This window comes from Coregonus lavaretus (assembly GCF_964263955.1).
Source record: "Coregonus lavaretus genome assembly, contig: HAP1_SCAFFOLD_1012, whole genome shotgun sequence".
NCBI lineage: Eukaryota > Metazoa > Chordata > Actinopteri > Salmoniformes > Salmonidae > Coregonus > Coregonus lavaretus.
In genome coordinates this window covers 20,239-92,327 of record NW_028161180.1, presented here as the reverse complement: position 1 = coordinate 92,327, position 72,089 = coordinate 20,239, and the positions used below count along the sequence as shown (strand labels likewise).

The following is a 72,089-nucleotide window of genomic DNA, read 5'->3' as shown; positions in this document are numbered from 1 at the left end:
AGGGTTGGAGTTGAAAGCTTCTGCTAACTTTAGTGAAAAGGTTAACAGATTTGTTTGCCAGATTGTGGATGAATTCTAATGGGGCACACAGAACACTATAGCTACAGTAGGTCAAGCTCTGGTCCATGGTGTTACATGCAGCTTGAGCCTTCTTCAAGGAGCACGTAACGCCCTGGACCAGAGCCGCAGAAGGCCTATTCAGTAAAGATGGTTCTTACCTGAAGGAACTGGTTGTACATGCTTGGCACCTCCATCCAGCTTGAAGTCCAGGAACAATGTTGGAGTCCTGGTGAAGATTTTTGACTGGACAAAAAAAAGGACAAGACATTTATAGTATTTCTGAGTTTCATTGACCCCAACATTCCAGGCAGCACCCCACTCACTGAGTTATCTCATGGGCATGGAGTGTTACAAACAGAACACTATTTATTGCTGTATGTTATTTGTATAAATTCTTCGTCTATATACCCTGTCTGCAAATTCTGCGAGACAGGCACCTAGCAGCCTGATCCGTTGGTGTTACCTTTCACACTTCCTATTTTAACACCTAGCAGCCTGATCCGTTGGTGTTACCTTTCACACTTCCTCTTTTAACACCTAGCAGCCTGATCCTTTGGTGTTACCTTTCACACTTCCTCTTTTAACACCTAGCAGCCTGATCCGTTGGTGTTACCTTTCACACTTCCTATTTTAACACCTAGCAGCCTGATCCGTTGGTGTTACCTTTCACACTTCCTCTTTTAACACCTAGCAGCCTGATCCTTTGGTGTTACCTTTCACACTTCCTCTTTTAACACCTAGCAGCCTGATCTGTTGGTGTTACCTTTCACACCTCCTCTTTTAACACCTAGCAGCCTAATCCGTTGGTGTTACCTTTCACACTTCCTCTTTTAACACCTAGCAGCCTGATCCGTTGGTGTTACCTTTCACACTTCCTATTTTAACACCTAGCAGCCTGATCCGTTGGTGTTACCTTTCACACTTCCTCTTTTAACACCTAGCAGCCTGATCCTTTGGTGTTACCTTTCACACTTCCTCTTTTAACACCTAGCAGCCTGATCCGTTGGTGTTACCTTTCACACTTCCTATTTTAACACCTAGCAGCCTGATCCGTTGGTGTTACCTTTCACACTTCCTCTTTTAACACCTAGCAGCCTGATCCTTTGGTGTTACCTTTCACACTTCCTCTTTTAACACCTAGCAGCCTGATCTGTTGGTGTTACCTTTCACACCTCCTCTTTTAACACCTAGCAGCCTGATCCGTTGGTGTTACCTTTCACACACCCTCTTTTAACACCCAGCAGCCTGATCCGTTGGTGTTAGCTTTCACACTTCCTATTTTAACACCTAGCAGCCTGGTCCGTTGGTGTTACCTTTCACACTTCCTATTTTAACACCTAGCAGCCTGGTCCATTGGTGTTACCTTTCACACTACCTCTTTTAACACCTAGCAGCCTGGTCCGTTGGTGTTACCTTTCACACTTCCTCTTTTAACACCTAGCAGCCTGATCCGTTGGTGTTACCTTTCACACTTCCTATTTTAACACCTAGCAGCCTGATCCGTTGGTGTTACCTTTCACACTTCCTATTTTAACACCTAGCAGCCTGATCCGTTGGTGTTACCTTTCACACTTCCTATTTTAACACCTAGCAGCCTGATCCGTTGGTGTTACCTTTCACACTTCCTATTTTAACACCTAGCAGCCTGATCCGTTGGTGTTACCTTTCACACTTCCTATTTTAACACCTAGCAGCCTGATCCGTTGGTGTTACCTTTCACACTTCCTATTTTAACACCTAGCAGCCTGATCCGTTGGTGTTACCTTTCACACTTCCTATTTTAACACCTAGCAGCCTGATCCGTTGGTGTTACCTTTCACACTTCCTCTTTTAACACCTAGCAGCCTGATCCGTTGGTGTTACCTTTCACACTTCCTCTTTTAACACCTAGCAGCCTGATCCGTTGGTGTTACCTTTCACACTTCCTCTTTTAACAACTAGCAGCCTGATCCGTTGGTGTTACCTTTCACACTTCCTATTTTAACACCTAGCAGCCTGATCCGTTGGTGTTACCTTTCACACTTCCTATTTTAACACCTAGCAGCCTGATCTGTTGAAATGCAGGAAACTTGCTTTAAAACAGCAGCACTTTGTCTCTGCGGCCAAGAAGAGGGCCTCTAAAACCGCACCATTGGCCAAGCCCACTACCACTCCCCGGGTTATGGTTATGGTTAGTATGGTGCTCCTCACCTGTACCCCCAGGGTTATGGTTATGGTTAGTATGGTGCTCCTCACCTGTACCCCCAGGGTTATGGTTAGTATGGTGCTCCTCACCTGTACCCCCCAGGTTATGGTTAGTATGGTGCTCCTCACCTGTACCCCCCCCGGGTTATGGTTAGTATGGTGCTCCTCACCTGTACCCCCAGGGTTATGGTTAGTATGGTGCTCCTCACCTGTACCCCCAGGGTTATGGTTAGTATGGTGCTCCTCACCTGTACCCCCAGGGTTATGGTTGGTATGGTGCTCCTCACCTGTATCCCCAGGGTTATGGTTAGTACGGTGCTCCTCACCTGTACCCCCCAGGTTATGGTTAGTATGGTGCTCCTCACCTGTACCCCCCCGGGTTATGGTTAGTATGGTGCTCCTCACCTGTACCCCCAGGGTTATGGTTAGTATGGTGCTCCAAACCTGTACCCCCAGGGTTATGGTTATGGTTAGTACGGTGCTCCTCACCTGTACCCCCAGGGCCTGTCCAGAGATGACGGCCACAGTGACCCCCTCCCTGCTGGGCTTGGGGACCTGGCTGTCCTTCAGCTCCTGGTACTGGGGCTCCACCATCTTGTCCTCCCTCCTCAGGTTGACCCACAGCTGCAGGCCCTGGACGGGCTCCTCAGACACAGGCATCTCAGCATGGACCACCCCCCGGCCTGCCGTCATCCACTGATGATGAGACATGGACACAGACACACAGAGACACACAGAGACGCACACATAAACACACACACACACACACACACACAGAGATACAGAGAGGCATATACACACACATGTACATACACACACACACACACACACACACACAAAACACACAGTTACTAACCACATAAAAGAGGATTGTACTGTATAATATATATGAAATCAATGATGTCTGATATGATTTCCATAATAAACCACCCATGTGGACTTGATACTGGAGCTAACTGGTTTCCAGGTAGTGATTCATGCTTTATAACAGGAGGAAATGAACTGGACATTTACATCTTTCCTTCCCCACTCCTGTGATATGCACCTACTGGATGTCCATTAGTCTTCTCAAAGCTCCACTAACATCAAAACAAGAGGTTGTGTTCTAAATGGGTGCTACTACTTTTGGTCTCGGGGCTAAGTAGTGCACTAACTAGGGTCTAGTGCCCTCAAACTCAACGCTGGGACCTCCAAGCCAGTTCCACTGCATGTTTTCATTGTTCCCCTCTGATCAGGGACTGATTTAGACCTGGGACACCAGGTGTGTGCAATGAATTACAAGGTAAAACAGAAGACCAGCAGGCTCCGGACCTCGTAGGGTCAGAGTTGAGTACCCCTGGTCTAGAGTATAAGGGCTCAGGGAATAGGGGTTTTAGTCAAAAGTAGTGCACTACATAGGGAATAGGGGACCATTTCTGATGCAACTTTACAGTGCCATGAGAGTGATGCAGCGTTGCTGTGGGAAGCTAATTGAGCAATAACACTTAAAGCTTCGTCAGCAGCTTTCCTCTCCTGTTCCACTGTGAGGAAACCCATCCGCCCCAGGTTAGTAACTACCACTCCACTCCACACACACACACACACACACACACACACACACACAAACACACACACACACACACACACACACACACACAAACACACGGATGACTACAAGATACTTGGTATTTTGGTATTTTATTAGGATCCCCATTAGCTTTTGCGAAAGAAGCAGCTACTCTTCCTGGGGTACACACAGAACATGAAACATGACATAATTTAGTCTCCTCAACTTGTTCAACAACCACACCATTCATTACCAGATTCAGCTGAGGTCTATAACTTAAGGAATGATTTGTACCAAATACAATGCTATTAGTTTTAGAGATGTTCAGGGCCAGTTTATTACTGGGTTTCAGTGACTTCATTAGCTGTGGTTGCTGATGCGTATATGGTTGACTCATCAGCATACCTGGACACACATGCTTTGTTTAATGCCAGTGGCATTAGTGTCTATTTAATGCCTATTAAACCCACTCCCTGGTTGTTGCTGACTTACTAACCAGGGACAACCAGGGAAAACTGCTTTACGACTGCTGCATGGGGAAACACAGGAAATGCCCTGAAGGCACGATCCTTCATTAGTTCTGGTGGGAGTGTGGGGAAGTGTAGGAACCTACATACAGTACTGTGTGTGTCACAATATGTTTCTCTACCTGTAAATCCCCTGGTTTCAGTAGTCCAGAGTGGCCACAGAAATCCTCATGGGCCGAAACGCCTTTCAAAAGGTACGTCACCTAAACAAAGGCAAAATAGATCAGAATATGTTCACAAACCCATATGCAAATCCAACTGCTTACACACGTTTTCAAAACGATGTCTCCTTTTTTCAAAACTCTACACACAATTCCCAAAACTGCACACACAAAATGCAAAAATGCCTCACATCTCCTTCAAAATGTAACACTGCATTCAAAATGCCATAGACACATGTCAGAATGAAGCATTTGCATCAAATGGCAAACACTTATTTCATAATAGTACATTTTTGGATATACCATGTAAACACTGTTGTTCTAAATCTAAAGCTCTTTGGTCTTTCATAGGCTTATATCTACATTTCAATACAATGTTCTACAGCGAAAGTAATCTGCTGAGAGGGGTAACAAGTACACTGTAAATACCAATGCAATGTAGAAACAGAAAATATTTATTAGGCCAAACATTACTGTTGTATACAGTAGCATACAACAAAACCATAAACATATGTAAACCAAAAGTATATTATTTAGAATACAGTAAAGAACAGGGGGGGGGGGGGGGGGGGGGGCAAACCAGTTTTGGACCAGAACAGCCCGGGGAAAAATAACATTGTCCCATATAACCACAAATCTAGCAGGCTCCTGATCTGGATCAGGGAGAAGCATTGAGTAAATTGCATCCAGAAAAGTGAGCATATGGCCGGTGTTGTACGGACCCAGTGTGGCATTGTGATGGAGGACCCCGTTTTGAGTGATGGCAGCACACATAGTTATATTACCCCCACGCTGTCCAGGGACATTGGTAATTGCCCTCTGTCCTATTACATTTCTTCCGCGTCGCCTGGTTTTGGTGAGGTTGAAGCCAACCTCATCCACATAAATAAATTAATGGCGAATTACATGGGCATCCATCTCCAATACTCTCTGTAACAGACAAAAGGATATACAGATGAGTAAATATGGTATGTCTGAAGTACTGGAAATATGGTGTCATTATTCAAGATAGGCTCTCTTATCTTTCGAATCCTAATTGCATTGTTGGCCAAAACCATACTTATAATTGCAGTCTCTTGTACATCTGTAAACAAGCGTCCTCGTCCTCCATGATGTCTTTGCCTTTCCACTCTGTACAGAATTCAAACACAGTATGTGTTCAGCATAGGAACTGTAAACTGCACCATCGAGAGCATCCTGACTGGTTGCATCACCGCCTGGTATGGCAACTGCTTGGCCTCTGACCGCAAGGCACTACAGAGGGTAGTGCGTACGGCCCAGTACATCACTGGGGCCAAGCTTCCTGCCATCCAGGACCTCTACACCAGGCGGTGTCAGATGAAGGCCCTCAAAATTGTCAAAGACTCCAGCCACCCTAGTCATAGACTGTTCTCTCTGCTACCGCACGGCAAGCGGTACCGGAGTGCCAAGTCTAGGTCCAAAAGACTTCTCAACAGCTTCTACCCCCAAGCCATAAGACTCCTGAACAGCTAATCATGGCTACCCGGACTATTTGCACTGCCCCCCCACCCCATCCTTTTTACGCTGCTGCTACTCTGTTAATTATTTATGCATAGTCACTTTAACTCTACCCACATGTACATATTACCTCAACTACCTCAACTAGCCGGTGCCCCCGCACATTGACTCTGCAACGGTACCCCCCTGTATATATAGCCTCCCTACTGTTACTTTATTTTACTTCTGCTCTTTTTTTTCTCAACACTTTTTTTGTTGTTGTTTTATTTGTACTTTTTTTGTTAAAAATAAATGCACTGTTGGTTAAGGGCTGTAAGTAAGCATTTCACTGTAATGTCTGCACCTGTTGTATTCGGCGCATGTGACCAATACAATTTGATTTGATTTGATTTTAAACAATGTACAAAAAAATTTAGTACAGCATGATAACCAACCTCATTCATTCAATGCAGTGCAGTAACTGGATGGCTTAGAGTTACAAATGTTTATGCAATACTATGCAGTCATAAGTATTTTACAGTACATTACTGTAATGCTAAAATAGTAATTAGATAGTTGCATACCTGTTCTCATTTCTGAAGGTTCGAATTATGGACGCCACTGTAAATCGACTCAAGTTGGGCTGGACTCTCAGTCCAGCCTCTCTCATGGTCAAACCGTGGTTGATCACATGATCAACAAGTGTTGCTCTAATCTCATCAGAGATGGCTCTCCTTCCTTCTCTTCTTTGCCCTCGTCCTCTTCTTCCTCTTCCTTCTACTCCTCCTCCTCCTCTTCCAACTCTTCGTCTTTGAATTTGTCCTCGTTGTTGTCTCCTGCCTCTCCCTCCTACTCCTCTTGCTCTCTGTCCATTGTTGGCATCCATTGTTCAAAACAGGTAATCTGACCTTTGACCTATTTATAGGCCTATACTACAGTAAAGCAGTGATTGGCACATGTGAGGAGTGTGTGTGTGACCTGGTGAATAAGTGTAGCATTTTGATTGGATGTGTTTGGAAAAGGAAAGTCACTTCCTGTTAGATTTTTGTGTTTTAGGTAGAGAATTGTGTGTAGTGTTTTGAAAAAAGTGTTTTATGCAATTGACAACTGAGTCAAAGACTGAGAAATAGCTAATGATTTTGGAGATTTGGTTTGTAGTTTTTCACTTTGAGTGAGAGGTTTCTGTCACGCCCTGGCTCTGGGGACTCTTAAATGTTGAGCCAGGGTGTGGAGTTTCTATGTCATATTTTATATGTTGTGTTTTCTAGATCGTGTTGATCTATGTTGGCCAGGGTGGTTCCCAATCAGAGGCAGCTGTATCTCGTTGTCTCTGATTGGGGACCATACTTAGGCAGCCTGTTTGGCACTAGTCGTGTGGGATCTTGTTCCGTTAAGGTTTGTTTTGTGTAACCTAGGACTTCACGTTTCGTTTGTTTGTTGTTTTGTCGTGAGTTAAGTACTTAATAAAATGTACGCTTATCACGCTGCGCCTTGGTCCGTATCTTCCGTAAACGATCGTGACAGTTTCAAAAATCGTGTGACATGAAAATATTTTGTGTGTAAGCAGTTGGAAAAAACTGTAATATAAGAGTTGAGAGGCAAAACACAACATTAACTGTGAATACCAACCAATGGAAAACAACTTTCTCTAAGTCTTTGCCAATTGAGGTTGAGGTTAGGAAAGAGATGAATGATTCTCAGTTGTAAACATTAATGGTTTCAGAAGGGAATCTCCTCGGAAATCACTCCATAAAGCTTGGAAGACTGGAAAACATGGTATGGTAAAGAAGTTATTTCATATTTTTCCTCATGTAAGTCGAACAGATGAAATATGTACTGTGTGTGTGTGTGTGTGTGTGTGTGTGTGTGTGTGTAATGCAGTGTTCGTCAAGCAGGACAGACAAGAGTCTACAAGGCACTAGCTGGCCACTACAGGACAAGAGCACGTGTTCACTCTGTGTCCATTCCACTCCCACATCAAACCGGACAGGAAGCAGAAAGCTATAGAGGTTAGAGGTAAACATCTGTCTCTCAGCGAGGCTTCCCAACCTCCAGCCGAGGGGGAGAGAGCCTCTCTCTGTGATCTGGCAGCGCACGTGGCTATGAGCTCTGAGATGTGACCGTGAGCCAACACACCTGCTGCACGGCATGCTGGGCCATAGGCGCTTCAGCCACGCCCCCGTCAGGTCTGGTCCAGTCCGCGGCCAGTTGGACACTAAACTACACATCTACAGTATCAGCTGGGCCTATGGCCTCATCTGGTCTGGGCCATGGTGGACACTAGGCTAGGTTACACATGCATCTACAGTATCAAACACAGGCCAAGACTTTTCTATTAAAACCACTTGTTTTGGCTCTATAAATTCCCACTGTGGGCCAGTGGCTTTATGGTTGAGGAAACCATGATTCACCAACACCACTTAAAAAGCAGAAGCATAATTTCCTTCCTCCCCTCTTTGTCTAAATATGTGTAATTGGTTTTCATTAAAACCCAATATCCAAAAGCATGTTAATGCTATGTATAACAAACCTATTGAGAAGCTTTTTCTGGACGAGGCATACAGTACAGTAGGTCTGTTAGTGCCATCTACTGGCGTTAGCAGGAAGTGCATTAATGGCGTATGTGCCTCACCGTCCCTCATGGTGTATGTGCCTCACCATCTCTCAGCATTAATGGTGTATGTGTCTCACCCTCCCTCAGCATTAATGGTGTATGTGTCTCACCCTCCCTCAGCATTAATGGTGTATGTGCCTCACCCTCCCTCATCATTAATGGTGTATGTGCCTCACACTCCCTCAACGGCCTCATATGAACCTGTTATTCCACATGACGGTCCAATCTGCCAGGGGATTAGTCAGAACACAACACTGTATCACTCTAGACAGAGAAAGAGACAATAGATGCTGCATCACGCTAGCTAAACAGACAGAGAGAGAGAGAGCGAGAGAGTGTGAGAGAGAGAGAGAACAGTTAGCCTACTCACGGTCTCAAATCCTCTGTGAGGGTGATCAGGGAAGCCAGCAGGCTTTGCGACTTTGAACTCATCCAACATCAAGAAAGGATCCAGGTTCTTCAGCTGAAATAAATGGATGGACAAGATATCAACCTACCATGTCATAATAAGTGGTTTAGTTCGGTATTGTAATAGGACGATATTATTAAACATGCTAAACTAAGCAGATGTAACTTACCTCCTTTCTTCCTATACTCCTGCGGACACGGGCTCCCATACCTTCTGCCTGCTCCACACTCAAAACTGTCTTCACAACTCTTCTTATCCTCATTGTAGAGGATAGGGTTATTACCCAGTAGTACCTTATTTATTATTGTACACCTTGAACAGAAATACTGAAGAATAAGGGAAAAATAACTGCATTGAATTTAGCCTAAACCTTCAAATACCCACCATTATTGTTCAATGTCAATACCCAAACACCACGTCAATACCAAACACCATAACGAGTGTTATTAGATGTTACAATATTGCTTATTTTGCTAATACCTTTATTGGGATAGTATGGAGTAAAAAGACAACATAACAGAACAATAACAGCATCGGTCTCTAGATAGGATACATGAAGTTTAGCGGACTAAACTCCACTCCATGGTGAAGGAAAACTTTAGTCCGATACATGAAACTTTAATGTCACTAACCTGGCAGAAGTTGGATGTGGAGTCAACGAGACTAATTTACTCCGAATAACAACTACAATCAGACAAGCATGTAATGTAGGCTATCAAATCCTCCAAGTGTGTAGGCAACAACAGAATTACAAGGCTATCATCTTCCAAGCGCAGTCATTTGTTTTCGTGGTTGCCAGCCCCGCCCCTGTCGCGCAGGTACGGACATGAAGGGCGTGGCTTAACCGCGTGGGATTCGTTTGAAGAAAGAAAAGAGGGGGGAGGCAGCTGAATCCATGATCTATGCGTAAATATCCCTTTAATCATAACCACATCAGCCCGTGCATCTGTTGAATATAATCTTCGGTCTGTGTTCTCTCCACGGTGGTTTGTGTCCCTGTCCGTTCGTCTCCACTCTGGCTGTGCTGGGATACAATGTCCTTCGCGATGCGCGCGCTTGCCGCCTGTCCTCCTGCCAGATTCAGCGCGTGCGGACCAACCTGTTCGTGATAACAAAGACGAGAATACAGCTGAGTCACACTGACTGTACAGTAGTCAAACCAACTGACTGAGTCACACTGACTGTACAGTAGTCAAACCAACTGACTGAGTCACACTGACTGTACAGTAGTCAAACCAACTGACTGAGTCACACTGACTGTACAGTAGTCAAACCAACTGACTGAGTCACACTGACTGTACAGTAGTCAAACCAACTGACTGAGTCACACTGACTGTACAGTAGTCAAACCAACTGACTGAGTCACACTGACTGTACAGTAGTCAAACCAACTGACTGAGTCACACTGACTGTACAGTAGTCAAACCAACTGACTGAGTCACACTGACTGTACAGTAGTCAAACCAACTGACTGAGTCACACTGACTGTACAGTAGTCAAACCAACTGACTGAGTCACACTGACTGTACAGTAGTCAAACCAACTGACTGAGTCACACTGACTTGACAGTAGTCAAGAGTGGGCTACACATAACCAACTGACTCGATCGACTGTGGACATTGATAATAGGCACACCAAGTACCCTAGAAAAGAGATTCTCACGTAGGCCTACGCCCTTTACAGACATGTTTAGTAGGTATTTGCAGTCTATATTTCAGGGCCTATAAAGAAAATAAAAGTTTATAAACATATCAAAAGGCTATCCCTCCTCTCCTGCGTTTTTGCCAACACTCCATTGGGTTATCCCACCACTCCAAACCCAGAAGAGCGACTTTTATTTGAATCCTTATGGGCTTTTTTCTTTAGATGTGTCTGTCAATTCTTTGACAAATTCCCTGCCATGTGAATGAAATATTCTCCCTCTGACGTTCCATTCTATAATTTTCTACAAAATGTTTTCATTGTGTGATTGGCAAAAAATACCTGAAGTGCTGCGTACTGTCCCATCAGGTACAGAGGACAGCCTGGAGCCCACTGCAAGCTCTCAGATATACAAGGCCAGCCATCCAGGACCTACAGGTGAGACAGGTTGTAATTAGACTTGGATCGAGTGCAGGTAACTGTAGGATAGTAGTATAATATAGTATAGTCGTAGCCCATAATACAGTAGTATAGTAGAATCCTATAGTATAGTAGTATAGTAGTATACTAGTATTGTAGTGTAGTATAGTATATTAGTATAGTGTAGTAGTATAGTAATTTTGTGGACACTGATTATATTAAAGATACATAAAATATCCTTGCAGAGGTTGAGATATGATATGATAGCAGCACACCTGAATAGGGAATTCCTTGATGACCGAAGAGAGCATAGGGTCTTGATTGACGTCCAGTTTACATCCTGTAGCCAGCCATATCCTGTCCCCAGTCCAGGACTCACAGCCATTCTGTCCACACAGCGACAGTCTCCACACCTGGCTTTCATAGCACCACTTAGCTTCAGTCACCTGTAAAACACAACAGGTCATGAATTCATAACCACCGTTCACCTGAAAACCTTGGCTCTATGTTTTTTTTTAAATGTTCAAACTGAAAGGGGGGGGGGGGGGGGGGGGGCAATAGCAGTAGAGAGGGTGGACAGAGGTTGTGTGTGCCTGGGGGTCGCAGTAGTATTAATATTATTTATATCTATTTACCTAGCAGTATTATTCGGACTAGTAGTATTACAATATTATAATTATTTTTGTACCTGGCAGTATGCTCGGACAGCCAGCTGTCCAGTCTGGATGTAGGGCTGCAGAGCTGCGTAGGCCTCTGGTGTAACTGCCCCTCCCTTCCTGGCCTGTCTGATCATGGCCAGTCTCCTATGCAGGCTGCTCTCGTTGTAGAACTGACGCAGGTAGGCCAGGCCGTCCATCTTGATACCATGCTCCACATGGGAGTAACGCCCCACCAGGCTTTCCACGTCCCCCACATCAAACTGCTTCAGCTGGGGGAGAGGACCGAGGCAGAGGGGCTTGGTGTTGGAGATCATGGTCAACTACTCTGACTATAACAGACTCTTAACATCAAACTATTTCAGCTATTTCCACCACCACCATCATCACCACCACCACCATCATTACCATCATCATCATTACCACCACCACCACCATCATTATCACCACCATCACCATCATTACCATCACCACCACCACCACCACCATCATCATCACCACCATCTTCATCACCACCACCATCATCACCACCACTACCATCATCATCACCACCACCACCACCATCATCATCATCATAATCACCATCATAATCATCATCATCATCTTTATCTTTCTGTATCCCTGGTGATGCACCACTTCCTGAGGGGTCCACCACTTGTTTGACGCTGGAGAGCATGGTTGTCTAATCTGTCTATAATGTCAAACTGCGTCAGCTGGGAATGGGAACACACACAGGTAGAGAGGGCTAGTGCTGGAGGGGGATCCTCTGCCCATCTGACAGTTCAACAGATGAGGACGGAGAGATGGTGAGGTGGCGTCATCCCTAGGGTGCTACACATTGGTGGTGGAAGAGGTGAGTTACCCCGTTACTATGTAAAGCGCTTTGAGCACTGGAAAAGTACTATTAAAAAAATCCTATCAATTATTATCATCTTTATCTTTCTGTACCCCTGGTGAGGCTGAAGAAGAGAGACATGTACAGTTGAAGTCGGAAGTTTACATACACCTTAGCCAAATACATTTAAACTCAGTTTTTCACAATTCCTGACATTTAATCCTAGTAAAAATTCCCTGTTTTAGGTCAGTTAGGATCACAACTTTATTTTAAGAATGTGAAATGTCAGAATAATAGTAGAGATAATTATTTATTTCAGCTTTTATTTCTTTCATCATATTCCCAGTGGGTCAGAAGTTTACACACACTCAATTAGTATTTGGTAGCATTGCCTTGAAATTGTTTAACTTGGGTAAAACGTTTTGGGTAGCCTTCCACAAGCTTCCCACAATAAGTTGGGTGAATGTTGGCCTTTACCTCCTGACAGAGCTGGTGTAACTGAGTCAGGTTTGTAGGCCTCCTTGCTCGCACACGCTTTTTCAGTTCTGCCCACAAATGTTCTATAGGATTGAGGTCAGGGCTTTGTGATGGCCACTCCAATACCTTGACTATGTTGTCCTTAAGCCATTTTGCCACAACTTTGGAAGTATGCTTGGGGTCATTGTCCATTTGGAAGACCCATTTGCGACCAAGCTTTAACTTCCTGACTGATGTCTTGAGATGTTGCTTCAATATATCCACATCATTTTCCTTCCTCATGATGCCATCTATTTTGTGAAGTGCACCAGTCCCTCCTGCAGCAAAGCACTCCCACAGCATGATGCTGCCACCCCGTGATTCACGTTTGGGATGGTGTTCTTCGGCTTGCAAGCACCCCCTTTTTCCTCCAAACATAACGATGGTCATTATAGCCAAACAGTTCTATTTTTGTTTCATCAGACCAGAGGACATTTCTCCAAAGAGTACGATCTTTGTCCCTATGTGCAGTTGCAAACCGTAGTCTGGGTTTTTTATGGCGGTTTTGGAGCAGTGGCTTCTTCCTTGCTGAGCGGCCTTTCAGGTTATGTCGATATAGGACTCGTTTTACTGTGAATATAGATACTTTTGTACCTGTTTCCTCCAGCATCTTCACAAGGTCCTTTGCTGTTGTTCTGGGATTGATTTGCACTTTTCGCACCAAAGTACGTTCATCTCTAGGAGACAGAACGCGTCTCCTTCCTGAGCGGTATGACGGCTGCGTGGTCCCATGGTGTTTATACTTGCGTACTATTGTTTGTACAGATGGACGTGGTACCTTCAGGCGTTCGGAAATTGCTCCCAAGGATGAACCAAACTAGTGGAGGTCTACAATTTCTTTTCTGAGGTCTTGGCTGATTTCTTTTGATTTTCCCATGATGTCAAGCATAGAGGCACTGAGTTTGAAGGTAGGCGTTTAAATACATCCACAGGTGTCAAATGATGTCAATTAGCCTATCAGAAGCTTCTAAAGTCATGACATAATTTCCTGGAATTTTCCAAACTGTTTAAAGGCACAGTCAACTTAGTGTATGTAAACTTCTGACCCACTGGAATTGTGATACAGTGAATTATAAGTGAAATAATCTGTCTGTAAACAATTGTTGGAAAAATTACTTGTGTCATGCACAAAGTAGATGTCCTAACCGACTTGCCAAAACTATAGTTTGTTAACAAGAAATTTGTGGAGTGGTTGAAAAACTAGTTTTAATGACTCCAACCTAAGTGTATGTACACTTCCGACTTCAACTGTATGTGGGGTTGTGCTGGATACCTGTGCACCGCATCCTGTTCAAGCTAGATACACCACTTCCTGAGTTTCTTTAGGTCAACCACTAGCTATAAAAGTCTAGTGGAAAAAGGAGTGGCTTAAATGAATAGAAATGACTGTTATAAAAAGAGGAAAGAAAGTATAGGTAGTGTTGTTGTGGCATCCTGCATGTTGCAGTTGTTTGCATTCGAGACGCCACAGTACAAGAGAAGACCTGCTGGAGACATTGATGCTGAAGATCTGCTAGACTTGTGAGTGACTGTGGTAGCGCTACATACAAGCTGGGGAGCTAGTAATGCATGTTACCCTTTACTAAAGGGGTTGTGTGGACGTGTCTCCAACTGGAACATCAACAACTTATTTTCACATTTTTCCCAGGTAATTTCTGTGAATATGAGCCAATCTCACTGAATGGTGTGTTCAGACTGATAGTGCAGCCTTAGTTTCCCCCGACTGTAGATCACTGTAATGCACAAAGGAATATGTTAGCAAACTGACTCAGACAGCCCAGTCTGGAAATGGGATGTGTTTGAAGAGTATATTGTTTAAAACAATATGTCTTAAAATGAACCAAATCAAAAAGGGTACTTTTGAGATATTAATAATATTCGTTTTAATGTTGAATAAATTCATGTGTAAAAAGGTTTTGCACAATATTGCCATACTCCATATTTTAGAGCACACTGTAAGAGTATAATGGCACCAAGATGTCGTCTGTATCATGTACGTTCACAGATCATAGGGTCTGTATCATGTACGTTCACAGATCATAGGGTCTGTATCATGTACGTTCACAGATCATATAGTCTGTATCATGTACGTTCACAGATCATAGAGTCTGTATCATGTACGTTCACAGATCATAGAGTCTGTATCATGTACGTTCACAGATCATATAGTCTGTATCATGTACGTTCACAGATCATAGAGTCTGTATCATGTACGTTCACAGATCATATAGTCTGTATCATGTACGTTCACAGATCATATAGTCTGTATCATGTACGTTCACAGATCATAGAGTCTGTATCATGTACGTTCACAGATCATATAGTCTGTATCATGTACGTTCACAGATCATAGAGTCTGTATCATGTACGTTCACAGATCATAGGGTCTGTATCATGTACGTTCACAGATCATATAGTCTGTATCATGTACGTTCACAGATCATAGAGTCTGTATCATGTACGTTCACAGATCATATAGTCTGTATCATGTACGTTCACAGATCATAGAGTCTGTATCATGTACGTTCACAGATCATAGAGTCTGTATCATGTACGTTCACAGATCATAGGGTCTGTATCATGTACGTTCACAGATCATATAGTCTGTATCATGTACGTTCACAGATCATAGAGTCTGTATCATGTACGTTCACAGATCATATAGTCTGTATCATGTACGTTCACAGATCATAGAGTCTGTATCATGTACGTTCACAGATCATAGGGTCTGTATCATGTACGTTCACAGATCATATAGTCTGTATCATGTACGTTTACAGATCATAGAGTCTGTATCATGTACGTTCACAGATCATATAGTCTGTATCATGTACGTTCACAGATCATAGAGTCTGTATCATGTACGTTCACAGATCATAGGGTCTGTATCATGTACGTTCACAGATCATATAGTCTGTATCATGTACGTTCACAGATCATAGAGTCTGTATCATGTACGTTCACAGATCATAGAGTCTGTATCATGTACGTTCACAGATCATAAGGTCTTACAGGAGGCATGTATAGGTCTAAGAAGGGCCTAAAATGGCCACTTTCATCATGATTTTCAAAACAATGGTTTGTGTAAAAAGCATGTCAAACTTCCTTGATCCTCCCAATGAAGTTTCTATGTGAGAATTTCCAGAACGATCAAGTTTCCACTTCGGGAGGAAGGAAAGATAATTGGGCCATGGCCATAGAGCTAAACAGAAACAGACCTGTAAGTGTTTGCGCATCACCCAGGTCACATGACTGGCTCCTTGCTGCAGAGCGATGGAGATGATGTGAGCGCTGGTCAGGCCTCCACCAACCACCACCACCCTCTGGCCAGGCTCACACACCACATAGGGACCTGCTGGATGGAGACAGAGTTAGTGACACCATGCAGGGTCCTGCTGGATGGAGACAGAGTTAGTGACACCATGCAAGGTCCTGCTAGATGGAGACAGAGTTAGCGACACCATGCAAGGTCCTGCTAGATGGAGACAGAGTTAGTGACACCATGCAGGGTCCTGCTGGATGGAGACAGAGTTAGTGACACCATGTAGGGTCCTGCTAGATGGAGACAGAGTTAGTGACACCATGCAAGGTCCTGCTAGATGGAGACAGAGTTAGTGACACCATGTAGGGACCTGCTAGATGGAGACAGAGTTAGTGACACCATGCAGGGACCTGCTGGATGGAGACAGAGTTAGTGACACCATGCAAGGTCCTGCTAGATGGAGACAGAGTTAGTGACATCATGCAGGGACCTGCTGGATGGAGACAGAGTTAGTGACACCATGCAGGGTCCTGCTGGATGGAGACAGAGTTAGTGAATCCAGAAAAAGGTCGCCCAACACAAATAAGTACTAAGTAAATAAGTGAATTTGTACATATGATCACTCAAACAGATGCCTAGTCAGTGTGATATTATAGTATTGCAGCGTTTGGCTTGACAGCAGGTAATGGCCGGCAGGGGATGTAGCTCAGTTGGTAGAGCATGGCATTTGCAACGCCAGGGTTGTGGGTTCAATAAAATAATGTATGTGCTAACTGTAAGTCGCTCTGGATAAGAGCGTCTGCTAAATGACTAAAATGTAAAATGTAAATGTAATGTAATGTCACCTCTACACCAGGTGCATTATAGTACAGTGTCATGTAATGTCACCTCTACACCAGGAGAGGGCATTATAGTACAGTGTCATGTAATGTCACCTCTACACCAGGAGAGGGCATTATAGTACAGTGTCATGTAATGTCACCTCTACACCAGGAGAGGGCATTAGGGTACAGTATCATCTGGAGACTTATGGTCCATCTATACAGATGTGTTACTTCTATAGCTTTCAATACCAGAGGATACTCATCTCAACCTACCTGATGAGAGAGAAGAAGAACTCTCTTCCTGTTCCTGGTTCTGGATTCCTGGTTCCTGTTGCCGTGCTGACCGTGAGGCGGGGTGGTGGTGCATGAGCTGCACGGTGTGCTGCAGGCGTTCCTCAGGGTAGCTCTCCGCTATGGACGACACCCAGGAAGGAATGTTGGCCATATGGGCACGGGTCGGCCCGGTCGCCATGACTACCCGCTGCGCCTCGAGAACGTCCCCATTCTGAAGGAACACCCTGAATGACGTCACAATTCCTTCAGACATCACAGGGGTCAGTCTGTCCACTGTGCCCTTTGTCAGGACACTGTCCAGGCCATATTTGTCCACCTGGATTGAGTATTGTCGTTGTATAGTTATTTTGTTCAGGGGGATTTGTGTTGATGGCTTTTACACTAATAGAGTATATGCACACACATATTACATGATATATCACAAGTTCATAGATTTAAATGAACAACTATATGAGTCCTACAATGTAGCAAGCATTCACCGTAACACTCACATTCACAATCATTAGTAGTAATCAAGTGTATTAGTGCAGGTCTGGAACAAAACCCAGTAGCTGTCCAGGAGGAGGGTTTGTTGGCCACTCCCAGTTAAGGCCCAAGTCCTATTTGTGTCACACAGAGAAGCATCACTGTTATTGCACACACTGGTGTAGTGGAGGGACTAATGTAGGATATTTAGTATAGTGCTGGGTTGGGGTCAATTCCATTTAAATTCCAATTGGAATTTCAGTTTTCTTCCTGAATTGACTGAATTGAAATGGAATTCACCCCAACCATGGTATGGTGCCTTTTCACTTCAACTCAACTCAAGCCACGGCCAGCGTGCATCTCCATCTCCGACCTGCTGTCTGAAGAAGTCCACACTGAGCCTGGTGCCTGGCAGGCTAAAGTACAGGCTCTTCTGCAGGCCTCTGTTGCTGCTCAGTCTCCTCCTGTCCTTCTTGCCCAGGCGCATGTCGTTGAAGAAGGCGTTCTCATCCAGAATTAAGGTGTGGTCAGGGAGGCAGTGTAGCTCCGCTGTCCGATCGTTCTCCAGGACAAACTCCTGCAAAGCCCTCTGGGGGAAACCAACACAAAGGGATTATAAGCAAAAACAAGTACACTTCCTGAATTGACTGGATTGAAAACTGACTTGACCCCCAACCCGCGTTGTCCAGAAGGAACCGTTCATTCGACCCTACTGCAGGGACCATCACCTTATTGAGTGGGTCTGTGTGCACCAGGGTGTGTGAGCGGAGGTGAGGGATGTTGAGTGCTCTGAACTGGCTCTCCCACAGCGAGGTCCATTCTCCGTATGAGTCCACCACTTTGAAGGCCAGCGGAGGGCAGGATGAGACTGACTGTGGGTCTGGAGTGGCCTGCTCCTCGGGCTCGGCTGGCTGCTGTCCTGGGAGATATTAGAGACCTGTCAACCAGATAGCATCACCAGCAGCATGGTGTGAACTGGAGAGACTACAATACAGTCTATAACATGTCTACTTCATGGGCCATTTTCTTGGATGCAAATTAGGCCTACACCTTCAACCTTGACTAAAAAGCACTTCAATGGAGATTTGCTTTTTAGTCTAGAGACTGGGTCTGGGCCCGGCCTGGAGCGTCCTGCTCCTCAGATGGCTGTTGTCCTGGGGATGGGGAGACATTAGAGGCCTGTCAAAAACAGACAGCACTAACAGCATGCTGTACAGTATATGTGTAGAGAGATAGAGAGGAATGTCTCTCCTAACTGAAATCGAGAAAGGCCAGGATGTGAGGAAAAACATCTGTGTGTGTCTACTTTGTGGGCCGACCCAAATCACACCGAGGCGTACCCTCTGACTAACAAAACACTTTTAATAATGATTCACTCTTTAGTCTGGGAATAGGCTAAATCTGGGCCCTTTATGAAAAACCAATGTAAAAACATTGAGCTGTAGTGTAGTTAGCCTCACTGGTAGCTCCTCCTCTCTTGGTCTTAGAGCGGCTGGTCTTGGCCCCGCCCTGGCTGGTAGCTCCTCCTCTCTTGGTCTTAGAGCGGCTGGTCTTGGCCCCGCCCTGGCTGGTAGCTCCTCCTCTCTTGGTCTTAGAGCGGCTGGTCTTGGCCCTGCCCTGGCTGAGCTGTACCCCCTGCAGGATGTCTGTGTTGGGGGGAGGTGGGGACAGGGCCCGGTCTGGACAGGACAGCAGGGTGGCCAGGGTCAGGGCATGGGGCCCTCCACCTATTATCAGGACGTCCAACATCACACGGCTGGCATGAGACACACACGCACAAAGAAAAGTAAAACATTCAAAATCAAATTTAAAAAACATCCTAATCCTTGGTAAACAACAGGTGTGGACTAACAGTGACATGCTGACTTACAGGTCTTTCCCAACAACACAGAGAGAAAGAAAACAGAGAAATCATAGAAAGATAATAACAGGAGGAATAAATCCATAATGACTAACGATAACTTAGCTATATACACGGGGTACCAGTACCTAGTCCATGTGCAGGGGAACGAGGTCATTCAGGTAGATATGTACATATAGGTAGGGGTAAAGTGACTAGTCAACAGGATAGATAATAAACAGTAGCAGCAGCGTATGTGAAGAGTAAAAAGGGTCAATGCAGATAGTCCGGGTAGCTATTTGGTTAACTATTTAACTAACTATTTAGCAGTCTTATGGCTTCCGGGTAGAAGCAGTTCATATAATACACACACACACACACATATGAAGGCATGCACACACACACACACACACATATGAAGGCATGCACACACACACACACACACATATGAAGGCATGCACACACACACATGGTCAATCTCTAACTCTCCACCGCGAAGCACAACCGAGCAAAACAGTGAGACTTTTTGAAACCTCTAAACCTCTTCCGTTCAGGAAGTTGTGGCAGTTTAACTTGTCTATTGCTGTCAGTATAAGAAAGATGATTCTGATTTCATTAGCTGCCTAGTGCCTACACTACACGCCAACTGCTTCAGATACGTTTTCACTTACCGTTGGCTACTGAGTCATTTAGCCACCTAAAAAGTACCAAGCCAAAGTAAACACATAACAGTACCTCATTGAGCTTTCAGTATCTGTCAACTCAGTTTTTCAAACACAAAAACAAAACACAAAACACAGTACCTTATTAAAAGATTCCAGTATCTGTCAATTAAGTTTGTCAAAATATGCAAAGCCTCTAACAGTCACAGTGTGTCAACAATAAACAGTCAATTTATACTAAGGCTGAAAACACCTAAGGCAGAAAAACAATTTATAGTAAGGCTGAAAACAACAAATACTAAGGCTGAAAATGGTGGTAGTTGGCCCACGGCTAGTCAGGCCTGTAACCCTATCTACCCCAGGCATCTATAGACACAGTGGAGTGTCATTGGCTACAGGGAGGGCTCTCAAAATAGCCTTCCCGTAAAGCAGGGTGGGGTGGGGGGGTGGACATTCAGCATCACACTCTCACAGCTCATTACCACTGTTATCTAAACTGACTTGATTCCATTTACATTTACATTACATTTTAGTCATTTAGCAGGCGCTCTTATCCAGAGTGACTTACAGTTAGTGAGTGCATACATTATTTTTCTTTTCATACCGGCCCCCCGTGGGAATCGAACCCACAACCCTGGCGTTGCAAACGCCATGCTCTACCAACTGAGCTACATCCCTACATTTAGTATGATTTAGTATGACATGTTACGTTTCGTATGGTATGTATTAATTTGTGGATGTCCATCATCCATTTCATATGATATGTTACAAATTACAATTTGTTTATGTTACGAATTTGCAAAAAGTATAAAACTTTACGAATTTGCTAAACGTGTGATATGTTACGAATTCTAATTTGTTGTGGCTAACGTTAGCTAGGTGGCTAGGTGGCTAACGCTAATGTTAGCTAGCTGGCTAACGTTAGCTGGGCTAGGGGTTAGGGTTAAGGTTAGGGTTAGGGTTAGGGGAAGGGTTAGCTAACATGCTAAGTGGTTGCAAAGTAGCTAAAAAGTCGTAAGTAGTTGAAAAGTTCCTAATTAGCTAAAATGCTAAAGCTAGACGTTGTCCTTATAAAAGCCCACCCATCAACCCCCCTTTCGGTTTTGTCTTAAGTAACCTTCTGTCTTATTTATTTAACTAGGCAAGTCAGTTAAGAACAAATTCTTATTTACAATGACGGCCTACACCGGCCAAACCCAGAAGACGCTGGGCCAATTGTGCGCCGCCCAATCACGGCCGGTTGTGATACAGCCTGGAATTGAACCAGGGGATCTGTAGTGACGCTTCAAGCACTGAGATGCAGTGCCTTAGACCACTGCGCCACTCGGGAGCCCAATGTAGCCAAACGTAACATATCATACTAATTTGAGTGTCCCAGATTTACATTGACTATGTTACGTCTAGTCTATCAGACCAGGCTGAAACACAGGGTGTATGGTTATGGCAGATGTTTTAATTACAAATAATTAATCACTTTTCAATAAAAGAGAATGGAAGGTTTGACCTGAGTAATCTGTCTAGTACAGTCATCTGACGTGTAGCTTGGTTTAGAATACTCTGACCACAACTCTACCCACTAGGGCTGACTCAGAGATGACCACTACTCTACCCACCAGGGCTGACTCAGAGATGACCACTACTGGCCCCCCGTGGGAATCAAACCCACAACCATGGCAGTTGCAAGCGCCATGCTCTACCAACTGAGCTACTATTAGGTCATCTCCATGTACGTGATCAGGAACCATCACATGTTGGTCCTGTCTGAATGGGGAAGCACTGAAGTATTCAACAAACAGTACAGCAGGCCGCATCCCAAATGGCACCCTATTCCCTATGTAGTGCACTACCTTGACCAGAACCCTATGGGCCCTAGTTAAAAGTAGTGCACTCCACAGGGAATATGTCCCAAATGGCACCCTATTCCCTAACTCGGCAGGCTAGGTTAATGTAGTACAGGCATAGATGAGTGATAGTCTGGTCTGTGGACACATCTAGGTCTGGTGATCAGGCTGTCAAAAACCATATGAGCAGGTTCTTGTCTTATGGTACAAATCATACAATCCCTCATTCACTGTCCATAGAGAGAATCATTCTACATAAGTATCTAACACACAGACACACTGTGAATGGTCAACATGGTCAAGTTGATCTGGGAGAACCCCATATTTTTTCAGTTGAGATTATGATCTGACTTCCTGTCTGCAGAGTCATCATCTCAGTTCCCCTCTCTGTTTCCTGTTCTAGGCTTTCACATGGAGGTGAAGGACCATGTCTCTGTATTGTGGCAGTGTGTCATTGTGTTCGTTTGTCTGTGTGTGTGTGTGTGTGTGTGTGTGTGTGTGTGTGTGTGTGTGTGTGTGTGTGTGTGTGTGTGTGTGTGTGTGTGTGTGTATGTGTGTGTGTGTGTGTGTGTGTGTGTGTGTGTGTGTGTGTGTGTGTGTGTGTGTGTGTGTGTGTGTGTGTGTGTGTGTGTGTGTGTATGTGTGTATATGTGTGTGCATATGTTCACTCCCCTGTATGGAGAAACCTTTTATTGTTCAAATCAACATCCCTAATTTTCAGTTCTGTACGTTAATTCAGCGACCACCTGTACCTTCAATGATACAGAATTGCTTCTGCTTTTTTAAATCCCACTTCTGGAAATAACAACACACTCTATTTTCAAACAGCGAAGGGATGCATTCCAATGTGTAAACTGAACTCTAATTGAGCATCATGTCAATAGATGTTTTGAGGAAGCTCAGTCAACCGAAACGTGTGGTAATTTAATGGGTTCACTTCAACAGCCATCTCTATTGTGATGTAGTGAGTAATTTCTTCCTGTTGCATCAGGCTACCTGAAGACGTCTGGCAAAGAGCTAGCCTGATTCCAGGTCTGTGTTTGCTGTCTCGCCAAACTGATTCCAGGTCTGTGTTTGCTGTCTCGCCAAACAATGACCGTATGAGTTGGCCTGATGTCACAAAGTTATCTGTGACCATGGTAACATGGAGCTACCGAAGCCACAGATACATTTGAAGTCGGAAGTTTACATACACCTTCGCCAAATACATTTAAACTCAGTTTTTCACAATTCCTGACATTTAATCCTAGTAAAATAATTCCCTGTCTTTGGTCAGTTAGGATCACCACTTTATTTTAAGAATGTGAAATGTCCGAATAATTGAAGAGAGAATTATTTATTTAAGCTTTTATTTCTTTCATCACATTCCCAGTGGGTCAGAAGTTTACATACACTCAATTAGTATTTGGTAGCTGTCACGCCCTGACTCGGGGGACTCTTATTTGTTGAGTCAGGGTGTGTATTTTCTATGTGGTGTAGGTGTATGTTATAAGTCTAGTATGTCTAGATCTATGTTGGCCGGTGTGGTTCCCAATCAGAGGCAGCTGTCGCTCGTTGTCTCTGATTGGGGACCATACTTAGGCAGCCTATTGGCACTAGTGGGTTGTGGGATCTTGTTCTGTATAAGGTTTGTTGTGTTACCTTAGGACTTCACGTGTCGTTAGTTTATTGTTTTTGTCGTGTGTTTATTCGTGAAAATAAACATGTTTGCATATCACGCTGCGCCTTGGTCTGACCCGTCGATGAACGAGAGTGACAGAAGATCCCACCAAACGAGGACCAAGCAGCGTGCCCAGGCGGAGCGAAGGGCCATGTCACAGGTGGGCAAGTTGTGGTCATGGGAAGAGATATTTTCGGGGAAAGGACCATGGGCTAAGGTAGATGCCCAGGCAGGAGAGGAGCAATGGGAACACGGAGGAAGCCGGTCAAGGAGGAAGCCCGAGAGGCAACCCCAAGAAAACATTTTTGGGGGGGGCACACGGGGTGGTTGGCGGAGCCTAGGGTTAGAGCAGAGCCAACTCCCGTACTCACGCGAGAAGGCGTATGACTGGGCAAGCTCCGTGTTATGCCGAGCTATGTACTGTGTCGCCAGTGCGCCGGCACAGTCCTGAACATCCTGTGCTTGCACCACGCACGTGCCGTGCGAAGATGGGCATCCAGCCAGGATGGGGTGTGCCGGCTCAACGCTCCTGGTCTCCAGTACGCCTCCCCGGTCCCGCATATCCTGCGCCAGTTCTAAGAGCTGTATCGCCAGTGCGCGTGCACAGCCCAGTGCGTCCTGTGCCAGCGCCCCGCACGTGTAGTGCGAAAGTGGGTAGCCAGCCAGGACGGGTTGTGCCAGCTCTCCGCTCCAGACCTCCAGTCCGCTTGGTGCGCGTCGCCAGACCTCAAGCCAGTGGTGCGCGTCGCCAGCCCGGCCCGTTCCTGCTCCTCGCACCAAGCCAGTGGTGCGCATCGCCAGCCCGGTCCGGCCTGTTCCTGCTCCTCGCACCAAACCAGTGGTGCGCGTCGCCAGCCCGGCCCGGCCTGTTCCTGCTCCTCGCACCAAGACAGTGGTGCGCGTCGCCAGCCCGGCCCGGCCTGTTCCTGCTCCTCGCACCAAACCAGTGGTGCGCGTCGCCAGCCCGGCCCGGCCTGTTCCTGCTCCTCGCACCAAGCCTGTGATGCGCGTCGCCAGCCCGGCCCGGCCTGTTCCTGCTCCTCGCACCAAGCCAGTGGTGCGAGGAGCCAGCCCGGCCCGGCCCGGCCTGTTCCTGCTCCTCGCACCAAACCAGTGGTGCGTGTTCCCAGCCCGGCCCGGCCTGTTCCTGCTCCTCGCACCAAGCCAGTGGTGCGCGTCGCCAGTCCGGCCCGGCCTGTTCCTGCTCCTCGCACCAAGCCAGTGGTGCATGTTCCTAGTCCGGTTCGGCCCGTGCCTGCTCCTCGCACCAGACCAGTGGTGAGTGTGTCCAGTCCGGCACGGCCCGTGCCCGTTCCACCGGTGCCTGGTCCGGCACCAGTCAGCAGCTCCAGTCCGGAGCCAGAATAGTCCGCTCCACCGGTGCCTGATCCAGCTCCGGTCAGCTGCTCCAGTCCGGAGCCAGAGTAGACCGCTCCACCGGTGCCTGATCCAGCTCCGGTCAGCTGCTCCACTCCGGAGCCAGAGTAGTCCACTCCACCGGGGTCTAGTCCAGCTCCGGTTAGTGGCTCCACTCCGGAGCCAGAGCAGTCCGCTCCACCGGTGCCTGATCCAGCTCCGGTCAGCGGCTCCACTCCGGAGCCAGAACAGTCCGCTCCACCGGGGTCAAGTCCAGATCCGGTCAGCGGCTCCACTCCGGAGCCAGAGTAGTCCGCTCCACCGGTGCCGAGTCCAGCTCCGGTCAGCGGCTCCAGTCCAGACCCAGACGTCAGCCCCTCTCCAGGTTCGGGGTCTCCCACACCAGGGTCCAGACAGGGCTTGGAGTATAGTGGGAGGAAGGAGAGGGGAAGCAGCGCGCCGAGGTCCAGACCAGACCAGGGGCACAACAGGGAGGCGGAGAATAGGTGGTGGTCACGCCCGGAGCCGGATCCGCCTCCGAGGCGGAATGACCACCCGGCCCCTACCCTGTTAAGTAAAGGTTGTGCGGTCGGAGTCCGCACCTTTGGGGGGGGGGGTACTGTCACGCCCTGACTTGGGGGACTCTTATTTGTTGAGTCAGGGTGTGTATTTTCTATGTGGTGTAGGTCTATGTTATAAGTCTAGTATGTCTAGATCTATGTTGGCCGGTGTGGTTCCCAATCAGAGGCAGCTGTCGCTCGTTGTCTCTGATTGGGGGCAATACTTAGGCAGCCTATTGGCACTAGTGGGTTGTGGGATCTTGTTCTGTATAAGATTTGTTGTGTTACCTTAGGACTTCACATGTCGTTAGTTTATTATCACGCTGCGCCTTGGTCTGACCCGTTGATGAACGAGCGTGACAGTAGCATTGCCTTTAAATTGTTTCGTGTAGCCTTCCACAAGCTTCCCATAATAAGTTGGGTGAATTTTGGCCCATTCCTCCTGACAGAGCTGGTGTAACTGAGTCAGGTTTGTAGGCCTCCTTGCTCGCACACGCTTTTTCAGTTCTGCCCACAAATGTTCTATAGGATTGAGGTCAGGGCTTTGTGATGGCCACTCCAATGCCTTGACTTTGTTGTCCTTATGCCATTTTGCCACAACTTTGGAAGTATGCTTGGGGTCATTGTCCATTTGGAAGACCCATTTGCGACCAAGCTTTAACTTCATGACTGATGTCTTGAGATGTTGCTTCAATATATCCACATCATTTTCCTTCCTCATGATGTTATTTATTTTGTGAAGTGCACCAGTCCCTCCTGCAGCAAAGCACCCCCACAGCATGATGTTGCCATCCCAGTGCTTCATGGTTGGAATGGTATTCTTCGGCTTGCAAGCACCCCCTTTTTCCTCTAAACATAACGATGGTCATTATAGCCAAACAGTTCTATTTTTGTTTCATCAGACCAGAGGACATTTCTCCAAAAAGTATGATATTTTTCCCCATGTGCAGTTGCAAACCGTAGTCTGGCTTTTTTATGGCGGTTTTGGAAGAAGTGGCTTCTTCCTTGCTGAGCGACCTTTCAGGTTATGTTGATATAGGACTCGTTTTACTGTGGATATATATATTTTTGTACCTGTTTCCTCCAGCATCTTCACAAGGTCCTTTGCTGTTGTTCTGGGATTGATTTGCACTTTTCGCACCAAAGTTCGTTAATCTCTAGGAGACAGAACGCGTCTCCTTCCTGAGCGGTATGAGGGCTGCGTGGTCCCATGGTGTTTATACTTGCGTACTATTGTTTGTACAGATGAACGTGGTACCTTCAGGCGTTTGGAAATTGCTCCCAAGGATGAACCAGACTTGTGGAGGTCTACAATTTATTTTCTGAGGTCTTGGCTGATTTCTTTTGATTTTCCCATGATGTCAAGCAAAGAGGCACTGAGTTTGAAGGTAGGCCTTGAAATACGTCCACAGGTACACCTCAAATTGATGTCAATTAGCCTATCAGAAGCTTCTAAAGCCATGACATCATTTTCTGGAATTATCCAAGCTGTTTAAAGGCACAGTCAACTTAGTGTATGTAAACTTCTGACCCACTGGAATTGTGATACAGTGAATTATAAGTGAAATAATCTGTCTGTAAACAAAGGTTGGAAAATGTACTTGTGTCCTGCACAAAGTAGATGTCCTAACCGACTTGCCAAAACTATAGTTTGTTAACAAGAAATTTGTGGAGTGGTTGAAAAACAAGTTTTAATGACTCCAACCTAAGTGTATGTAAACTTCCGACTTCAACTGTATGTGTGTGGATGATGATGATGATGATGATGATGATGATGGTTTTGATGCCGTTTCATGCCTGGAAAGCCAACATTTTGTTTTTCCATTTATGCTGATTTACAACTCATGTCCAGTTCCTCTTTCTGCAGAAGTTCCTATTTTGGTAGAATAATAGTCCCTTCTCTCTTGTGTACCTACTTCCTCTCTGGCTGCTCGGGTCACATGACGCAGAAGTGCCTGGTCAACCCTCCAATACAAATGAAGACACAGCTATTTAAAAGTCAGGACTTGTGACACTGCCTACACTCACTACCAGTGGGAAGACTGCCTACACTCACTACCAGTGGGAAGACTGCCTACACTCACTACCAGTGGGAAGACTGCCTACACTCACTACCAGTGGGAAGACTGCCTACACTCACTACCAGTGGGGAGACTGCCTACACTCACTACCAGTGGGAAGACTGCCTACACTCACTACCAGTGGGGAGACTGCCTACACTCACTACCAGTGGGGAGACTGCCTACACTCACTACCAGTGGGGAGACCTAGGGAAGGATATGGAGATCAAAGTAAGTGATATGACTGCATCCCTTCCACTTTATGTTGTAGTTTTCTATTTTAATTATAACAATGTAGGGTAGTAGAAATGTGAGGGATCAGGGATATGCTCTTTGGTCTTTTTAACAATGTATACTGTAGTAGTCGTCATGTGGAGGCTGAAGCTTTGTTTTCAACAATGTATGGTAATGTGAGTATGTTTTCCATTCCGTTCCATAGGATTCACCTGTGAAGGGAGGTATCTCTATACTTCACACAGAGGAGAATGGGAAACACCACTATGAAGTGGAGAAGGTCCTCAAATTCAAGAAAGAAGGACAAGGAGGAGGAGCCTTCGCCAGGTAAGCTCTGATAACCTCTCTGTTTATCTATGAAGAATTTGAATATACTTTAGGTTGCAACCTTTTAAAAATATGTTTCATCAGGGGAGGGTTGGAGGATTTGGATAGAGGAGTTGAGAAATAGTTGGGGGAAACAGGAGGGACTTCCCATACTGTAAAACTCCTTTATGATGTAAGAAAATCGTTTTTGATCTAATGTCCAATGATTTTACAGTGGTGAGGTCACAGAGTGATTTAATTAGGTAATTCCACCCCTGAATGTCATAAAAAAGCTGTATTATTTTTCTCCAGGTCTGTGTAGATTGAACCACCAGGTCTGTGTAGATTGAACCACCAGGTCTGTGTAGATTGAACCACCAGGTCTGTGCAGTGCCAGATTAAGAAATCATAGGCCCCAGGGCTTTGCTTTTTTATAGTTCCCCTTTTTAAAAATCTGCCTTTTAAAAACACATTTCATGCAATTCTACATCATTTACATGACAAAAGACATTAGCTGAATCTTTTTTAATACCACACAAATGACCGAAATGAGTGGCTACTCTGACAGTGACAAACTGAGATCAATCTGGTCTTGAATTCAAGCAAACAATAGCCCAGGCCAATGAAGCGACACAAAGATTGTACAGTATCATGAGGCAATGTACAGTATATACACTACCAGTCAAAAGTTTGGACACACCTACTCATTCAAGGGTTTTTCTTTATTGTTTCTATTTTCTACAATGTAGAATAATAGTGAAGACATCAAAACTATGAAATAACACATATGGAATCATGTAGTAATCTAAAAAGTGTTAAACAAATCGACATATATTGTATATTTGATATTCTTCAAATAGCCACGCTTTGCCTTGATGACAGCTTTGCACACTCTTGACATTCTCTCAACCAGCTTCACCTGGAATGCTTTTCCAACTGTCTTGAAGGCGTTCCCACATATGCTGAGCACTTGTTGGCTGCTTTTCTTTCACTCTGCCATCCGACTCATCCCAAACCATCTCAATTGGGTTGAGGTCGGGGGATTGTGGAGGCCAGGTCATCTGACAGCACTCCATCACTCTCCTTCTTGGTAAAATAGGCCTTACACAGCCTGGAGGTGTGTTGGGTCATTGTCCTGTTGAAAAACAAATTATAGTCCCACTAAGCCCAAACCAGATGGGATGGCGTATTGCTGCAGAATGCTGTGGTAGCCATGCTGGTTAAGTGTGCCTTGAATTCTAAATAACTCACAGACAGTGTCATCAGCAAAGCACCATCACACCATAACAGCTCCTCCTCCATGCTTTACGTGGGAACTGCACTTGAAGAAACGTTCAAAGTTCTTGACATTTTCCGGATTGACTGAACTTAATGTCTTAAAGTAATGATTAGCTCCCGAGTGGCGCACTGCTCTAAGGCACTGCATCGCAGTGCTAGCTGTGCCACTAGAGATCCTGGTTTGAATCCAGGCTCTGTCGTAGCCGGCCGCGACCGGGAGACCCATGGGGTGGCGCACAATTGGCCCAGGGTAGGGGAGGGAATGGCCGGCAGGGATGTAGCTCAGTTGGTAGAGCATGGCGAGAGCATGGCGTTTGCAACGCCAGGGTTGTGGGTTCGATTCCCACGGGGGGCTAGTATAAACTTTTTTTTAAAGAAATGTATGCACTCACTAACTGTAAGTCGTCTGCTAAATGACAAAAAAAATGATGGACTGTCATTTATCTTTTCTTATTTGAGCTGTTCTTGCCATAATATGGTCTTTTACCAAATAGGGCTATCTTCTGTATACCCCCCCCCCCCCCCCCCCCCCCCCCCCCCCCCCCCCCACCTTGTCACAACACAACTGATTGGCTCAAACGCATTAAGAAGGAAAGAAATTCCACAAATTAACTTTTAACAAGGCACACCTGTTAATTGAAATGCATTCCAGGCTAGCTCATGAAGCTGGTTGAGAGAATGCCAAGAGTGTGCAAAGCTGTCATCAAGGCAAAGGGTGGCTATTTGAAGAATCTCAAATATAAAATATATTTTGATTTGTTTTAACACTTTTTTGGTTACTACATGATTCCATATGTGTTATTTCATAGTTTTGATGTCTTCACTATTATTCTACAATGTATTTTTTTGTTGTTGAAAAAATTAAGAAAAACCCTTGAATGAGTGTCCAATCTTTTGACTGGTAGTGTATATATATATCATAGACTACTAAATAAAATGTCCAGTGGCACACTGACTCAGCTAATGATGAAGATGAAGCCATAGGCTACTCACGGTGATGCCCGATGCGCTCGTCGTAGCAATAGCCTATCTCAAGATGAGCTACTTTGAAAAAGAATGCTGCTGTTAGCTACAAATTGGGAGTTGTTGAGAAAAAAATTTTTATATTGGTTCTACAGACAGATTAGTATTTTCTTTTCAGCAGTAGGAATTTGCTTTCCAAACTGTACATTTTTCCCGCGATTGTATTTTGAAATCTGCAAAAGGCAAACCGACAACCGCAACCAACCATAGAAATATAATCCATAGATTGCAGTTCCCATTCAAGTCAGGACTGGCATCCATTGCTAGTGTACCCATGAGTTTAATAGTCAAATTGTCTGGAAAAGAGGTTACAAAACCCTTCTGGATTATATGTCTATGGCCACAAGCAACAACCTGTAGCCTAAATGTGGCATGTATGCTGCCCAAACTGCGGCCTTCCCGACTGTAGACATAACGGTAACTGCCAAAATAAAGGAAACACTTGAGTAAGCAAGGTATACAAAGTACATGTTATGTACACTTGTAGAATCTATGCCAAGGAGCATTGAAGCTGTTCTGGCAGCTCTTGGAGGGGCAACACCCTTTTAAGACACTTTATGTTGATGCTTCCTTAATTTTGGCAGATAACTGTATGTGCTGTATTATTTTATATAAACTATTGATCTTCTGTGGCTAAATGATGCTCTCTGGTGTATTTTGAACATTGAGATCGTGCTCCTGTGGTTGGATAAAAAATGATAATACCAAAAATAACATTTTATTTTGTATTTTCTTGGGCCTCTACGGGCTTGGGCCCAGCCCCTTATTCACACAATTGACCAGTCACATTTATTTATTATGCAGTTTATTTTAATTATTTCATTAATCAGTTACCCAATCAAGGCAGGGCCCCCCAGTTACCTCCTCTCCTCCCCCCATCTGATGATTAGCAGAGCGGCAGCAGCAGGCTGTCTGAACTCATTGAGAGCGGGCTCCTGAGTCCTCCTGTGGTTGGCGGTTGCAGTGAAAAAAATATAAAATATATACTACATATATAATACAGTACATACTACATATCATATATACAGTACATATTTCCTTAATATATGTTACAGGAGGGGGTCGCAGTTCCGGAGCAATCCACTAGGTGTCCTCCTCCGACAACCTTAGACACCTTCTCACTCACAGTCTGGACTAATCATGATCCTATTGGTGTCACCTGTGTCTACCTGTTCACCTGTGTATTTATGCCCTCACTTCCCTGTGTTCCCTTGCTAGTTTATCTATGCTCAGCAGTACTAATCAGTGTCTGATCTGAGAAGTATGTACAGGTACTCGAGAAGTGTTCTCCCTGTTTCTTTATTATTTCAGTCGTAGTTACTATTTCGTATTTTGGGTGTCAGCCTGTTTTTGGAAAAAATTTTGCTCCACCTTTCTGTTATCGTGTTAAGTCCGTTGTTTTGTATCCTGGCTTCGGGACCACCAGTAAAGATCCTTGTTTCACCATCTCTGTCTACTGCCTACTGTCTATCCTGCACCGCACCTGGGTCACACCTCACACCTCACACCAACCCTTACACACATATATACATAAATATATATACACACATACACATATATATACACATATATATATATATATATATACACAGATATATATATACACATATATATATATACACATACACATATATATATATATATATATATATATATATATATACTACCGTTCAAAAGTTTGGGGTCACTTGTTATTGAAAGAAAAGCAATTTTTTTGTCCATTAAAATAACATCAAATTGATAATAAATACAGTGTAGACATTGTTAATGTTGTAAATTGTGGAGCTGTCTCTAACCAGAATAGAAAGAGGAGTGGGAGGCCCCGGTACACAACTGAGCAAGGGGACACCGGGGCCTCCCACTCCTCTTTCTATTCTGGTTAGAGACAGTTTGCGCTGTTCTGTGAAGGGAGTAGTACACAGCGTTGTACGAGATCGTCAGTTTCTTGGCAATTTATCGCACGGAATAGCCTTCATTTCTCAGAACAAGAATAGACTGACGAGTTTCAGAATAAAGTTATTTGTTTCTGGCCGTTTTGAGCCTGTAATCGAACCCACAATTGCTGATGCTCCAGATACTCACCTAGTCTCAAGAAGGCCAGTTTTATTGCTTCTTTAATTAGCACAACAGTTTTCAGCTGTGCTAACATAATTGCAAAAGGGTTTTCTAATGATCAATTAGCCTTTTAAAATGATAAACTTGGATTAGCAAACACAAAGTGCCATTGGAACACAGGACTGATGGTTGCTGATAATGGGCCTCTGTACGCCTATGTAGATATTCCATTAAAAATCAGCTGTTTCCAGCTACAATAGCCATTTACAACATTTAACAATGTCTACACTGTATTTCTGATCAATTTGATGTTATTTTAATGGACAAAAAAAATGCATTTCTTTCGAAAACAAGGACATTTCTAAGTGACCCCAAACTTTTGAACGGTAGTGTGTGTATATATATAAATTGCTGCCTCTTGAGCCCCCCACGGGCCTGGGCCCAGGGGCTTCAGCTCCGGTAAGCCCCTGCATTATTCCAGCCCTGGGTCTCCATAGATTGAACCATTATACAGTATGTGGTGTTGTTGTTCCTCAGGAAAGGAGACAAGCTCCTGATGATAAATGGAGTGAACCTACAAGACCTATCCCCAAAGGCCTTCGTCAAGATTCTGACAGAAGGAAACCCAATGTTGGTGAGTGAATGAGTGATATAGTTGGAGGAAAGTTCTTATATTAATTCACTCACTATTCATGGGTTGCATGTTTCATCACAATAATTGTTTTGAACGTTGGTTTTGGACTGATGCCCAACTGAGTGTTCTACTCAACATATCGTCAATGAGCGCCGATGAAGATGTAATCAAACGTCCATTACAGTGGCTTAGAAATACAATGCCATTCAAAAGGATGCAAATAATTAGTAGCAAAACCTTTTGTCATCATTTTGATGTCGCCAGATTGTCTTTAGATGCAGTATAACTTTAGCTAGTTAGTTAAGATTGAGGGGAGGACACCGGGTTTGCGCTAGCTACCGTTAGCATGGCTAGCTATTTTTCACAAACTTTGCTAGCTAATGACAACATTGCCATCTCTCTAAAATACATTTGACAACATGATAAGCTGGAAAAATTGTTTCCTACTAAACATTTGACTACTTTAGCTTTGTCATCTTATTTCCAGGCACTATAGTGTAGTTTAGACTAAACAGCCGTTAGCTTCCGTCCAGAATGACTGGGTTTATCAGGACTTTAGGGCACCACCGTTACGCTGCCGGTCAGGGTTGCCAGGCCTGGTAAAAATCTAGACTACTCAAAACCCGCCCACAAGTCCTGAAAACTAGCCCAATTTTTTTTTTCTCGCAGCAAGAAAGGAGTTGCCACATTTAGCCAATAAACCATTTTTCAACAATGCTATCGAGCGATTTTAAGAAGGAATATCGACTTCACTTCTAAAGACCTAAGAATCAAAATTCGGTTTTCCTTCAACTAATGTGACAAGTTAAGGAATTTTAAATTGTCACGAGAAAATATAATTTGCCCTTATTAAACTTCAAAAAACGAATGTTAGGCTATTTTCTGGCAATTGTGCCGTTATTATGTGCCAGATGTTAAGACTACAAACCGTTATAAATGCCCTATTTGCCAGATTGACTTGTCATTTCAATAGGCGTAGGCTAGGCCTACTGACTAAAATCCAAGTTTATGTTTGTAATTAAACTTTGCCATGGTTTGGTTAGCTAGATGCAGGCAGCCTATAGCCCCTGATAGGCCTACATCTAATTTCAGATAGCCTACAGTAGCCTAGGCAAGATGTAGGTGAGATGTAAGATGAACGATTTAGCAGCTTGCTTAGTTCAAATTGATGGACTAATTCATTCAATACGAATAGCGAGGCGATTTCAAGGTAAGAAGTCCTTCCATTGTCGAATTGCCTGCTGGATGGGATCGTAATTTCAATCACTGAATCAAATATTAATAATATGGATATGAACTGAATAGGTCTATTCTTGTCAACAACAGCCAGTGTTCTTTATTTTTTATTTTTTTACTTGTAGCCTAATCTGACTGACTGTTACCTTCAATCTAATTCATTCTATTAAACAGCTGATTGGCAATTGAGATAGCGCTGTGACCATGATCACAATTGATAACTTCCAATTTCATTAACTAAACATGGCCATTAATAATTGCATAATAACATAAGGCTACAACAACAATAAACTGAAGTTATAATGTAGCCTATTTATTAAATTCAGTGGTGTAAAGTACTTAAGGAAAAATACTTTAAAGTACTATTTAAGTCGTTTTTTGGGGGGTATCTGTACTTTACTATTTATATTTTTGACTACTTTTGCTTTTACTTCACTACATTCCAAAAAGAAGTATGTACTTTTTAATCCATACATTTTCCCTGACACCCAAAAGTACTGGTTACATTGTGAATGCTTAGCAGGACAGGAAAATAGTCAAATTCACGCACTAATCAATAGAACATCCCTGGTCATCCCTACTGCCTCTGATCTGGTGGACACACTAAACACACACGCTTCGTTTGTAAATTATGTCTGAGTATTGGAGATAGCCCCTGGCTATCCATAAATTTAAAAAACAAGAATATGGTGCTGTCTGATTTGCTTAATATAAGGAATTTGAAATGATATATACTTTTACTTTTGATACTTAAATATATTTTAGCAATTATGTTTACTTTTGATACATAAGTATATTTAAAATCAAATAATTGTAGATTTTTACTCAAGTAGTATTTGACTGGGTGACTTTCACTTTTACTTGAGTCATTTTCTATTAAGTTATCTTTACTTTTACTCAAGTATGACAATTGGGTAGCCTACTTTTCTCACCACTGATTAAATCTGTTTGACATCGCCAGGTAGTCAACATCGTTTTCAATGTAGCCCAATTTAGAAGGAAAATTGCAGACATGGCAACCCTGCCACTGGTAGAGGGCGGCTTGAGAACTTTCATAACAATGGCTTGAGGTGACCAAGTGATATTTACCAGAAATGACCAACAATTGTTTTGTTTTGAATTACTGTTTTAACCCATCAATCTCAATATTAGTCAGAGAGAGCGAGAGAGACAGACAGGGGAATGTGGAGAGAGAGAGAAGGGGGAGAGATGGAGCGAAAGGGGGAGAGCTAGAGGGAGAGAAGGAGAGAGAGAGGGGAGAGACAGAGAGAGAGACAGCGATGATACCATTGTTTATGGTATACAGTTTTCTTCAACTCTCCAGGAAGAAAGAGGAAGGACATCAGTGTTGACGTTATTCAGATAGTGTTGTCTGTTATCTTCCCATCTCTCTAGACTGTCCACCAAGCCAGCAGGGCTCCTCACCCAGAGAGATGCCCAGAGGAGGGGCCCGGTGCTGGGGCTGGGGCCGGGGCTCTCCACCCGGTCTCCAAGGAGAGCACCATGCTCAGCTTCAGCCTGGAGATGGGACGAGAGGATGACCTGGGTGATCTGGAGAGGTGGGCTGAATCAATCAAAAAATCAATGAGTCATCCTATCAATCAGTCAATAAATCAGCCATATCGGGTGAACCGTTTAGAAATTACAGCACTTTTTGTACATAGTCCCCCCATTTTAGGGGACCAAAAGTATTCACTTATACAGAATGTGTATTAAAGTAGTAAAAAGTTAAGTATTTGGTCCCATATTCATAGCACGCAATGACTACATCAAGCTTGTGACTCTACAAATTTGTTGGATGCATTTTCTGTTTGTTTTGGTTGGTTTTAGATTATTTTGTGCCCAATAGAAATGAATGGTAAATAATACATTACTTTTGTGTGCTGTAATTTTTAAAATGTTCACCCAATATGGACGGAAATACCCTCAAATTAAAGCTGACAGTCTGCACTTTAACCTCATAGTCATTGTATAATTTCAAATGCAAAGTGCTGGAGTACAGAGCCAAAACAAAGGTCACAGTCCCAATATTTTGGAGCTCACTGTACATTCCTGGAACGTGTGTTGACACAGTGGCATATTATATTTTGTGTATAATGTATTTTCATGTTTCCCAAACTCGGTCCTGGGGCCCCCCCTGGGTGCATGTTTTGGTTTTTGCCCTAGCACTACACAACTGATTCAAATAACCAACTCATCATCAAGCTTTTATTTTTTGAATCAACTTTGTAGTGCTAAGGCAAAAACCAAAACGTTCACCCAATGGGGGGCACCAGGACCGAGTTTGGGAAACCCTGTTTTAATGGATCACTGGCCTCACACAAAGAATCTCCATTAAAATGTATAATAACGTCATGTTGTATCGTCCCTGGAAAAAGTGACTCATGTCGCCCCATGGAAGACCTCCCAGAAGAGGAAGTCAACGAAGTCGATGGTGAGGTTGACGATCTGTTCCTGGTGGCTATGACGAACACCAGAATCTCCGTGGTGAGGGGGCGTGGCTGCAGCGCCGGGAGCTCTTGTCACAACTGCGGCAAGTCGGATTGTAACTTCAACGAGGTTGTCATGGTCGCAGAGTCCAGCAAAGTCACACTGGGTAAGACTGATTATTATTATTATTTATTTTTTAGCACTGGGGGCAGTTCCCACCCCACTTGTATTTTTGACATGCTTTTAATTGATAGCACAGTGAGTAGAGGGGACAGGAAAGACAGGAGAAGATTGTGTCAAATAGGTAGTGGGACGGTTTCATACCCAGGCAGACATGATACATGTGCACTGGGGAGTAGCAGCATATAACCACTAGCTAGACCACAGCAGGCAACCCTTTATTTTCATTTAACCAGGGTGTCCCAGGGTATGTTCTGGTGCTTACTTCAAAGCATTTAACACACCTGGTTGGTAACCTAGGTATTCCTTGTAGTAATAGTGTCAGTATTGCCAACCCAGCAGTGCTTCTGTAGCCATGTTGCTCTACTGTTCTAACTGGTTTGTGCCTGGTATTTAAGAAGACATTGTATGGTGACAATAGATACTTTCTGGTACTACTTACTCAACTCTACCTGATTCCAAATTGTGGGCAATAGCTGTGCTTGCAGAAACAATCATATTTTAATTTTCATATTTTATTACTGTATAATTACAATTTATTCAACTTTTAACTGGTTCCAAATCGTGGCTAGTGGTGCTTATAGACATTTTCATATTTTATTACTGTTAAATTACCATTTCATTACATAATTTCTGAGTAAATACAGGTTAATTTGTGTACTGTAAAATACACTTCCCTCATAATATCTCCCATGACCTTTCTCAGACAGAGAAGTGAAACCCTGGTCATGAATACCATATCGCAGTCACCATGTCCACATAGTTATAAACTAGACTTGATCCTTTCCACATCTCCTCCACACAGTTATAAACTAGACTTGATCCTTTCCACATCTCCTCCACATAGTTATAAACTAGACTTGATCCTTTCCACATCTCCTCCACACAGTTATAAACTAGACTTGATCCTTTCCACATCTCCTCCACATAGTTATAAACTAGACTTGATCCTTTCCACATCTCCTCCACACAGTTATAAATTAGACTTGATCCTTTCCACATCTCGTCCACATAGTTATAAACTAGACTTGATCCTTTCCACATCTCCTCCACATAGTTATAAACTAGACTTGATCCTTTCCACATCTCCTCCACATAGTTATAAACTAGACTTGATCCTTTCCACATCTCCTCCACACAGTTATAAACTAGACTTGATCCTTTCCACATCTCGTCCACACAGTTATAAACTAGACTTGATCCTTTCCACATCTCGTCCACATAGTTATAAACTAGACTTGATCCTTTCCACATCTCCTCCACATAGTTATAAACTAGACTTGATCCTTTCCACATCTCCTCCACACAGTTATAAACTAGACTTGATCCTTTCCACATCTCCTCCACACAGTTATAAACTAGACTTGATCCTTTCCACATCTCGTCCACACAGTTATAAACTAGACTTGATCCTTTCCACATCTCGTCCACACAGTTATAAACTAGACTTGATCCTTTCCACATCTCGTCCACACAGTTATAAACTAGACTTGATCCTTTCCACATCTTGTCCACATAGTTATAAACTAGACTTGATCCTTTCCACATCTCTTCACCAATGCACCAGTGTCTCTGGCATGGGTCCCAAACAATGACATCATCCAAACGAAGAGCTTGTTGAGGTTTCCTCATCATCTTCATTGTATTTTTTTATGACCATTTTGTCTTTTTGTTTCTTTCTTTCTCTATGTGTTCAGTGTCACGAGGAATGGGCAACTTGGAAAACGTAAAACAGTTGGACAACATCTTTATTGAAAACTATTTCTATAACACATACCTTCGGTGTAAACCTACACGTAGGATGCAGATTATTCCTAGTTTGTCAACAACTCCAGGTTTGTTATAGAATAATATTTTTGTATTATGCCGTCAATTTTCTTATTATTTTATCATTATAAAATATATAACTGTGTTTAATAAACGCTGCAATGGCGATTATGTGCACAAATATTAACTTGATGATCACGGACAGTCTAAACTGTATAGTGTTAGAATGAAGAATATAGACTACAGACTGCCAACGCTAACTTTATCCCAATGTTTGTGTTGCTATGATAATAACTGATTATTGATTTGTTTATTTATTTATTTATTTCAGAGAAGATCACCATCTATCATTACAAGTCTGACTGTGTGGACGGAGAGTTTCGGGGGGTCCCTGTGGTCCTCAACTTCACCAGCTCTAACTGTTTCCTGAAGTGTGTTAAGGACGGAGAGAGAGTCTCTCTCAGTGTTGAGGTGAGCGCATACCCTTCAGGCCCTCTAATACACATTGGGGTTAGGTGTTTCAAGGCCTTCTAACAGACATTGGGGTTAGGTGTTTCAAGGCCTTCTAACAGACATTGGGGTTAGGTGTTTCAAGGCCTTCTAACAGACATTGGGGTTAGGTGTTTCAAGGCCTTCTAACAGACATTGGGGTTAGGTGTTTCATGGCCTTCTAACAGACATTGGGGTTAGGTGTTTCAAGGCCTTCTAACAGACATTGGGGTTAGGTGTTTCAAGGCCCTCTAACAGACATTGGGGTTAGGTGTTTCAAGGCCCTCTAATAGACATCGGGGGTTAGGTGTTTCAAGGCTTTCTAACAGACATTAGGGTTAGGTGTTTCAAGGCCCTCTAATAGACATCGGGGTTAGGTGTTTCAAGGCCCTCTAACAGACATTGGGGTTAGGTGTTTCAAGGCCCTCTAATAGACATTGGGGTTAGGTGTTTCAAGGCCCTCTAATACACATTGGGGTTAGGTGTTTCAAGGCCCTCTAATACACACTGGGGTTAGGTGTTTCAAGGCCCTCTAATACACATTGGGGTTAGGTGTTTCTAGGCCCTCTAATACACATTGGGGTTAGGTGTTTTTAGGCCCTCTATTACACATTGGGGTTAGGTGTTTTTAGGCCCTCTATTACACATTGGGGTTAGGTGTTTCAAGGCCCTCTAATACACATTGGGGTTAGGTGTTTCAAGGCCCTCTAATACACATTGGGTTTAGGTGTTTCTAGGCCCTCTATTACACATTGGGGTTAGGTGTTTCAAGGCCCTCTAATAGACATTGGGGTTAGGTGTTTCAAGGCCCTCTAATGGACATCGGGGTTAGGTGTTAAGGCCCTCTAATGGACATCGGGGTTAGGTGTTTCAAGGCCCTCTAATGGACATCGGGGTTAGGTGTTTCAAAGCCCTCTAATAGACATTGGGGTTAGGTGTTTCAAGGCCCTCTAATAGACATTGGGGGTTAGGTGTTTCAAGGCCCTCTAATACACATTGGGGTTAGGTGTTTCAAGGCCCTCTAATACACATTGGGGTTAGGTGTTTCAAGGCCCTCTAATGGACATCGGGGTTAGGTGTTTCAAGGCCCTCTAATGGACATCGGGGTTAGGTGTTTCAAGGCCCTCTAATGGACATCGGGGTTAGGTGTTTGAAGGCCCTCTAATACACATTGGGGTTAGGTGTTTCAAGGCCCTCTAATGGACATCGGGGGTTAGGTGTTTCAAGGCCCTCTAATGCACATTGGGGTTAGGTGTATCAAGGCCCTCTAATGGACATCGGGGTTAGGTGTTTGAAGGCCCTCTAATACACATTGGGGTTAGGTGTTTCAAGGCCCTCTAATGGACATCGGGGGTTAGGTGTTTCAAGGCCCTCTAATGCACATTGGGGTTAGGTGTATCAAGGCCCTCTAATGGACATCGGGGGTTAGATGTTTCAAGCGAGCTGTAGTCCTCTGGCTCCTTATCGTAACGGTACAAGGGACCCAGAGGGTTACTCCCTACATCGTCATAAGGGTCATTTTTACCAGCATTTTCACAATCAGTAGTGACATCATCTTACCTGCCTTCTGTACCGCCAGGCACTAGGCAGCTCAGACATGGGGTCATAACCCATATGACACGTACGGAGTACAATAGCACAACTACAGTCAGTTTTAAGGCATTCACCTACAGTGAGTCATTCCAGGACCAGATTGGGTCCCACATATTGCCGTTTACCAGAGAGGTCACAATCTGTTCACCAATCACCCCTTCACTGGTAAAGGAACCAATTGCAGCGTTCACCTTGACATTTACCGAGGAATGTATAATGGAGATAGCCTTCAACTGGGTGCTATGGGCACGGCAGACTCAGTCAATTCGTGCAACTCAACAAGTTCTTTAAGGATAGTGGAAATGTACAGAACAGGTATGTTTGAGGTTAGTGACTGGGTATGTTTAGATGTTCTAGGGAACAACGCGGTGTCATCGGAAAATATATGATTCTTAACATCAACACAGTAATCGTTAGGGACTTTACATGTCCGCGCTGTGTTTGTTAACAGCTGGGTAGGGGCTCTCCCATGTCCAGGATGCAGCTGAGATTAGTTCCTTCATGGGAAACAGCTGGTGGCTTGAAATGGAACAGTAGATGTTAGACAGGGTGGTATAGCATCTGGTCATGAGTACCGTTTCTAAAAGGTACAGGAGTGATTAGAGTCAAGCCCTCAACTTGCATTGTCCTTACCCGTGACCATTTCCCAGGCAGTCTATCTCCAATAGGAACTTCTACCATACTTGCAAGACAGTGGAGGCTGCTGAGGGAAGAACGGCTCATAATAATGGCTGGAACGGTCCAAATGGAATGGCATCAAACACTTGGAAACCGTGTGTTTGATGTATTTGATACCATTCCACTGATTCCGCTCCAGTCATTACCACAAGCCCGTTCTCCCCAATTAAGGTGTGTTGCAAGAATAAAATGGGGCCAGGAGCCCTCAACTTTGGGTGGTGCCAGTAATGACATGGGAATTTAACCTAATGGAGGTGGAGCGCGTCAGCATTCAGGGCTAGAACCACACAGTTTATAATTGGCCTTGTCCGTGTCATACGTGGTAACAGACCACGATCACATGCAGCGTCGACGTTATCTATTTACCATCAAGTAAAGGGTAAAAGTCCACGATGCTCCTGGCCCTTCTGATGGGCATCCTCCTGCTCCAGAACCTCCACCTCCTAGTGGGAGGAAACAAAAACGCCATCACAGGTTAGAGGAAAGACAGAGGGGTGATGTGCTAGCAACCTCTCCCCCTCCGCATCCTGCACCATTGAATCTAGAGGGGAGACCCCTACTGAAGAAACCGAAACTCCTGAATCTAAGTGTCCTGAAAAAATCTAAACTCCTGAATGTCCCCTTAGAGAAGACAAAAGAAGAAGAAGAAGAAGAAGAAGAAGAAGAAGAAGAAGAAGAAGAAGAATACGTCGACGGGAAGCAAACTCACCATGCTCTTCACAGGTTGTGTGGATTGATAACCAAACAGATTAACTGTCTTTCTCCTGTGAGTTTGATGATAACCAAACAGCAGTGGTGGAAAAAGTACCCAATTGTCATACTTGAGTAAAAGTAAAGATACCTTAATAGAAAATTAAGTGACGTAAAAGTGAAAGTCACCCAGTAAAATACTACTTCAGTTGTCACGCGACATGTCAGCGAAGTCAAACGCAGGACACCGAGCGACTGGCAACGTACTTTTACTGAACACAGTAAACAGAGTACAAAAACAACAAACCTCCAAACAGGGAGGAAACACAATAACCCGCACACCAAAGCAACTGCCGGAATGACAAAGAACAATCACACACAATAACCAATGAGAGACAGGGGTTAATATAGGAAATACAATACAACATAATGGGAAACAGGTGTAAACAATAAAGACCAAACACCGAAACATCGGTCGGCAGCAGCTAGGACTCCTGGGATGACGAACGCCGAAGCCTGCCCGAGCAAGGAGGAGGAGCAGCCTCTGCTGAATCCGTGACAGTACCCCCCCCCCCCCTTGACGCGCGGCTCCAGCCGTGCGCCGACCCCGGCCTCGGGGACGGCCAGGAGGACGCGGAGCAGGGCGAGTCGGATGACTCCGGTGGAAATCCCTCAACATGGAGGGATCTAGGATGTCCCTCCTAGGGACCCAGCACCGTTCCTCCGGACCATACCCCTCCCACTCCACGAGATACTGCAGACCCCCCATCCGACGCCTCGAATCCAAGATGGAACGGACTGAGTACGCCGGAGCCCCCGCCGGAGCCCCCTCGACGTCTAGTGGGGGCGGAGGAGCCTCTCGTACCTCATTCTCCTGGAGTGGACCAGCTACCACCGGCCTGAGGAGAGACACATGGAACGAGGGGTTAATGCGGTAATTAATGGGCAGTTGTAACCTATAACATACCTTGTTCAATCTCCTCAGGACTTTAAATGGCCCCACAAACCGCCGACCCAGCTTCCGGCAGGGCAGGCGAAGGGGCAGGTTTCGGGTCGAGAGCCAGACCCGATCTCCCGGTGCATACACCGGAGCCTCACTGCGGTGGCGATCGGCACTCGCCTTTTGCCGCCTGATAGCCCGCTGCAGATGGACATGCGCAGTGTTCCATGTTTCTTCCGAGCGCCGAAACCACTCATCCACCGCAGGGGCTTCGATCTGGCTCTGATGCCAGGGTGCTAGGACCGGCTGATAACCCAGCACACACTGAAAAGGCGTAAGATTAGTAGAGGAGTGGCGGAGTGAGTTTTGGGCTATCTCTGCCCAGGGGATATATCCCGACCACTCCTCCTGCCGGTCCTGGCAATAGGACCTCAGAAACCTACCCACATCCTGGTTCACTCTCTCCACCTGCCCATTACTCTCAGGGTGAAAACCTGAGGTAAGGCTAATCGAGACCCCCAGACGTTCCATAAACGCCCTCCAGACTCTAGAGGTGAACTGGGGACCCCGATCAGACACTATATCCTCAGGCACCCCGTAGTGCCTGAAGACGTGAGTAAACAGGGTGTCAGCAGTTTGTAGGGCTGTAGGGAGACCTAGCATAGGAATGAGACGGCAGGCCTTAGAAAACCGATCCACAACGACCAAGATCGTAGTGTCCACCGATAGGTGAGACCACGGCCGTTGTGGAACGGGTAGGGGTTGTAACTTCCCTCTGGGCAGGTGTCTAGGCGCCTTACACTGGGCGCACACCGAGCAGGAGGAAACGTAAACCCTCACGTCCCTAGCTAAAGTGGGCCACCAGTACTTCCCACTAAGGCAGTGCACTGTCCGACCAATACCAAGATGACCAGAGGAGGGTGACGTGTGAGCCCAATATATCAATCGATCACGAACCTCGAGCGGCGTACTTCCGTCCCTCTGGACACTGTGGGGGAGTAGGATCGGCACGTAACGCCCGCTCGATGTCCGCATCGACCTCCCACACCACCGGTGCCACCAGACAAGACTCCGGAAGTATGGGAGTGGGCTCAATGGAGCTCTCCTCTGTGTCATATAGTCGGGACAGGGCGTCTGCCTTAGCGTTCTGTGACCCTGGTCTATAGGTGAGTTTAAATACAAATCGGGTAAGAAACATAGCCCACCTAGCCTGGCGAGGGTTCAGTCTCCTCACTGCCCGGATGTAATCCAGGTTACGATGGTCAGTCAGAATGAGAAAAGAAGGTTTAGCCCCATCAAGCCAATGCCTCCACACCTTCAGGGCTTGAACCACCGCTAGCAGCTCCCTGTCCCCCACGTCATAATTGCGCTCCGCCGGACTGAGCTTCTTAGAATAGTAAGCACAGGGGCAGAGTTTTGGTGGCGTACCCGAGCGCTGAGACAGTATAGCACCGATCCCAGCCTCGGACGCATCCACCTCAACTTGGAACGCCAAAGAGGGATCTGGATGTGCCAGCACCGGAGCCGAGGCGAACAGGTCCTTCAGATGTCTAAACGCCCTGTCCGCCTCAGCCGACCACTGCAGACGCACTGGGCCCCCCTTTAGCAGGAAGGTGATGGGAGCTGCTACCTGTCCAAAGTCCCGGATAAACCTCTGGTAGTAATTGGCAAAACCCAAGAACCGCTGCACCTCCTTCACCGTGGTGGGAGTCTGCCAATTACGCACGGCTGAAACGCGGTCAATCTCCATCTCCACCCCTGACGCGGACAACCGATGTCCCAGGAAGGAGATGGACTCCTGGAAGAACAGACATTTCTCCGCCTTCGCATACAGGTCATGCTCCAACAGTCTACCAAGCACCCGACGCACCAGGGACACATGCTCGGCTCGTGTAGCGGAGTATATTAGAATGTCATCAATATACACCACTACACCCTGTCCATGCAAATCCCGGAAAATCTCATCCACAAATGATTGGAAGACTGAAGGAGCATTCATTAAACCGTATGGCATGACGAGGTACTCATAGTGACCCGAGGTGGTACTGAATGCTGTCTTCCACTTATCTCCCTCCCTAATGCGCACCAGGTTGTACGCTGCAGGATTTCAGTCCTTCACTGCGTAGTGTGTTACCAATTGGTGACTATGGTCCTAGCTGCCTTGAGATCATTGACAAGATCCTCCTGTGTAGTTCTGGGCTGATTCCTCACTGTTCTCATGATCATTGCAACTCCACGAGGTGAGATCTTGCATGGAGCCCCAGGCTGAGGGAGATTGACAGTTCTTTTGTGTTTCTTCCATTTGCGAATAATCGCACCAACTGTTGTCACCTTCTCACCAAGCTGCTTGGCGATGGTCTTGTAGCCCATTCCAGCCTTGTGTAGGTCTACAATCTTGTCCCTGACATCCTTGGAGAGCTCTTTGGTCTTGGCCATGGTGGAGAGTTTGGAATCTGATTGATTGATTGCTTCTGTGGACAGGTGTCTTTTATACAGGTAACAAACTGAGATTAGGAGCACTCCCTTTAAAAGTGTGCTCCTAATCTCAGCTCGTTACCTGTATAAAAGACACCTGGGAGCCAGAAATCTTTCTGATTGAGAGGGGGTCAAATACTTATTTCCCTCATTAAAATGCTAATCAATTTATAACATTTTTGACATGCGTTTTTCTGGATTTTGTTGTTGTTATTCTGTCTCTCACTGTTCAAATAAACACCATTAAAATTATAGACTGATCATTTCTTTGTCAGTGGGCAAACGTACAAAATCAGCAGGGGATCAAATACTTTTTTCCCTCACTGTGTATATATATATATATATATATATATATATATATATGTATATGTGTGTATATATATATATGTATGTGTGTGTATTCTTTATTAAAACTGCATTGTTGGTTAAGGGCTTGTAAGTAATCATTTCACTGTAAGGACTACACCTGTTGTATTCGGTGCATGTGACAAATACAATTTGATTTGATTTGAAGCTGATGGTGATCTGGTTCCCATCACAGTAACTGGAGTGGTTGCTTTCATATTGTGTTTCATACAGAGCTGGCAGTTTTTAACAAGTGTTTCGCAAATCGGGCCAAATTTCGGACAATACCATTATTTCCTACACATTCCTAAAATCCCCCTTGGACACGTCGTTCCATGATACTACATGTGTGCAAGAGAGGGGAGGAGTAAGAGTGGTGGCAGGTTGTCGTCGGGTTTACAGCCTACAGACATTCAACACCACTTTTCAACGGTATCAGCAACACCACTTAACAACATCAGTATAAGTATGTACAGTCACCATGGGTGAATCCTGTGAGAGGAGGAGGAACCATGGCCGCTGCTGCTTTCGCAGCCATGTCAGCACTGGCGTTCCCTTTCGTAACAGAATTGGCCCCAGAAGTGTGGGCAGCACGTTTAATAATAGCACCAGCATTAGGTAACGAAACAGCTTCTAACAATGCAGCTACCCCCGCGTCACAATTGCTGCTACGGAGTGTGGAGCGTGTACTGTCAGGAGAGCTTTGGGACTCCAGTTCCTCATCTCGTTTTTGCATATTGTGTTTGTGAGATTCAACCACCGGAAGACTGGTGTTTCAAATTAGCCAAACTGGAAAATAATGTTACTGTCAGCGGGCATTGGTCACGGTTCCTATCGTGTTTCATTTCAAATATCTTTTTGTGGCAGCATTTGATTCTTGCTCGGTCCAGGGAACCACCCTTTGGCATGGTGTCCACGAACTTGCGATTTAGGAAAGTGCTCCATTTACTCACCTTGTGGTAGTCCGGTGACCATTTGTCTTCAGACTCAACAGCCTGTTCTTTATAATTAGAGGCTCCCGTGGTTTTTAACAGATTTGTTATATATTTTACAAATTTGGCAAGACCTTTGGGCGTATTTTCACTATTTCAGTTCCATGAGACATAAAGAGGGCACTACATTTTTAGGCGAACCCTAAAAATGATAATTTAGCTATTTTATTTTGAATTTTAAGACCCCTTTAGGTATAAAATAATTATTAAAAAGATTTGATAACATATTGAATTTTGCCTTTACTACTATAGCCCATAGAAACACATTGAATAACACATTCATAAATGGTAGGAAAGACAGTCCAAAAATTATAAGGAATAAGGTTTTGATAGCTTTAACCTGGACACATCCTTTCAGTCCTTTCAGGCTTGTGACAAACATAGACTGAAAAGCATCAGGAAGGATGATGAGGAGATCCAGCCGTTTGTCTTCCACATGAAGGCTGAAATGAGCAGACAGCGTCGGTTTGAGTCCGCCTACTGCCAGGGCTGGTTCATCCACACTTCTAACGAGACCAAAGTAGATTTGGGGAAACCCCAGGGGATGACAGGGGACCGGTCATTCTTCTTTGTCATCCATACATGATGGAGAGGGTTTGTTGTTTCTGCGTGTTATGTTACTCTATGTAGTTTCTATAGTTTTTTTATATACCATCATTTTATACCGTCATTGTTTTGAAGTGGTCTGTCCTATATCTACGAGATATAAGAAAGCTCAGGAAATATCTTTGTTTTTTTGGACACATTTAACCGCTTATTTTTGTTGGCACAAAACTACCTCCATACTTCCGTTCATTTGGAAGCAGGTAGCTTAGTGGTTAAGAGCATTGGGCCAGTAATCGAAAGGTCGCTGGTTCTAATCCCCGAGCCGACTAGGTGAAAAATCTGTCGATGTGCCCTTGAGCAAGGCACTTAACCCTAATTGCTCCTGTAAGTCGCTCTGGATAAGAGCGTCTGCTAAAATGACAAAAAATAAATAAAAAAAATCAAATAAAAAATTGTATGGGTTACCTTCAGACGAGTCCTGTGACACGTGTGGGGGTCGTAAAGCAAAACGGAGAACACCATAGTGTTCGTGAGAGTCTCAACTTGCCATGGAGTTAGTAGGGCCAAACCGTTCGGATGCTACAGACGTTTTTGTGAGAAGACCGATTTTCGGGATGTCTCATGGTCTGACAAACACAGCTGGAGCTTGGCCGCCTTCCACCGCAGATGCGGAAGGGCAACAGAGGCGGATGTGGTGGATTGAGACGAAGCCCATGCAAATATCTCTAGCTTAAACTGACGGATTTTGATGGGGATATTTTTATTATGTTCACTAGATTAACGCACGGGTGCGTCAATAGACTCTTAAGGATTAAGAATTAAGATGGTTCATTATAATTGCTACTAGATGTATTTTTAGTTCACCAGCAATTGCATATTTTTCAAATAACTTCATAGTAGCGAGTAAAGGAAATGAGATCAAGGACTATTGTTATTCCCTGTTGTTAATATTATTCCATGTTGTTAATGTTTTTCCCTGTTGTTATTGTTATTCCCTGTTGTTAATATTATTCCATGTTGTTAATATTATTCCATGTTGTTATTGTTATTCCCTGTTGTTAATATTATTCCATGTTGTTAATGTTATTCCATGTTGTTATTGTTATTCCATGTTGTTCATGTTGAATTCGAGCAGTGAATAGTGTTACCCCATACTGTACAGGTCCTTTCAGGCTTGAAAAGCATATTTAGATAGATGTGCACAAGGACTAAAACGTATTGTAATTGAATAGTTTTATAATAATAATGATAGCTTTAACCTGTACATGTCCTTTCAGGCTTGTGACAAACATAGACTGAAAAGCATCAGGAAGGATGATGAGGAGATCCAGCCGTTTGTCTTCTACATGAAGGCTGAAATGAGCAGACAGCGTCGGTTTGAGTCCGCCTACTGCCAGGGCTGGTTCATCCACACTTCTAACGAGACCAAAGTAGATTTGGGGAAACCCCAGGGGATGACAGGGGACCAGTCATTCTTCTTTGTCATCCATACATGATGGAGAGGGTTTGTTGTTTCTGCATGTTATGTTACTCTATGTAGTTTCTATAGTTTTTTATATACCATCATTTTATACCATCATTTCATACCATCATATCATACCAACATTTTATACCATGTAATTTGTATTTTTGTATTGATCCCAGGAATCCCTGGAAAACAATGATGATTGCTGAGTGGACTAAACTGACTACCATAAATGTACTGTAGATGAATTGAATATAGAGAAATTGAGGTATACTGATATTACAATATGTATGGAGGTATACTGATATTACAATATGTATGTGAAATGCAATAATGCACCTGTTATTCTGCTATTGCAGAGATAAGTAGATATGTATCATACAAACAAATGATCATTATTTGTGTATTTTTCAATTATTGGTAGTTTAGTCAGATGATTAATGCTTTTCTATTATTTTTCTGTGCCTTTCATTAAGTATTTTTATTTAGAATAAAATGTAGTATTCTAAAACACTATACAAATGTCTTGAATTGATCCATGTACATAATTTACACAAACGATCCAACTTCTAATGTTGGACTTGAAAGAGCTGTGCTGTAGGGTTTTCAGATCTGTCAGATGGTCTGAAACCTTCATACTGACACTCAGAATCCTGTCTGTTCAGCCTCTTCCCTCTCAAATGTTTTGTTGGTCACGCCCCCAACCGGTTCGTTTTCGTAGGGGTTCTCTGCTTTCTCTTCAGCTTTCGCTGCGGATTTCCTGTAAACGAAGAAGAAGAAGAAGAAGAAGAAGAAGAAGAACTATATGTGTCATGTTCATTCAAGCAATTTAAGATACATTTTCAACGTTTTATTAACAACCTCACACTTTGCCAGTTATGACGCAATTAATGTGTCTATTCCAGACCTGGGTCGAATACATGTGTCAAATACTTGAGGAGTTGTTGATTTAGCTTGACTAGATTGCAGGATTTAAATTCATGATTTGAGTTCAGGATTAAGTTTGGTTCAAACTGTATTTGAACCTCTCTCTTCACTCTTTTCACTTCCGTAAAACAACAAAGTTCACTTCCTTAAAACAACAATATAAAGCGTCTCACAGTTGGCGCTGACTTAGGATCAGTTTTGCCTTTAGATCATAATGAATACGATTACAGGGACAGGGAGGACCTGATCCTAGATCAGCATGACTACTCTGGTATGCTTTATGAAAGGGTTGCAAAATTCCAGTAACTTTGCCCAAATTCCCTGTTTTTCCAGAAATCCTGGTTGGAAGAATTTTGAAACCCTGTTATGAATACGGCCCAGACTCACTTGTTCGTGTCTCTGAAGCCAGAGATGATCAACCCTGTTATGAATATGGCCCAGACTCACTTGTTCCTGTCTCTGAAGCCAGAGATGATCAACCCTATTATGAATATGGCCCAGACTCGCTTGTTCCTGTCTCTGAAGCCAGAGATGATCAACCCTATTATGAATATGGCCCAGACTCACTTCTTCCTGTCTCTGAAGCCAGAGATGATCAACCCTATTATGAATATGGCCCAGACTCACTTCTTCCTGTCTCTGAAGTCAGAGATGATCAACTCTATTATAAATACGGCCCAGACTCACTTCTTCCTGTCTCTGAAGCCAGAGATGATCAACCCTATTATGAATACAGCCCAGACTCACTTCTTCCTGTCTCTGAAGTCAGAGATGATCAACCCTATTATGAAGACAGCCCAGACTCCTTCCAGTCTCTGAAGCCAGAGATGATCAACACTATTATTAATATGGCCCAGACTCACTTCTTCCTGTCTCTGAAGTCAGAGATTATCAACCCTATTATAAATACGGCCCAGACTCACTTCTTCCTGTCTCTGAAGCCAGAGATGATCAACCCTATTATTAATATGGCCCAGACTCACTTCTTCCTGTCTCTGAAGTCAGAGATTATCAACCCTATTATAAATACGGCCCAGACTCACTTCTTCCTGTCTCTGAAGCCAGATATGATCAACCCTATTATGAATACAGCCCAGACTCACTTCTTCCTGTCTCTGAAGCCAGAGATGATGAGGTAACAGCCCATGCAGACCACCAGTCCCATGACCACCCCAAACACCACCAGCCAGACGGTGACCGGCTGCTCCACGGGCGGGGCCAGCGTTGCTAGGAGACCCTCAAACTCCAGAGTGTTATCGTCCAGTTTGAATGCGTCGTTGATTCGACCTCTGGACAACCTAGTGAGATGGACGATGGCTTGAGTCATGGGGTTATGGGTAATGTTAGGGGTGTTTCAAGTACAAATACTGGAATAAAACACCCATAAGAGGATTTAATGAATGCTGGGGGAAAAATACAACTTTGTTTATGGCTGTAGTTTCAGAAACCGCATCAAGAATGCTACACAAAGTGGTATTACTCAATCTGTTTCAGACAGTCCTGTGGTATCACTCACTCCATCAGTTTGGCAGATATGATTGGGCAAAGTGCATTTTAGTATGTGTAATCAGCTCATGTTCAAGGGTTGACTCCTTTACCTGATAGCAGCCTCTACTTTAGCTTTGGGAATGACCATGGCAGGGTTGGCAGGGTCAGTCACCACGAAGTAGAAAGAGATTCTGGCTGTCTCCCTGTAGGTGTGGATGTTCTCTGTCCTGGGGCAAAGGTCATAAAAAGAGGTGGTGTCACAAGAAGATTCAAATAGATAATATTGATCCAAAATATATGTTTTCATGCTGGAATGTGATGGGAGTGAATGACCTCATAAAGAGAAGCAAAGCCGAGAGTGATGTCTGGGTGGACTTTTATTGTGAAGCAACCTGTGGACTTTTATTGTGAAACACTTACGTGAAAAGAGCTGCCGTCTTGTTGACCTCAAGGTAATACTGTCTCATGGCGTAGGCCATGTTTGCTTTGAACAGGTACATCTCATTGGCATTCCAAGTGTACTGGAAGAGAAAATATGAAGTAAACTCAACTGGATTACATGATGAGATTGTCCAAATGAAAAGGTAGTGGAGCTGTTTTACAACCACAGTAAATTCAGTTTAGTGTACTCACTGCCTTGTCACCCATAGCTGCTTTCAGACTCAGCCTCACTTTGTAGGCATTCTCTGAGACTGTTGAACAGATAAAAAAGAGATGCATTATTATATATAGAATAAAATCTTTTTTACTATATCTAAAATTTCATACAACTTAGTATGACGCGATGTATTGACTATGCATACTAGATAGTGTCCTAGTATGGATAGGGACACTACTCTATAGGTACTCACATGGGTCCTCAGCTGCTCTCCATCCTGGCGTCCTGTTGTTCTTCCTGTTTTCTATTGTCAGCCAAACATGGAGGTCCTTGAAGTAGTCCAGGAGAGGGGCGGAGTCCATCTTCGCATTTCCTGAAATCGTCTCCAAGGCTCTGGTCCACGACTTTGACCTCCCAAACTCCAGCATCGTCCTGTAAAATGAGATTTGGTTGTTTGTTTACGTGTTTGTTTGTTTGTTCATTGGCCATTCGGCATTATTAGAAGTAGACATGACAGACGCAACAACAAACAGATTTAATAAGAGTACCTGAGCTTGTTCCCGGCCGCTTTAGAGTCGGTGATGTCACACTTAAATAAGGGTCCAGAGTGGCCAGCCGCCTCACAGAGGGCCTTCTGGAACTGGAACTGGTAGATAGTCCTGGTGAAGTATCTATGACAGACCGAGACAGTCCTGGGTCAAATACAGTACATGTCCTGGTGAAGTATCTATGACAGACCGAGACAGTCCTGGGTCAAATACAGTACAGGTCCTGGTGAAGTATCTATGACAGACCGAGACAGTCCTGGGTCAAATACAGTACAGGTCCTGGTGAAGTATCTATGACAGACCGAGACAGTCCTGGGTCAAATACAGTACATGTCCTGGTGAAGTATCTATGACAGACCGAGACAGTCCTGGGTCAAATACAGTACATGTCCTGGTGAAGTATCTATGACAGACCGAGACAGTCCTGGGTCAAATACAGTACATGTCCTGGTGAAGTATCTATGACAGACCGAGACAGTCCTGGGTCAAATACAGTACATGTCCTGGTGAAGTATCTATGACAGACCGAGACAGTCCTGGGTCAAATACAGTACAGGTCCTGGTGAAGTATCTATGACAGACCGAGACAGTCCTGGGTCAAATACAGTACAGGTCCTGGTGAAGTATCTATGACAGACCGAGACAGTCCTGGGTCAAATACAGTACATGTCCTGGTGAAGTATCTATGACAGACCGAGACAGTCCTGGGTCAAATACAGTACATGTCCTGGTGAAGTATCTATGACAGACCGAGACAGTCCTGGGTCAAATACAGTACATGTCCTGGTGAAGTATCTATGACAGACCGAGACAGTCCTGGGTCAAATACAGTACATGTCCTGGTGAAGTATCTATGACAGACCGAGACAGTCCTGGGTCAAATACAGTACATGTCCTGGTGAAGTATCTATGACAGACCGAGACAGTCCTGGGTCAAATACAGTACATGTCCTGGTGAAGTATCTATGACAGACCGAGACAGTCCTGGGTCAAATACAGTACATGTCCTGGTGAAGTATCTATGACAGACCGAGACAGTCCTGGGTCAAATACAGTACATGTCCTGGTGAAGTATCTATGACAAACCGAGACAGTCCTGGGTCAAATACAGTACATGTCCTGGTGAAGTATCTATGACAGACCGAGACAGTCCTGGGTCAAATACAGTACATGTCCTGGTGAAGTATCTATGACAGACCGAGACAGTCCTGGGTCAAATACAGTACATGTCCTGGTGAAGTATCTATGACAGACCGAGACAGTCCTGGGTCAAATACAGTACATGTCCTGGTGAAGTATCTATGACAAACCGAGACAGTCCTGGGTCAAATACAGTACATGTCCTGGTGAAGTATCTATGACAGACCGAGACAGTCCTGGGTCAAATACAGTACATGTCCTGGTGAAGTATCTATGACAGACCGAGACAGTCCTGGGTCAAATACAGTACATGTCCTGGTGAAGTATCTATGACAGACCGAGACAGTCCTGGGTCAAATACAGTACATGTCCTGGTGAAGTATCTATGACAGACAGAGACAGTCCTGGGTCAAATACAGTACATGTCCTGGTGAAGTATCTATGACAGACAGAGACAGTCCTGGGTCAAATACAGTACATGTCCTGGTGAAGTATCTATGACAGACAGAGACAGTCCTGGGTCAAATACAGTACATGTCCTGGTGAAGTATATATGACAGACAGAGATAGTCCTGGGTCAAATACAGTACATGTCCTGGTGAAGTATCTATGACAGACAGAGACAGTCCTGGGTCAAATACAGTACATGTCCTGGTGAAGTATCTATGACAGACAGAGACAGTCCTGGGTCAAATACAGTACATGTCCTGGTGAAGTATCTATGACAGACCGAGACAGTCCTGGGTCAAATACAGTACATGTCCTGGTGAAGTATCTATGACAGACAGAGACAGTCCTGGGTCAAATACAGTACATGTCCTGGTGAAGTATCTATGACAGACAGAGACCGTCCTGGGTCAAATACAGTACATGTCCTGGTGAAGTATCTATGACAGACAGAGACAGTCCTGGGTCAAATACAGTACATGTCCTGGTGAAGTATCTATGACAGACAGAGACAGTCCTGGGTCAAATACAGTACATGTCCTGGTGAAGTATCTATGACAGACCGAGACAGTCCTGGGTCAAATACAGTACATGTCCTGGTGAAGTATCTATGACAGACAGAGACCGTCCTGGGTCAAATACAGTACATGTCCTGGTGAAGTATCTATGACAGACCGAGACAGTCCTGGGTCAAATACAGTACATGTCCTGGTGAAGTATCTATGACAGACAGAGACCGTCCTGGGTCAAATACAGTACATGTCCTGGTGAAGTATCTATGACAGACCGAGACAGTCCTGGGTCAAATACAGTACATGTCCTGGTGAAGTATCTATGACAGACAGAGACCGTCCTGGGTCAAATACATATCTATGCGTCTTCATCTCCCACCACCTAAAGCTAAATGACCTATGACACACTGAAGAAGTTCTAGGATAGGTCCTTCCTTATACATGTACTGTACATAGTTACATATGTTCTAATACTTGAGCTAAGCTTGATTTAGTTTACCAGGTACAATGGAACCAATTTAATAGTCCCAAAAATGCAAATTCCAAACTAAATCAAGCGCACCTCGATTGCTATTGGACCCAGATCTGCAAAAAGACAGATACGGCATTACAACGAGAATGGTTGGATGTGAGGGGTATTGAGAATGTCTGGATGTGAGGGTTATTGAGAATGGTTGGATGTGAGGGGTATTGAAATGAGACCTGATGAAGGAGTAGTCTCCGGACACGTGGAACAGAGCAGGCGGGTCACAATATGTCTCATCTCTGGGTAAGGGCTCCACTACACCGACCATATCCCTCCTGGTAACAGAGTTAGCATCAAGTTAGCATTGTAATGTCCCTAGACTGTGTTGCTAAACCAGCTATGAGGTAAAAACAACAGGCCTCCACTAGAGGTCCTTCTTAACATTGATATAGAACACTGATATATTGTTTATGAATCTTTATCTCCCACCACCTAAAGCTAAATAAGCTATGACCTATGACCTATGACCAGCTGAAGAAGCTCCAGGAGAGGTCCTTCCTTACTTCATCTCCCACCAGCGCTGCATCCACTGGTCCTTGGGGATGGTCCCCAGGAAGACCTGCCACCTCCACTCCTCCAGCATGTAGGTGAAGGGCAGGGTGGCCACGATGGTCAGGGCCTGCTTCATCAGGAAGTTGATCTCAGTCTCTGCATTGGGGAGGATGAGAAAGAAGCGCTGTTTCAGAGAGGCTTCGTCCACAATGTTTACGCTATATAGGAAATAGTGTGTAGTGGTCTCTGGTCGAAAGTAAGGCACTTCATAGTGAATAGGGTGTCATTTGGGACATGAAAGTCACTAGAGGAGCCATTTTGATGAAACAACGTGAAACAAAAGCAACAACCACACGGTCTGACTCAGTGTCTATTATCCTCATCAGATATACATGTAGATTTGCTCCTGCCTGCCCTGGTCCAGACTCAGCTGTTCAGGTGGAACTCTGCTGTTCCATAGACTAGCTACAACAACAACAACAACTGTTGTCTAACTGTTGTTATCAGATCTAGATTTGCTCGTACCACTACTTGCCCCTACCCCTGACTCAGGTGTCACCTTTGTCCTCAACGAATTCGCTTGGCAGGAGACCCAGGGCCTTCAGGTGTTTGGGTGTGGCAGCGGACAGGGACATGATCTCCCCCACGGCCTCGTGGAAGCCCTCGTTAGCCCCGTCTCTCAGCAGGTAGGACAGGTTCCTGTAGGCCATCTGGTACTGGTTGTGGCCCATCTCATGGTGCGCTGTCAGGAAGTTGTCCATGTTCACCTCCGTACACATCTTGATCCTGGAAATGGGGGAAATTGGAGAAGTAGATGAAGTCAGGGAAGTACAGTGTAATAGAGTATAATACAGTGTAATACAGTATAATACAGTATAATAAAGTATAATACAGTATAATACAGTGTAATACAGTGTAATACAGTGTAATACCGTATAATACAGTGTAATACAGTGTAATACAGTGTAATAGAGTATAATACAGTGTAATACAGTATAATAGAGTATAATAGAGTATAATAGAGTATAATACAGTGTAATATAGTGTAATACAGTATAATACAGTGTAATATAGTGTAATAGAGTATAATACAGTGTAATAGAGTATAATATAGTGTAATACAGTATAATATAGTATAATAGAGTGTAATACAGTGTAATAGAGTATAATACAGTGTAATACAGTGTAATACAGTGTAATAGAGTATAATACAGTATAATAAGTTGAAGAAGTTCAGCGTTCAGTGATTCATATTTATGATTCATATTTAATCATTAATGTTTGATGCTGGGTGTAAGGGGGTATAGTCTACAAAATAAGAAACTCCCTCAGAATTCATTCTACGTGTGTACAGCATTTTGAAAAGAAGTTCCATGTGCTGTGGATTTTACCTTGATGATTTATGTTTCACAACAGAGTTCCTTCATATCTTTATGACATGCTGCTGTGACTAACAACATGATATGAGTTCTATATCCAGAATGTTTTTATTAGTGGCTAGTACATGCAATCTCTCTGTCCCTCCCTAGGGCTCTACTCACTGCGTGTCCAGGGCTAAATACAGTATGAACATGCTTCCTGTTACCTGAAGTCCTCTCTGTTCCCCATGTCCCAGGCCGTAGGGTGACACACTGCCTTCTTGCCATCAGTAGGTTTCGTCAGCATAGAGTTATTCCAGAAGTTATCAAACATCTTGTACAGACCCACCGACATGAAGAACTTCTCTGCTTCTTTGAACAGTCTGTCCTCAGGCCAATTCTGGGAATGACAGAAAAGGTGTTTAACTCATACTGTATATTAGGAGGTAAGAATTGAAAGTAACAGAAGTCCCTATTAAAGTCACACTTGTTTCCTTCAGATCCAACCCACAATTCCTATTCTACAATTTTCAAGGTTATATTGGATACATAAAATAGCAGATCATAATATATTTTCACTCAACCTGTGCGATCATAGCGTCGGTCACATCAATATCTGTTTTCTCTGGAAAAGGGGTTGAGATGGGATAAAGACCTGTCCAAAACCTTCCCCACATGTCACCTGAAAAAGGGAATTGGACAGAGAGAGAGAGAGAGAGAGAGAGAGAGAGAGAGAGAGAGAATAACTTCATAAGCTGAATCAGTCATGTTACAGCAGTGTTGGAGCAAAAGCTGGCCCACAGTAGGTCTCCCTGAGCCCTGTCTGGTGATGTTACCCAGTAGATGTGCAGGTAGGCCCCCCTCTGGGTGGATGTGTTCAGGGTGTTTGGCCTGCAGTTTAGACCTCACGTAGGCATGCAGCTCTTTGTAGAGGGGGAGGATCTGGAAAGGCAAAATAGAGTTGGTGGTGTGCAATAAAACATATAAAACACGATATCTTTGATGTGGCAAGTCAGATTTGCAAAGAAAGCATTCTGGTTGGGGAGTAACTGATTATACATATAACATATTACAAAAAGCTCTAACTGTAATCCGTTATGTTACCATTTTTTGTAATCAGATTACAGATACTTTTGAAAAACTAGATGATTACTTCTAGGATTATTTTGAAATTCAGAAAGAATGCGAAAAAATTATTTGACACCTTTCTGTTTTCTCAATGACATTCAAATCATCATTGAAATTAGGCGCACATTTTTTTTGGTTCCACCTGAGCGAGTCTGACAACAAGTCAGAGACCACTATTATGACACACCAAATGCGTTAGATGGATCGCAGGAATATGCTTTTGTAGGCTACATTCTAAACTATGACTATGTCGGCATCCAAAGATTATCATATTTGAATAAACGCTTGGAGGTAAGGACGACAGCAGTGGTGTAGCCTACCGGGCGATACGGATATCACTTATTACTGACGTCTAGGCTACATAGCGCATTGATGTCAATCAAACAGGCAAAACTACGGTATAGGGACAAAGTGGAGTCATATTCAACGGCTCAGACACGAGACGTATGTGGCAGGGACTACAGACAATCACGGACTACAAAAGGAAAACCAGCCACGTCTCAGACATCGACGTCTTTCTTCCAGACAAGCTAAACTCCTTCTTCGCCCGCTTTGAGGATAATACAGTGCCACCGACGCGGCCCGCTACCAAGGTCTGTGGGCTCTCCTTCTCCGTGGCAGATGTGAGTAAGACATTTAAGCCTGTTAACCCTCGCAAGGCTGCCGGTCCAGACCGCATCCCTAGCCGCGTCTTCAGAGCATGCGCAGACCAGCTGGCTGGAGTGTTTACGGACATATTCAATCTCTCCCTAACCCAGTCTGCTGTCCCCACATGCTTCAAGATGGCCACCATTGTCCCTGTACCCAAGAAAGCAAAGGTAACTGAACTAAATGACAATAGCCCCTAGCACTCACTTCTGTCATCATGAAGTGCTTTGAGTGCTTTGCTTTGCTTACCGCCCCAATAGATCCACAGACGATGCAATCGCCATCACACTGCACACTGCCCTATCCCATCTGGACAAGGGGAATACCTATGTAAGAATGCTGTTCATTGACTATAGCTCCGTATTCAACACCATAGTACCCTCCAAGCTCATCATTAAGCTTGAGGCCCTGGGTCTGAACCCCACCCTGTGCAACTGGGTCCTGGACTTCCTTGACGGCCACCCCCAGGTGGTGAAGGTAGGAAACAACACCTCCACTTCGCTGATCCTCAACACTTGGGCCCCACAAGGGTGCGTGCTCAGCCCCCTCCTGTACTCCCTGTTCACTCATGACTGCGTGGCCAAGCACACCTCCAACTCAATCATCAAGTTTGCAGACGACACAACAGTAGGCTTGATTACCAACAATGACGAGACCGCCTACAGGGTGGAGGTGAGGGCTCTGGGAGTGTGGTGCCAGGAAAATAACCTCTCACTCAACATCCACAAAACAAAGGAGATGATCGTGGATTTCAGGAAACAGCAGAGGGTGCACCCCCCTATCCACATAGACGGGACCACAGTGGAGAAGGTGGAAAGCTTCAAGTTCCTCGGCGTACACATCACTGACAAACTGAAATGGTCCACCCACGCAGACAGGTGAAGAAGGCAAAACAGCGCCTCTTCAACCTAAGGAGGCTGAAGATATTTGGCTTGGCACCTAAAACCCTCACAAACTTTTACAGATGTACAATTGAGAGCATCCGGTCGGCCTGTATCACCGCCTGGTACGGCAACTGCACCGCCCGCGGCTGAGGGTTGCCAGAGGGTGGTGCGGTCTGCCCAACACATCACAGGAAGGCCAAAAATATCATCAAGGACAACAACCACCCGAGCCACTGCCTGTTCACCCCGCTATCATCCAGAAGGCGAGGTCAGTACAGGTTCATCAAAGCTGGGACCGAGAGACTGAAAAACAGCTTCTATCTCAAGGCCATCAGACTGTTAAAGAGCCTTCACTAGCACATTAGAGGCTGCTGCCTATATACATAGATTAGAAATCACTGGCCACTTTAATAAATGGAACACTAGTCACTTTAATAATGTTTACATATCTTGCATTACTCATCTCATATGTATATAGTGTATTCTATAATATTCTACTGTATCTTAGTTTATGCTGCTCTGACATTGCTCGTCCATATATTTATTTATATATTCTTAATTCCATTGCTTAATTCCATACACCCGCAATAACATCTGCTAAACACGTGTATGTGACCGATTTGATTTGAATCACACTGCTGCTCTCTCATTTAGCTATTTGCGCCTTATGGATTGTGGATGTTGTGAATGAGGATGGATGTTCACAAATGTATATGTGTTTAAGCTGCCTATCCATCATTGTTTTTGCGATCAGGGGTGTATTTATTAAAGAAACCGTTTACCTTTTAAGAACGAAACGGAAGCAAACAGAGCAAAACTAGAGTTTCTATTGGACAAATTCAGGTAGGTCCCTCCCCGTTTCGTTCTGTTTGCTTCCGTTTAAGAAACGTTTGGCAACAGAATCTGCGTAATAAATACGCCCCCAGAGTATACTGCCAGTATAAAATGCGTTCTTGCAACAGCTGCGGATTCCAGCCTATGGAATAAAAGTTTGAGGGAGTTCCTCCCTTCTCAACTCCCCCGTGGTATTGTGCTCCATACTGTACACAACGAGTTGCATTTAAGAAGACCACAAGGGAGCCCAATCAGTCGTCCATGACAACAAAATCATAAACAGCAAGAGTAGGCTAATTAGTCCTTAGTTATTGGGTTATACTCAGGAAAAAACTATTTAACTAATCTATATTTCCATATTTCCAAGACCTATTCTTTAAGATCAATGGGAATTCTATTAATTGGAATGATTGGAAATCTGACAGACTGGTGTTTTTGTTATGTAAAGATATAGCCTAATCGTATTATTATCTGTAGTAGAAAGCAATGGGTTAGAAGAAGCCTACATAACCAACCCATAAAGTAAAATGCTAAATCCATATATTTTTTTATTCAACCTTTTTTTAAACTAGGTAAGTCAGTTAAGAACACATTCTTATTTACAATGACGGCCTACACCGGCCAAACCCGGACGACGCTGGGCCAATTGTGCGCCGCCCTATGGGACTCCCATTGATACAGCACTGAGATGCAGTGCCTTAGACTGCTACGCCACTCGGGAGCATTTATGGTGAGCTATGTGAACTCTAACATTGATTTATCCTGCAATGGATGTTGTTCAATTGGTAATATTCATTTTTGTTTTCTTCTAATGCCTCTTAAGCAGGTTGACGTTTATTGGGATGAGTCTTGTCCTGGAGGCAGAACTGAGGGGTTTCAGCTAGATGGACCAGCTGCAGTCCAAATTGGCTATATTGTAAAAATGTATGACTTTTTTGTGCTTTTGGTCTTAATTTAAGGTTAGGGTTAGACATTAGGTGTTAGCAGTGTGGTTAATGTTGGGGTTAAGGTTAGGGTTAGGTTTAAAATCAGGTTTTATGGCTTTGTGGCTGTGCCAACTAGTGACCACTTTGTAGAGCTGCCTCCATAACAAGATTCATGAGGAAAAACACTAACCTGTACCTCTTAAGGGGAAATCTAAAAGTAACTGAAAGTAATTAGATTACATTACTGATTTGGGTAATCCAAAGGTTACGTTACTGATTACAATTTTGGACAGGTAACTAGTAACGGATTACATTTAGAAAGTAGCCTACAAAACCCTGACTGTACAGTACAATAATATATGCAATAACAAATACATCCAATAATACAAAATAGTATCAGTAATATTTTATTAACAGTGTTTTTGCTACATTCAAAATATCGAATTTGTATGTGAGCAAAGCTCAGCGTAATTGAAGCACCACAACAATCGACAACGTACCTCTTTGTAAATGCGCCTCACATCGGTCATCAGTTGGCCCCTGGGGTAGTTATACGGGCTGTCATCGATCGTTTCATAGTTGGACCTCCAGTAATCTCCGTAGTCCTCATAACCTGTGGAGATAGATATAGTAGTAGTAGTTGGACAGGTTTGTAGTAGTAGTAGTAGTAGTAGTAGGATTGGTGGTGGTAGTAGTAATATTAGCAGTAGGACTATAGTAGTAATAATAGCAGTAGTAGTAGCAGTATAGTAGTAGTAGTAGTAGTATATTAGTAGTAGCAGTTTTAGTAGTATAGCATTATAATAACAGTAGTAGTATAGTAGTAGTGTAGTAGTAGTAGTAGTATAGTAGTATAATAGTAGTATTAGTATAGTAGTATAGTAGTAATAGTGGTGGTGGTGGTAGTGGTAGTAGTAGTAGTAGCAGTAGTATCAGTAGTAGTAGTAGTAGTAGTAGTAGTAGTAGTAGTAGTAGTAGTAGTAGTAGTAGTAGTATAGTAGTAGTAGTAGTAGTAGTAGTAGTAGTAGGAGTAGTAGTAGTAGTAGTAGTATCAGCAGTAGTACTAGTAGTAGTAGTAGTAGTAGTAGTAGTAGTAGTAGTAGTAGTAGTATCAGCAGTAGTAGTAGTAGTAGTAGTAGTAGTATAATGGTGGTAATAGTAATAGTAGTAGTAGTAGTAGTATCAGCAGTAGTAGTAGTAGTAGTAGTAGTAGTAGTATCAGCAGTAGTAGTAGTATTAGTATTAGTAGTATCAGCAGTAGTAGTATAATGGTAGTAGTAGTAGTAGTAGTAGCAGTAGTATCAGCAGTAGTAGTAGTAGTAGTAGTAGTAGTATCAGCAGTAGTAGTAGTAGTAGTAGTAGTAGTAGTAGTAGTAGTAGTAGTAGTAGTAGTAGTAGTGGTAGTAGTAGTAGTAGTAGTAGCAGTAGTATCAGCAGTAGTAGTAGTAGTAGTAGTAGTATAGTACAGTAGTAGGTCTACCATTGAGTTTGGCAGCTTCATTCTTCAGGTCCACATAGTCTTCATATAGAGGCCTCATCTTCTTCCCCACCTCTACTCTCCAGCCCTCCCACACATGCAGACGCTCATAGTAGTCACTGTCCATGTTGGCCATCACACTCTCCAGCCCTAGACATTAGACACAGCAGTAAACCAGTTGAAAAAAGGGTAGTTCATATTTGAAATAGAAACTCCAGCACACCAGTATTCTTGTCCGTTCCCTTGTATTCTTGGCATTCCTGTATATATCCTCGCATACAGCAATATCAGTGAGCTGGGGTTTCTTTTTTCATACACAACATCAAACCACTGTCTGACCTCAGATTTCTGAAGCCATCTCCCTCACCAAGACAACCAATCACCACCTCCTGAAGCTGAGGAGACACCTTTTACAATAAATACTATTCCTTCAGAATTAGGGCTGTTTTTCGGCAGGGCTTTTTGTTGTTGCAGTATCTGACAGAGTGACTAGTAGTCTTGAGACATACAGTTTTATAGAAGTCTAGGGTCTGCATCCCACTGGTACACTATTTAGTACACTCCTTTTGACCCTATATAGTACACTACTTTTGACCCTATATAGTACACTACTTTTGACCCTATATAGTATACTACTTGTGACTCTATATAGTACACTACACTTGACCCTATATAGTACACTACTTTTGACCCTATATAGTACACTACTTTTGACCCTATATAGTACACTACTTTTGACCCTATATAGTACACTACTTTTGACCCTATATAGTACACTACTTTTGACCCTATATAGTACACTACATTTGACTCTATATAGTACACTACTTTTGACCCTATATAGTACACTACTTTTGACCCTATATAGTACACTACTTTTGACCCTATATTTTGCTCTACGTTTGACTCTACTAGGGCCCTGGTCAAAAGTAGTGTACTATATAGGGAATAGGGTGCCATTTGAGACAGTCAATGACCTTGGACGTCCATTATAGGTGGCAGTCGGTCGTAAAGTAAGGTTGCCACAGCTGGGCTGACAGTTGGTACTTTGTAAATGGCACCCAAGTCATTACATAGTGCCCTGCTTTTAACCAGAGCCCTACTGGTGCCATTTGGGAGTCAGCCGTTTACCTGGTTCCAAAGTTTGACAGTTGAAGGGGTCGTCTTTCCTGCACACCGTGCCTGTACTGTAGAGGGAGCTCATCTCATTCATCACTTTGTTCAGCTGACAGGAAATACAACAACAGCAACACAAACCAGTTATGTTATGTTGTGTTATTACAATGATTGACTAGCCTGTTCCCGTGAGTATTTGGCCTTAGTCTAATGATTTACATTGGTTATATTGGTTATATTAACAGAAGACCAGTCAGACTAACAGATGAAATGAGGACAGAAAGAAAAGCTCTTACATGTGAACACAAAGAGGACCACAATGGAAATAAGTCCTTTCTCTTCTCAGTGCTATAGTAAATGATTTGAAATGCATTGTACCCACATGTTGGTGAATTGTGCTTTTAAATGGTTAAATAATTCAAATCAAGAAAATAAATATCAAAGACAGCAGTAAAAGACTGTGTCTTACATGTGCGGCTTTGTCTGCGGACAGGGCCCCAGAGCCCTTGTCCTGGAGTGAAGTCAGCTGGAGTTTGATCAATGGATCACTGATCTGATCGATTGGAAAGTTCTCAGACTCCTTGGATACTTTGCTGTAGTATTCTCCCCAGATTGCACTCTGTACACCCTGAAACCATAACAAAATGTTGACAGAAATTACATTAGATTCATAATATTAACAATACCATACAATAGACAATGGAAAATAAATAGTTGTCTGTCTTGAGTTATGTGTTGCAATGTAGCCTACCAATCCAAAAATGACAGCAATATACCATTATTAACATTGTTCAAAACCAGAACCATAGATCCACCGGGTTTCTCAATTCAGTCTTGTGGTCCCCCAGTCTTGGTGGTCAAATAAGGGGTCTCCGAAGATGGCTTTGAATTCTGCCTTTCATTAGCATCACTTTAATCTACCAGAATACTCACCAGTTTGTCTAAATTCTCCTGGGAGATATCTGTGTTGTACGCCCATGATGCCAGGGAATACTGATACATGAGATGAGTAGCGTTTCCATCAAACCTGTCCAAAAACTCCTGTGCCCTTCTCTCTAAGTCTGACTGTGTAGCCACACAGGTCACAGCAATCAGCCCCACTAGAAGAAGCCTGGTCATAGACATCCTGTCTGAATATCCCAGATGGCCACACTGAGAGTTTCTTATTCAGTTATATCTAACTCTAAGGGCTGTCTTCGCCCTTTGGTCAGAGTCATAACTCCAGGGTGTATCTTGTCCTTCGTACACAGATTGGTTGATAGAAGGGTACAGTGTACGTCAGTGGGCCAGCCAGCTATCACACGGTAGACGGGGTACTATCTCAGACATTGCCTTTGTTCTAGAACTATAACATTGTTTTGAAGTTACTGACAGTTTCTAAATCTTACTGTAACTTCTCCGCTGAGACAGTGAACAATGTACATGTTTGAGGTGTGTGTGTGTGTGTGTGCCCAACCCTTCGCACTAGTGTAGAGTAGAGTAGAGTAGAGTAGTGTAGAGTAGAGTAGAGTAGAGTAGAATAGAGTAGAGTAGAGTAGAGTAGAGTAGAGTAGAGTAGAGTAGTGTAGTGTAGTGTAGAGTAGAATAGAGTAGAGTAGAGTAGAGTAGAGTAGAGTAGAGTAGAGTAGAGTAGAATAGAATAGAATAGAGTAGTGTAGAGTAGAGTAGAGTAGAGTAGAGTAGAGTAGAATAGAATAGAATAGAGTAGTGTAGAGTAGTGTAGTGTAGAGTAGTGTAGAGTAGAGTAGAGTAGAGTAGTGTAGAGTAGAGTAGAGTAGTGTAGAGTAGTGTAGAGTAGAGTAGAGTAGTGTAGAGTAGAGTAGTGTAGTGTAGAGTAGAGTAGAATAGAGTAGTGTAGAGTAGAATAGAGTAGTGTAGAGTAGTGTAGTGTAGAGTAGAATAGAGTAGTGTAGAGTAGTGTAGTGTAGTGTAGAGTAGTGTAGAGTAGTGTAGTGTAGAGTAGTGTAGAGTAGTGTAGAGTAGAGTAGTGTAGAGTAGAGTAGAGTAGTGTAATGTAGAGTAGTGTAGAGTAGAGTAGAGTAGAGTAGAGTAGAGTAGAGTAGAATAGAGTAGAGTAGTGTAGTGTAGAGTAGAATAGAGTAGAGTAGAGTAGAGTAGAGTAGAGTAGAGTAGAGTAGAGTAGAATAGAATAGAGTAGTGTAGAGTAGAGTAGAGTAGAGTAGAATAGAATAGAATAGAGTAGTGTAGAGTAGTGTAGTGTAGAGTAGTGTAGAGTAGAGTAGAGTAGAGTAGTGTAGAGTAGAGTAGAGTAGAGTAGTGTAGAGTAGTGTAGAGTAGAGTAGAGTAGTGTAGAGTAGAGTAGAGTAGTGTAGTGTAGAGTAGAGTAGAATAGAGTAGTGTAGAGTAGAATAGAGTAGTGTAGAGTAGTGTAGTGTAGAGTAGAGTAGAGTAGTGTAGAGTAGTGTAGTGTAGAGTAGTGTAGAGTAGTGTAGTGTAGAGTAGTGTAGAGTAGTGTAGAGTAGAGTAGTGTAGAGTAGAGTAGAGTAGTGTAATGTAGAGTAGTGTAGAGTAGAGTAGAGTAGAGTAGAGTAGAGTAGAGTAGAGTAGAGTAGAGTAGTGTAGAGTAGAGTAGTGTAGAGTAGAGTAGTGTAGTGTAGTGTAGAGTAGAGTAGAGTAGTGTAGTGTAGAGTAGAGTAGAGTAGAATAGGGTAGTGTAGAGTAGAGTAGAGTAGAATAGAATAGAGTAGTGTAGAGTAGTGTAGTGTAGAGTAGTGTAGAGTAGTGTAGTGTAGAGTAGAATAGAGTAGTGTAGAGTAGAGTAGAGTAGAATAGAGTAGAGTAGAGTAGAATAGAGTAGAGTAGAGTAGTGTAGTGTAGAGTAGAGTAGTGTAGTGTAGTGTAGAGTAGAGTAGAGTAGAGTAGAATAGAATAGAATAGAGTAGAGTAGTGTAGAGTAGAGTAGTGTAGTGTAGTGTAGTGTAGAATAGAGTAGAGTAGAGTAGAGTAGTGTAGAGTAGAATAGAGTAGTGTAGAGTAGAGTAGAGTAGAATAGAATAGAGTAGAGTAGTGTAGTGTAGTGTAGAGTAGTGTAGAGTAGTGTAGTGTAGAGTAGAGTAGAGTAGAGTAGAGTAGAGTAGAATAGAGTAGTGTAGAGTAGAGTAGAGTAGAGTAGAGTAGTGTAGAGTAGAGTAGAGTAGAGTAGAGTAGAGTAGAGTAGTGTAGAGTAGTGTAGAGTAGAGTAGAGTAGAGTAGAGTAGTGTAGTGTAGAGTAGAGTAGAGTAGTGTAGAGTAGTGTAGTGTAGAGTAGTGTAGAGTGGTGTAGAGTAGAGTAGAGTAGTGTAGAGTAGTGTAGAGTAGAGTAGTGTAGTGTAGTGTAGTGTAGTGTAGAGTAGTGTAGAGTAGTGTAGTGTAGAGTAGAGTAGAGTAGTGTAGTGTAGAGTAGAGTAGAGTAGAGTAGTGTAGTGTAGAGTAGAGTAGAGTAGAGTAGTGTAGAGTAGTGTAGTGTAGAGTAGTGTAGAGTAGTGTAGTGTAGAGTAGAGTAGTGTAGAGTAGTGTAGAGTAGTGTAGTGTAGAGTAGAGTAGAGTAGTGTAGTGTAGAGTAGTGTAGAGTAGTGTAGTGTAGAGTAGAGTAGTGTAGTGTAGTGTAGTGTATAGTAGAGTAGAGTAGAGTAGAGTAGAGTAGAGCAGAGCAGAGCAGAGCAGTGTAGAGTAGAGTAGAGTAGTGTAGAGTAGTGTAGTGTAGAGTAGTGTAGAGTAGAGTAGAGTAGAGTAGAGTAGAGTAGAGTAGAGTTGTGTAGAGTAGAGTAGTGTAGTGTAGAGTAGTGTAGAGTAGTGTAGTGTAGAGTAGTGTAGAGCAGAGCAGAGCAGTGTAGTGTAGAGTAGTGTAGAGTAGTGTAGTGTAGAGTAGAGTAGAGTAGAGCAGAGCAGAGCAGTGTAGTGTAGAGTAGTGTAGAGTAGTGTAGAGTAGAGCAGAGCAGAGCAGTGTAGTGTAGAGTAGAGTAGAGTAGAGTAGTGTAGTGTAGAGTAGTGTAGAGTAGAGTAGAGTAGAGTAGAGTAGTGTAGAGTAGAATAGAGTAGTGTAGAGTAGAGTAGAGTAGAATAGAATAGAGTAGAGTAGTGTAGTGTAGTGTAGAGTAGTGTAGAGTAGTGTAGTGTAGAGTAGAGTAGAGTAGAGTAGAGTAGAGTAGAGTAGAGTAGAGTAGAGTAGAGTAGAATAGAGTAGAGTAGAGTAGAGTAGAGTAGAGTAGAGTAGAGTAGTGTAGAGTAGAGTAGAGTAGAGTAGTGTAGTGTAGAGTAGAGTAGAATAGAGTAGTGTAGAGTAGAGTAGAGTAGAGTAGAGTAGAGTAGAGTAGAGTAGAGTAGAGTAGTGTAGTGTAGAGTAGAGTAGAGTAGAGTAGAGTAGAGTAGAGTAGTGTATAGTAGAGTAGAGTAGAGTAGAGTAGAGTAGTGTAGAGTAGAGTAGAGTAGAGTAGAGTAGAGTAGAGTAGTGTAGTGTAGAGTAGAGTAGAGTAGAGTAGAGTAGTGTAGTGTAGTGCATGGGCGGTGTGTTCAATAGGGCGATATGGGCGACGCACTGCCAAACGGGAAAAGGAAGGGATTTTTTTTCTAATCAATTATATCACGGCAACAGTAGTTATCAGTGTTCACGTCTGATCTGCCAGCCACTAAATATCAAATCAGGCTAAAGTCGTGCTTCAAATGGCCCCGCCCGTTTTTGGGGCGATTTCAGTCAAGTTGAAAATCGCCCAGAAGTCTCTCATAGCCTGTCATGTAAAATCTATTTTTTTCAAATTTCAAAGCTTTCAATACATTCTCTATGGGTGTCTGTGGGCATGCACTTACGCGCTTTCGTCATACGTGACGTAACCATGAACGTAACTAAGACAATGGCGGCTAGCAGCGTCTCTGTTGTGACCTGCAGTGTGGCGTTATTTTATGTTTTTAATTTGTAGACTTAGTTTACAAACATTCTGCAAACATTCTGCTTTGAACTGATCTTTCGGTTTTGGACTGATCTTGTTGATCGTGTACATACCCGCTACGAACGGACTAAATAATGAAAACGCTGCAGGCAGCTGTAATCCCAATACAGCTGGGAGACTTGGCTGGATGACAGAGTCCCGGACAGAGAAGTGGAGCCGGCCACCTTCACCCTGGTCAGAGCGGACCGCGATCCTGGTAAGAGAGCGACTCTGTACCCCGACATTGAACTGCTTTCTGTGTCATTGCGACCTTACTATCAATTCAATTCAATTTAAGGGCTTTATTGGCATGGGAAACGTGTGTTAACATTGCCAAAGCAAGGGAAGTAGATAGTAAACAAAAGTGAAATAAACAATAAATATTAACAGTAAACATTACACTCAGAAGTTTCAAAAGAATAAAGACATTTCAAATGTCATATTATGTATATATACAGTGTTGTTACAATGTGCAAATAGTTAAAGTACAAATGGGAAAATAAATAAACATAAATATGGGTTGTATTTACAATGGTGTTTGTTCTTCACTGGTTGCCCTTTTCTTGTGGCAACAGGTCACAAATCTTGCAGCTGTGATGGCACACTGTGGTTTTTCACCCAGTAGATAAGGGAGTTTATCAAAATTGGGTTTGTTTTCGAATTCTTTGTGGATCGCTGTAATCTGAGGGAAATATGTGTCTCTAATATGGTCATACATTTGGCAGGAGGTTAGGAAGTGCAGCTCAGTTTCCACCTCATTTTGTGGGCAGTGTGCACATAGCCTGTCTTCTCTTGAGAGCCAGGTCTGCCTACGGCGGCCTTTCTCAATAGCAAGGCTATGGTCACTGAGTCTGTACATAGTCAAAGCTTTCCTTAAGTTTGGGTCAGTCACAGTGGTCAGGTATTCTGCCACTGTGTACTCTCTGTTTAGGGCCAAATAGCATTCTAGTTTGCTCTGTTTTTTTGTTTGTTCTTTCCAATGTGTCAAGTAATTCTCTTTTTGTTTTCTCATGATTTGGTTGGGTCTAATTGTGTTGTTGTTGTTGTTGTTGTTGTTGTTGTTGTCCTGGGGCTGTGTGGGGTCTGTTTGTGTTTGTGAACAGAGGCCCAGGACAAGCTTACTTAGGGGACTCTTCTCCAAGTTCATCTCTCTGTAGGTGATGGCTTTGTTATGGAAGGTTTGGGAATCGCTTCCTTTTAAGTGGTTACTATCTGCCCCGTGAGTTCCCCCAATTGTTTGTTACCGTTGTGTACTGTTGATAATCACAAGTTTACTGGAGAACTGAGACCAAGTAGGGTGGATATGGTATAATAAAGGCAGTTTATTCAGAGGTAAAGATATCTGGAATCGCGTGCACGGACTCGTTCGTGCACGCGAGTAAAGTAAAAGTGTCCTGTCTTAGGTCAGCTAGGATCACCACTCCTTGGCCACCTGCTGACAAGATAGGACTCTTTTGTCCATTGTTATAGGATAGGAACAGAAACAAACGCCCAACACAAAATGGGTCATGCACAAGATTTTAGTCAGACCAAGCTATAACATTATATATTTACTACGACAGTACATTCAACCAAAAGCTAATATAACAAAGGCATCAGAGATTATTTATAATCTGTCACAGAAACTGGAATCCATCTCCCCAGATCAGTCAATAAATGCTTCTGGTATTGACTTATATGCTGCCCCTGTCTTCATGTTGTTGCTGGACATATCTTTTTTTAAATGTGTGTAGGTCACCTAAATCATCAGAAAAATTGCCCCTCCTGAGAATTTTTTCAGGAGCCGCCACTGGTGTAGTGTAGTGTAGTGTAGAGTAGAGTAGAGTAGTGTAGAGTAGAGTAGAGTAGAGTAGAGTAGTGTAGTGTAGTGTAGAGTAGAGTAGTGTAGTGTAGTGTAGTGTAGAGTAGAGTAGAGTAGAGTAGTGTAGTGTAGAGTAGAGTTTATTATCCCCCAGGTGGCAATTCATTTTGCAGCACATAGTGAAAACACATTGAACACATGACAATAAATATAGACAAAAACAATCCATACTGCAGGGTTCCCCAACTGGCGGCCCGCGAGCCAAATTAGTGATTTCATTTGACCCCCAAGTTCTCTGAGCCAATTATTATTTTTATTATTAGATTTATCTTTTTACATAAAAGACTGTCAAAACACCAGCAAATCAGCTCCAAGTGATTTTAATTTTGGAAATATTTTCCAAAGTATTCCCACGCATAATAGAGAGATATATGTGATCTTAAACACATGTAAGCAAGGTTTGAAATGATTATGTTTTATTCAAATATGATATCTGTTTGGGCTTCTTGCGGTCAATTTGCAGTCCACAAATTATTAGAAAAAAATGTTCCGGCCCCCTGACCATCAGCTCAAGAATAAAGCATCCAGCGACTGAATCCAGCGATCCCAGCTATACAGCACACAGCTACCAGTACTACTAGAGTTTATTGAGACAGCTGATAGCAGCTAGGTTTGATAACCTTGATCTGCTGGTCCAGCTGCACAAAAGTACATAAATACTGTATGGCCATAAAAACATAAATTAAAGCTTTCTCCCAAATGTCACCCTATTTCCTATATAGTGCACTACTTTTGACCAGGGCCCATAGTGCACTATGTGGGGAATAGGGTGCCATTTGGGATGCAGGCTAAAAGGAACTCCAACCAAGCTTAGCATTTATTAGCTCTGTTCCATGCAGTAAAACGACTGTACAAATGTTTAGATTTTTAACAGTTAGTCATCTCAAATGCACCACTGCAAATGCTTTTCCAAAACATAGATACTTTATAATACTTAACAAAAATGCTTTATATTTATTGTTAATCAATAAGCCTTTAATAGATCATTTGTAAGGAAATTCTTTATTAACACAGGGAAGGAAACTCGTTTTTAACAGATCAAATCCCAAC

At 43.6% G+C, this 72,089-nt stretch overlaps 4 protein-coding genes across 5 annotated transcripts in view; 1 reads left to right on the top strand and 3 right to left on the bottom strand.

Annotated features, from left to right (window-relative positions):
• The window catches only part of LOC311121046 (pirin-like), a 12,179-nt gene extending 2,138 nt beyond the window's left edge, over positions 1-10,041 (bottom strand). The window contains exons 1-6 of one of the 2 annotated variants that reach the window (XR_014612227.1): positions 9,592-9,760; positions 9,129-9,271; positions 8,921-9,013; positions 4,440-4,520; positions 2,734-2,940; positions 219-303 (exon numbers count right to left, since the gene is read on the bottom strand). Coding sequence is in view for 1 of the 2 variants with exons in the window: in XM_084195585.1 (XP_084051711.1) it covers positions 219-303; positions 2,734-2,940; positions 4,440-4,520; positions 8,921-9,013; positions 9,129-9,221 (559 nt within the window). In the remaining variant the exon portion in view is untranslated. Of the gene's footprint in view, positions 1-218; positions 304-2,733; positions 2,941-4,439; positions 4,521-8,920; positions 9,014-9,128; positions 9,272-9,591 lie in introns of both variants that reach the window. The other variant, XM_084195585.1, reaches the window with a different exon arrangement.
• On the bottom strand, positions 9,882-19,621 carry LOC311121051 (uncharacterized protein; the record flags this gene model as incomplete). Its single annotated transcript, XM_084195589.1, has 9 exons — positions 9,882-10,058; positions 10,943-11,032; positions 11,296-11,466; positions 11,709-11,948; positions 16,246-16,379; positions 17,387-17,723; positions 18,246-18,461; positions 18,601-18,791; positions 19,333-19,621. The coding sequence occupies 9 exons, from the start codon at positions 19,619-19,621 to the stop codon at positions 9,882-9,884; spliced, it is 1,845 nt and encodes a 614-aa protein (XP_084051715.1).
• Positions 19,622-27,829: 8,208 nt separating this feature from the next.
• Positions 27,830-49,651, top strand: LOC311121048 (uncharacterized protein). The gene is made up of 8 exons (XM_084195587.1): positions 27,830-28,082; positions 28,291-28,412; positions 33,285-33,381; positions 36,013-36,176; positions 36,996-37,213; positions 38,925-39,062; positions 39,326-39,465; positions 49,020-49,651. Exons 1-8 carry the CDS (start codon positions 28,071-28,073, stop codon positions 49,236-49,238), a joined length of 1,110 nt encoding a protein of 369 aa, XP_084051713.1. The 5' UTR covers positions 27,830-28,070; the 3' UTR covers positions 49,239-49,651.
• Positions 49,652-49,852: 201 nt separating this feature from the next.
• LOC311121045 (angiotensin-converting enzyme 2-like) lies at positions 49,853-65,381 on the bottom strand (the record flags this gene model as incomplete). The annotated part of the gene is made up of 18 exons (XM_084195584.1): positions 49,853-49,967; positions 51,238-51,432; positions 51,733-51,849; positions 52,043-52,143; positions 52,256-52,314; positions 52,474-52,652; positions 52,769-52,891; positions 55,570-55,668; positions 55,897-56,041; positions 56,445-56,671; positions 57,471-57,643; positions 57,828-57,925; positions 58,080-58,185; positions 62,164-62,276; positions 63,144-63,290; positions 64,272-64,365; positions 64,726-64,884; positions 65,190-65,381. 18 exons carry the CDS (start codon positions 65,379-65,381, stop codon positions 49,853-49,855), a joined length of 2,442 nt encoding a protein of 813 aa, XP_084051710.1.
• Between the last annotated feature and the right edge of the window lie 6,708 nt (positions 65,382-72,089).

What these genes read in the sequence shown, in the direction of transcription:
- LOC311121048 (XM_084195587.1), top strand. An exon ending in GTCCAGCAAAGTCACACTGG is followed by an intron (nt 37,214 to 38,924) that starts GTAAGACTGATT and finishes CTATGTGTTCAG; the next exon opens with TGTCACGAGGAATGGGCAAC. An exon ending in GAGTCTCTCTCAGTGTTGAG is followed by an intron (nt 39,466 to 49,019) that starts GTGAGCGCATAC and finishes ATGTCCTTTCAG; the next exon opens with GCTTGTGACAAACATAGACT.